The sequence below is a fragment of the Sphaerodactylus townsendi genome, linkage group LG17 (assembly GCF_021028975.2).
Source record: "Sphaerodactylus townsendi isolate TG3544 linkage group LG17, MPM_Stown_v2.3, whole genome shotgun sequence".
Taxonomy (NCBI): Eukaryota; Metazoa; Chordata; class Lepidosauria; order Squamata; family Sphaerodactylidae; genus Sphaerodactylus; species Sphaerodactylus townsendi.
This window is the reverse complement of record NC_059441.1, coordinates 6,747,207-6,812,499: the sequence shown is the minus strand read 5'-3', so window position 1 is coordinate 6,812,499 and position 65,293 is coordinate 6,747,207. Positions and strand designations below refer to the sequence as shown.

The 65,293-nt window shown below is 57.2% G+C and overlaps 6 protein-coding genes across 15 annotated transcripts in view; 5 read left to right on the top strand and 1 right to left on the bottom strand.

Moving 5' to 3' along the window:
• PRTG (protogenin) overlaps positions 1-15,734 on the top strand; it is a 31,661-nt gene extending 15,927 nt beyond the window's left edge. The window contains 9 exon segments of the mRNA XM_048481989.1: positions 4,489-4,584; positions 4,946-5,132; positions 5,605-5,732; positions 6,295-6,465; positions 8,161-8,349; positions 9,262-9,382; positions 9,742-9,907; positions 10,950-11,054; positions 12,059-15,734. Coding sequence (XP_048337946.1) covers positions 4,489-4,584; positions 4,946-5,132; positions 5,605-5,732; positions 6,295-6,465; positions 8,161-8,349; positions 9,262-9,382; positions 9,742-9,907; positions 10,950-11,054; positions 12,059-12,427 — 1,532 coding nt within the window. The 3' untranslated portion in view covers positions 12,428-15,734.
• A 10,100-nt stretch (positions 15,735-25,834) lies between these two features.
• Positions 25,835-31,046, top strand: PYGO1 (pygopus family PHD finger 1). The gene is made up of 3 exons (XM_048481872.1): positions 25,835-26,011; positions 28,208-28,293; positions 29,273-31,046. Exons 1-3 carry the CDS (start codon positions 25,960-25,962, stop codon positions 30,377-30,379), a joined length of 1,245 nt encoding a protein of 414 aa, XP_048337829.1. The 5' UTR covers positions 25,835-25,959; the 3' UTR covers positions 30,380-31,046.
• Positions 31,047-32,117: 1,071 nt separating this feature from the next.
• Positions 32,118-39,037, top strand: DNAAF4 (dynein axonemal assembly factor 4). Of its 2 annotated transcripts, XM_048481871.1 has the most exons (9): positions 32,118-32,261; positions 32,518-32,665; positions 33,257-33,390; positions 33,873-34,074; positions 34,946-35,091; positions 35,943-36,052; positions 36,270-36,423; positions 37,716-37,821; positions 38,630-39,037. In XM_048481871.1, exons 1-9 carry the CDS (start codon positions 32,127-32,129, stop codon positions 38,734-38,736), a joined length of 1,242 nt encoding a protein of 413 aa, XP_048337828.1. In that variant the 5' UTR covers positions 32,118-32,126; the 3' UTR covers positions 38,737-39,037. The 2 variants fall into 2 exon arrangements, with proteins under 2 accessions (XP_048337828.1, XP_048337827.1); XM_048481870.1 differs by lacking the exon at positions 32,118-32,261 and having other exon boundaries at positions 32,268-32,665.
• Positions 39,038-40,066: 1,029 nt separating this feature from the next.
• Positions 40,067-49,271, top strand: CCPG1 (cell cycle progression 1). 3 transcript variants are annotated; one of them, XM_048481866.1, is made up of 10 exons: positions 40,067-40,192; positions 40,846-40,923; positions 41,150-41,273; positions 42,925-43,010; positions 43,137-43,362; positions 44,224-44,478; positions 45,347-45,358; positions 46,236-46,351; positions 46,741-48,128; positions 48,562-49,271. In XM_048481866.1, exons 2-10 carry the CDS (start codon positions 40,861-40,863, stop codon positions 48,734-48,736), a joined length of 2,445 nt encoding a protein of 814 aa, XP_048337823.1. In that variant the 5' UTR covers positions 40,067-40,192; positions 40,846-40,860; the 3' UTR covers positions 48,737-49,271. The 3 variants fall into 3 exon arrangements, with proteins under 3 accessions (XP_048337823.1, XP_048337821.1, XP_048337822.1); XM_048481864.1 differs by having other exon boundaries at positions 40,092-40,202; positions 40,850-40,923; positions 42,919-43,010; XM_048481865.1 differs by lacking the exon at positions 40,067-40,192 and adding an exon at positions 40,432-40,554 and having other exon boundaries at positions 40,850-40,923; positions 42,919-43,010.
• Positions 49,260-55,476, bottom strand: PIGB (phosphatidylinositol glycan anchor biosynthesis class B). 2 transcript variants are annotated; one of them, XM_048481868.1, is made up of 12 exons: positions 55,163-55,476; positions 54,232-54,367; positions 53,870-53,983; positions 52,740-52,844; positions 52,460-52,590; positions 51,913-52,053; positions 51,733-51,784; positions 51,396-51,607; positions 50,842-50,906; positions 50,330-50,543; positions 49,874-50,054; positions 49,260-49,556 (listed from the first exon to the last, which is right to left on the bottom strand). In XM_048481868.1, the coding sequence occupies exons 1-12, from the start codon at positions 55,399-55,401 to the stop codon at positions 49,401-49,403; spliced, it is 1,746 nt and encodes a 581-aa protein (XP_048337825.1). In that variant the 5' UTR covers positions 55,402-55,476; the 3' UTR covers positions 49,260-49,400. The 2 variants fall into 2 exon arrangements, with proteins under 2 accessions (XP_048337825.1, XP_048337826.1); XM_048481869.1 differs by having other exon boundaries at positions 53,870-53,987; positions 55,163-55,419.
• A 210-nt stretch (positions 55,477-55,686) lies between these two features.
• Positions 55,687-64,735, top strand: RAB27A (RAB27A, member RAS oncogene family). Of its 6 annotated transcripts, XM_048481874.1 has the most exons (8): positions 55,687-55,823; positions 55,858-55,949; positions 59,755-59,926; positions 61,789-61,874; positions 63,076-63,179; positions 63,347-63,470; positions 63,961-64,053; positions 64,584-64,735. In XM_048481874.1, exons 1-8 carry the CDS (start codon positions 55,815-55,817, stop codon positions 64,612-64,614), a joined length of 711 nt encoding a protein of 236 aa, XP_048337831.1. In that variant the 5' UTR covers positions 55,687-55,814; the 3' UTR covers positions 64,615-64,735. The 6 variants fall into 6 exon arrangements, with proteins under 6 accessions (XP_048337831.1, XP_048337830.1, XP_048337834.1 ...); XM_048481873.1 differs by lacking the exon at positions 64,584-64,735 and having other exon boundaries at positions 55,691-55,823; positions 63,961-64,405; XM_048481879.1 differs by lacking the exon at positions 64,584-64,735 and adding an exon at positions 57,515-57,713 and having other exon boundaries at positions 55,808-55,949; positions 63,961-64,405.
• The last annotated feature ends 558 nt before the right edge of the window (positions 64,736-65,293 follow it).

Here is a 65,293-nt window from a genome sequence, read left to right as displayed (position 1 = left end):
AGCCTTTAAGCTGTGGGAGGTCTCTGAAGATCCCAGCGAGTCAAATGGAAGAGGGCTTTCTAAATGCCGCCATTAGCACATGAAAGGGACTTCAGAGCACAAGGAGCAGACTCACCTGTGAAAGCCCAAAGACTCCATCCCAGGGAGCGCAAAGTCCAGTGGGGCTGATTTAGAAGATGGGGCAGCTGCCCAGGGGCTGCTAGGCAGGCTGGCTTGAAGTCTCCGAGATCTCAGAGGCAGCCGTGCACAAGGGGCCCCATCCGCCGCATAGTTTTCCTGCACAAACTGCCTCGCAATGAACATGGGACATTTTTGTGGGAAATTGTCCTGGAGGATTGCGCTAGGTAAGGCCATGAGCAAGGCCATAATCTCCCCTCTGACGTGGAAGGAACATAAGAACATAAGAATAAGCCAGCTGGATCAGACCAGAGTCCATCTAGTCCAGCTCTCTGCTACTCGCAGTGGCCCACCAGGTGCCTTTGGGAACTCACGTGCAGGATGTGAAAGCAAGGGCCTTCTGCTGCTGCTGCTGCTCCCGAGCACCTGGAAGATGGTTGCTTGGTGGAAGGGAGTGACCTGGATGACTGAAATGGCTCACCTGTTTGAGCTGGAGGGGGGCAGGACTGGGGGTGCCGGAGCTACTCCGGACTGCGTGCTCCCTGCCGGAGCAGTTTACTCAGAGTAAAGGGAGGTGGCAAGAGAGAAGCCGGTGCCAGATGTTTGGGGTCACCTGAAGATTTCTGTGAACTAGTTTAAGGCCGGAGAGAAAGAGAAATGTCAGCTGGGAAATGTCTCTGTTGTTGGTCACTTTGGGTTGGCACAAAAGGATTCCCCACAGTGAGACAGGAAGTGGGGCAGTCACCTTTAAGCCTGTAAAGGTAACAAAGATGTAGGTAACGTCTAAATAAGCACTAACACATTAAACACGTCACCCACTAGGCAGCCAATTTAGGTTTGGTATTTCTTACATATATTAAGGGACAATGCTCATCACATACAATTGTAACCATATATCTATCTCATATCAACAGAATTTCATCATTCACTGTTGTAAAAGAGAATTATTTTTCTCTTTTTCTATTCAATAATCTAAATAAACAGTCCCTTCAAAGAACCTGGAATTTGAATGAATGTGGAAACACCTTTGAAGGGACTATGTTTAGATTATTGAATAGAAAAAGAGAAAAATAATTCATGTGATGATACAACAGTGAATGATGAAATTCTGTTGATATGAGATAGATATATGATTACAATTGTATGTGATGAGCATTGTCCCTTAATATATGTAAGAAATACCAAACCTAAATTGGCTGCCTAGTGGGGTGACGTGTTTAATGTGTTAGTGCTTTTAAGCCTGTACCAAATCTGTCTGGCACAGTGTGGGGCGGGGGGGGGGGGGGCTCCTTAGGAGGAATCCTGCAAAGAGAAGGGGAGGGGGCCACGGTCTGTGCTTCTTGGGCCCTGAGAGGCGCTGGTGTCCTTTGGAAAGTGCCTCCTCCAGCGCCTGCCTGCTTTCTCTGCTGGTCACTCCCCCTCCCCCACCCCCACCCCATGTCTCAGCTCTTTCAAACTGTCCCCTCCCAGCAGCAGCAGGGGCCAGCCTCGGAGTGGCCATTGGCTTCCTGGCCGGTGGGCTGCCTTAAGCCACAGATGTGTGATGCAGGGAAGTCTCCTCCTCCCCCCCCTCCCCACCCCCAGACGAGATGGGATCCTCCTCCTCCTCCTCCTCCTCCTCCTCCTCCTCCTCCTCCCCTCTGCGGAGGGAGACGTGATAGATGGTGTTTTCATTTTGCAGCACAAAAGGGTCAAAGTGCCAGCCGGGGCCCCTGACAGCCCCGCAGAGAAATGTTAGTTCGGAAGGGAAATTTATTTCATAGCTGGAGGGGAAGTTTGGGTGCCCTGAATGGATTCCCTCTGTCAGCATGTGAAAATGTATTATACGCCGAGCAGTGCTCTGTGTGTGTGTGTTTGTGTGTTGCGTGGTGGACACGAAGGCCTCGGTGCTGTGGCTGCTGCTTAAAGAGATGCAGAGCTGGGGGCGGGGGGGGGCTTTCCAGGGCAGCTCCTCCGACCTGAGGAGCCCGTGCCGGGCGCTCTTGGCTCCCCGGGGAAACTGGTGTGTCTCTGGCGTTCTGGTCTGTTTCCTGCTGATGCTGGGCGTGGGGGGGGGGGCACCCAGCTTGTGCCCCTCCAGGCCCAGTCTCCACAGCACCCAGAGCCCCTGTGCAGGGAAAGCTGCGTCTGCACATCGTCTGGGCTGGGGGTCAGCCCTCGCTGGGGCCTCTTCTTCCGGAGGAGGGGTGCTTGGCTCTGGCCTCTGGCTTCCCCGGGGCCGGTGGTGTCTCAGCTGGGGAGTGTGGGATGATGCCCTGGGGGGCCACGTGACCCTTCTCAGGAGGTGGGGGGGGTTTGACTCTTCCTAGAGGCCCTGGCATGGGAGGGAGGGAGGGGAGCCAGCCAGCTGCATCAAGCCTGCCCCCCCCCCCCACTATGGGCTGATGAGTTATAAGGGGGGAGAGCCCCTTGCTGGCTCTCTGGCCCAGTGGTGGCTTCCAGGATTTTCTTCTGCCCCGTGCAGAACAGCTTGGGGTGGGGGGAGTTCAGGGCAAAACAGGCTCTTGGGGTTGCTGCCCTCCCCTGCCTTCTTCCGGGGGGGGGGGGGGGCTAGATCGTGGCAATTAAAAACAAAGCAGAGCCTAAGACAGTATAAATGTCAACAGCAAACAACAGCAAACAATACCCCCGTCTGGCTCTAATACAGGATTAAAAACTCCATTTTAATCAAAATATTTAAAACATAGGTATCCTTAAACATGCGAACCGTACACGTGGCGGACAACAACTATGAGTCTAGAACACACACGCACACATATATGAGTCTCCCTTCTTGTGTCTATATATGTGTGTGTGTTTGTGTTCTAGACTTATAGTTGTTGTCCGCCACGTGTAGGGTTCGCATGTTTAAGGATACATACGGGCTAGATCGTGGCCACAGAAGTCCCCTGCGCCCAATCCAATTGATCGGTGTTTGTGCTGCTTCCAGATAACTGGGGAGGGGGCGCTCCCCCCTCTCGCTGGGTCAGCTTTGCCAAACCCCCCAGGGTAGCTGGCCCAGTGGAAGGAATGGGGGTTGCCCCGGCTGTGCCCCCTTTGCCGGCCGAGCAAGCGATGGCAGGGCGGGGATGCCCTTGGCTGGGCAGGGCAGGATGGCTCTGGTGGGGGGGGGGGCTTTGGGCACGCACTGAGGGGTGGGCGGCCTCTCTGGTGGGGGTCAGGCCACTCGGGACACGGGACAGCGCTGGCGAGGGGCTCGGGTTTCCCCTCCTCTGCAGCAGCGCTGTTCCCACCCTTCCCCCTCCTGTAGTTGGCCTCGTCCCAGAGCCCGGGTCAAAGGCCGTGACCCGCGGGTCGCACAGCCCCAGCACCGGCCCCTAGCAGGAGAAGGGATGGTCCAGGCTGGGGGCCGCCCGAGCAGCAGCAGCACCACCCCCCCCCCGCCCCCACTGCAGCCCAGCACACAAAGGGAACCCTGCCCGGGGCAGGGGGGGGCAGCATCCGCACTTCCCTTTGCAGCCGCTGGGCTGTCTTTGTGGTGCTGAGCCCAGCGCCCCCCTCCGGACAGCCCCTGGCCCACGACTGCCCCCCTCCCCCAGAGAGACTTGGTGGCTCTTTGCAAGAGGGTTAGGGTTCCCCCGATGATGCCCGCTGGGCTTAATCCGGCTTCCACCCCTCCAGGCCGCTGGGCGCTTTGGATCTGCAAGGGGCCCTTTGGTGCAGCTCAATTCCGGGGTGGGGGGTGGGCCAGGAGGCTCCACCAGGCATGTCGAGGACTGCTCTCTAGGGGGCAGGGGTAGCACCCGCAGCAGGAACCTGCAGTCACGCAGAAAGCTTCCCCTGTTGGACTCCTGCCTGCCCTGCTGCTGCTGTGAAAGCCCCTCCAGCCACCTGGTGGTGGGTTCTCTTCCCACTGCCTGCCCTCTTTTGGTCCTGGTCTTCTGGTCCTTTGGGGGCTGCGGCGTGGCCTTCAAGCATTCTCCTGTCTGCTGCGGGACCCCCGCCCCTGCCCCTGTCCTGCCCCTGTCCTGCTCCTCCTCTCCACTGAGTTTGGGGGCTGTGGGAGGGGAGGCCCATGGGGCAGAGAAGATCCCAGGAGGACCCTCTGCCAGCCCTCGAAAGTGGCCAGCCGGCAGCGCCAAAGCCCCACGGGCGAGGGGGAGTAGCGCCCCCTGGCGTCTCTGGGGGGGGGGCCTGCCAAGCGGTAGCTGGAGGGGGGAGGCCGGGCCCACTTTGCTTGCCCCTGTGAGTGGCCCCACGGAGGGTCCAAGAACCTAAGTGGGGAGGGAGGGCCTGTGCTCAATGGGCCGGGGCTGCACAAAGTGTGGTGCGTCTCTGCATGTGTTTCGGTGGAGGGAGACTCAGTCAGAGACTCAGTGAACCTCCTCCTCCATGGCCTGGTCAGTGAATTCTCCATTCTTGCCTCCCCAGATCCCCGAAGGAAGTACCACGTCCGGCTCCTGGCCTACAACAGCTTGGAGGAAGGCTACCAGGCAGATCAAACTGTCAGCACCCCGGGATGTGTCTGTAAGTGGCGGGGAGGGTCCGGGGGGAGGTCTCTTCTCCTTCTGGCTCCTGCCCCTGCCTCCAGTTGGCCCAGGAGTTGCTGCCACGGCCCTTTTTTCTCCAGGAGCTGCTTGGGATCCTTGCAGATCTCCTGGGGTGTCATCTCGGCAGAAAGAACGAAGGCCAAATGGGTGGCAGTCCTCTAGAGAGGCCCCCGGGGCCTGCGGGCAGCCTCTCCGTGCTGGAGTGCATTTGGGTTCTCCTTGCCGGAGTTCTGGTTCCCTTGAGCAGAGCTCTTCTCCCCCCCAGAAACAGCAGACGTGCGCTTGGCCTCCGGACCTCTTGGCAATTTCTAAGTATGGTGCCCTTCCTCTTTCCCCAGCTGTCCGGGACCGCCTGGTGCCTCCGCCGCCTCCCCCTCACCACCTCTACGCCAAAGCCAACACCTCGTCTGCCGTCTACCTGCACTGGGGGCGTCCGGCCTTCACCTCCGCACAGGACATCAACTACACTGTTCGTTGCAACCCAGTGGGGCTCCAGAACGCGTCTTTGGTCCTCTACCTTCAAACGTATGTACCCTGAGGCCTGAGCGAGCGTGGTGTAGTGGTTTAGAGCAGGTGCACTCTAATCTGGGGAACTGGGTACGATTCCCCGCTCTGCCACTTGAGCTGTGGAGGCTTATCTGGGGAACCAGATTAGCTTGTGCACACCAACACACATGCCAGCTGGGTGACCTTGGGCTAGTCACAGTGCAGCCGTTGCCTCTTTTAAGTGTCCCTTCCTGGATCTTCTCAGCGTTGGATGTGGGAGGCTGGGATCGTCCACAACCAGATAACCTCTGTGGTCTGAGAGGCTCTTCTGGCCACGTTTGTTTACGTGCAGCGGAAGCTTGTTTGGCACTCTTGGTCACGGGGCAGCATCTTTCCTGCCGGTGGCCAGAGGCAGCCCACGGAGATGCACACAGCTCTGGGCACAGGGCAAGAGGCACCTCTGGGCAGCTGGTGGGATCACAGCGCTGTTTTTGCATTTTTGTGCTCCTAGATCCGAGACTCACCTGCTGATTCAAGGGCTGGAGCCGAACACCAAGTATGAGTTTGCCGTTCGGCTGCACGTGGATCAGCTGTCGAGCCCATGGAGTCCTGTGCTGTACCACACGACGCTTCCGGAAGGTAAGGGCAGTTGGCGGGAGCGCTCGTGCCGTTGTGTCCTCCTGTGCACACCGGACGGTCAGCCGGTCAGGAAAGCAGGTAGCTGCAAAAGGCCTCTCGCCAAGTTAGCAGAATAGCGGAATCATCGAGATGCCCCCGGGACCCAGCGGGGACTCGGGAAACTTCATCATGAAAGAAATGCTTGAAGGGATATTCACTGGGCTTTGGTTTGACCTTAAAGACCAACAACGTTTATTCCAGTGGGAGCTTTTGAGTCAGAGTCCTTCAGGTGCAAAGGGAACTCAGAGTCCTTCAGGTGCAAAGGGAACTCAGAAGCAACTCTGAAGGAATTGGCAGCGGACCTGTGGGCTGTTTGCTGGGGGTCGGGGGCAAGCAACTTCCACTTCTCCTTGTGGCAAAGCCAAGGGAGGGGGGTCACGCCGACAGCCCAGGGATTCTGCAGGCCCCTTTTCTGTTTTCTGGAGGTGTGTAGAGAGAGGAGCCCATCCGTTTGGAGGGGGGGCAGTCCCTGGCTATGAGAGTGTTTTGGGGCCCAATAACCTTGTGTGGCTCCCCTCTACAGCACCCTCTGGCCCCCCACTGGGAGTGAAGGTGACGTTGATCGAGGAGGACACAGCGTTGGTGTCTTGGAAGCCGCCAGACGGGGAGAGGATGGTCGTCTCTCGCTACACCATCTTGTACGCCTCCCGGAAGGCCTGGATTGCTGGAGAGTGGCAGGTCTTGTACAGAGAAGGTAATCTTGGGTGGTCTGTGATGGCAAAGTGACATGGAAACCTCGTGGCACCTTTAGGACCAACCACGTTTGTTCCAGCAGAAGATTCTACACGTGCATATGAGGTGGAAACTTTCTACCAGCACTTACAGGCAAACTGCCACTGGGGAGAGAGGAGGAGGAGGAGGAGGAGGAGGCCTGTTGCTGTTGTTGATCTAGCTGGAGTGGACGTGGTTATTCTAAGGCAGTGATGGCGAACCTTTTTGAGGCCAAGTGCCCAAATTGCAACCCAAAACCCACTTATTTATCGCAAAGTGTCAACACGGCAATTTAACCTGAACACTGAGGTTTTAGTTTAGAAAAAACGTTTGGCTCCGAAGCGTACGTTACTTGGGAGTAAGCTTGTTGAAGCAACCATGCAACACTTTGAACACAGAGAGGGCTCTGAGTGCCACCTCTGGCACCCGTGCCATAGGTTCGCCACCACTGTTCTAAGGGGTATCTGGAAGAGGCTGTCTTTGGGGTGGGACCTCGGGAAGAGCTCTTCTGTGGAGTTCAGGTCCCATCTTTCCTGAGAGGCAGTGCGGGGCAGCGGTTGGGCTATCCAAGGATGCGATACTGGTGAAGATTTAGCTCAGCTACAAAGGCCGTGGATAAAGGTTTTAATCCTCTGCAAGAAAAATTGTAAATATATCCGATAGCTGAGAGAGAAAATTGCAAAGTGTTGTACCCTGTGCTGTGAAAACACATAAAGTATTATTCTTTGCCATCCAAGAGGCTGGGGAAAAAATTATAGTTGAAGGTAGAAAAAAAGGTCTGTAGCAAACAAAATCAAGTGTATATTTAGGACTGAAACACTCCCATATAGCTACGACTATCGGCATGTTTAGGCGGCCCCCCCATGCCCTGGCAGACCCAAGGAGAGGCTTGCTGGGAGCTGCATTTCTCACCCCTTAGAACATAAGAACAAGCCAGCTGGATCAGACCAAAGTCCATCTAGTCCAGCACTCTGCTACTCGCAGTGGCCCACCAGGTGCCTTTGGGAGCTCACAGGCAGGATGTGAGCTACTCGCAGGGGCCCACCAGGTGCCTTTGGAAGCTCACAAGCAATGGCCTTCTGTTGCTGCTGCTCCTGAGCACCTGGTCTGCTAAGGCATTTGCAACCTCAGATCAAAGAGGATCAAGATTGGTAGCCGTAAATCAACTTCTCCTCTATCAATCTGTCCAATCCCCTTTTAAAGCTATCCAGGTTAGTGGCCATCACCACCTCCTGTGGCAGCATATTCCAAACACCAATCACACGCTGTGTGAAGAAGTGTTTCCTTTTATTAGTCCTAATTCTTCCCCCTCCCAGCATTTTCAATGGATGCCCCCTGGTTCTAGTATTGTTCTGTCCTGGCCTGCTCCATGGGTTCTGAGCCCTGGGAACGGGGCGGGGGGGGGGGGGGGCCCTTTGGCTGCCACCGCCTCTGAGGATGGGTCCAGTTTTACGCTGGATGTTTTGAAGGAGGTCAGGGCTGCCTCTCTTATTTTGAATATATGACCCAGTTCCTCCAAACCACCTCCTCCCGGCCAGCAAGTCCATCAGGTGATGCCTCTGCACCGGCTGTGTCTGCCCTGGTCTGCTCTCTGGAGTGTGCTTTGGTCAGCTGAAGTGGGTGGGATGTGCCTGACCGGGCGGCCCCTGACTCTCTGGCCTGGGCGGCTTCCTTCCAGGTACCATGACGATGGCTTTGCTGGAGCATCTCCTGGCTGGAAACATCTACGTCATCCAGATAGCTGCCTCCAACGAAGTGGGCGAAGGGCCCTTCTCCAGTGCCGTCGAACTGGCTGTCTCGCCCAAGGAAGCATCCGAGTCCAATCAGAGACCCAAGCGGTTGGATTCTGCTGGTGCCCCTGAGACAGGTGTGTGTGTGTGGGGGGGGGGGGCTGCTGCTCTTGCTTGGGGGAGGGCGAGGCAGGGCTGCAGTATAGTCCTGAATAGAACCCATTTGAGAGGTGGAGGTCCAACTCTGCCAATGAGGAGCGCCGCTGCACACGGTGGTGCTCCTAAAGAGATATTTCCTGTCTCGGATTCACATTTGTGCTCCCTTCAGACATGGTTTTCCCGCTGTGCTTAAGGGTCAAACCCCGTGATGGGATTCAAAATTTTTTGAATCCCATCAAAATTTTTAGTAACAGGTTCCCATGGTGGTGGGATTCAAACTGTGGCGTAGCGCCAATGGGGCTGGGCGGGGCACGACGGGGGCGTGGGCGGGCATTCCAGGGCGGGGCATTCCTGGGCGGGGCTGTGGCAAGAATGCAGCTCCTGCGCCGGTCCTTGGGCGGGAAACGAATCCACGCAGGCGCAGGCTGCCACACACGCCGGTGCACCTCCTGCTAGACTGCTTCCAGTTCTGCGCGCTACTGCTGAGAGGAGGGGTGTAACTAAGGCAAAAACCACGTGGCAAAATCACCCATTAGTCACCCCCTCTCGGCACACACAAACAATTAGTAATCTACTCTTGGGAACCTGTGAGAACCGGCTGGATCCCACCTCTGGTCAAGCCCCTTGAATTGCCGTGCCAACAGAGGTTCCCACCTGGGCAGGTAGAAGGGGTTGGCCTGTTGCTCTTGCCGTCCCCCAGTGGGAGGTGCCTACCTGGGCAGGGGTGGAGGGTCTGGCCAGTTCCTTTGGAGGTCCAATGAAAGGGCACACGGAGGCCTTTGAGCTACCTGGTGGGCCTCTGCTCTGCCAGCCAAGTGGGACTGGGGTTGCACCGTGGTTTGGGGGAGCGCCAGCTGTTCTGCTGACTGGCCGCTCTTCCCCCCCTGCAGCCTCCTCCGGCTACTATCCCCTGGACCAGAAGTCCATGACCGGCATCATCGCTGGCGTCTGCATCGCTCTCACCTGCATCTTGCTCTGCGTCCTCATCCTCATCTATCGCAGCAAAGCCAGGTGAGCCGCAGAGGGGCGGGGGCTTCAGGACCCTCCGGCTGAACCATTTGGACTGCTTCGGGGCGGGCGGGTAGGGGGAATGGAGGCTCCCCTGAGTGTGGGTGCGAATGAGAGGAGAGAGAAACCACCCCGGCCTCTCTGGGCGGTCGGCACCAGCAGTTCCGGTTGTCTTTTAGAGGAACGTGGAGGAACGTTCTGGCCAGCGCCCGGTTCCACGGCGTGCATGCCCACAGACGCAGCTGCAGGTTCCCCTTTGGCGTGTCTCCTGGTCTCTGCACCCCCCGGGTGGGTCGGGAAGTCCAGCCACACACGTGGAGGGCCCTGAATGTTCACCCAGCCTGCTCCTTCGTGTCCTGCAGGAAGACGTCTGCTCCCAAAAGCCTGCCCCAGGGCTCCGACCCACTCTCTCGCAGCAGCCTCTCTTCGGGAGGAGCCGGCGAGGGGGCCAAGAGCGCGGAGGGCATTGCGGAGAACGAGGAAGCGCTGCTGCCAATGATGGAGGGGAGCAACTTCCTGGATGCCAAGGTGCGCCCCCCCCCTTCCCCTCGCTGCTTGGAAGCCGCCTGGCTTTGCTGGGGGTCTCCTCGCTAGCCTCCCCCACCCCACTTGTGCTGCTCCAGCCCCCTTAACCCGGGTCCAGCTGGTGACACAGAGGGGGCGGCCGTCCAGGCCTGTGGCTCAGGGTCCGTTAAGGCAGGAGGCCGCCTCGCCTGTCTCAGTCATTCTGTGCTGAGCCGCCACTTTCCCACTGAACGTCTCTTTCGGTCTGCTCAAATCTGATGTGTTTCCGACGCGGAAAGTAAATCCGCGGAGGGGAAGGTGAGCAAACAGTGCCGTTGTGACCATCACCAGTTCCTGCTTCCCAGCAGATGGGTCTGTGTGCTGGTCTTAGCTCCACGTGATGACCTTCACCTTTTCTTTGGGCTGAAAATCAGCCCTGCTTGGGAATTGGTCGCAGAGAAGCTCATCCTGAGGTCTGCCAGGTCCCACGGCAGGGAGCCCCCCCGCCCGTGGGGTCCCCTCCCCCAGCCACTGGACAGGGAGATCTTCCTTGGCCACCACGACTGAGGGAATTTGTCTTATCCCCTTTACAGCCACTCCATCTTGTGTCAGGGAGTTCCATAAATCAGTTTTGTGATGGTGTGAAGAAATATGTCGCTTGATTCGTTTCCTGCATTATACAAGAGCGAGGAAAACTTTACTCCCTCCCCTTTGTATACCACACACACACACAGAGAGAGTTTTAGACCCCTGTGACCCATTCGCCTCTTCCTTGGCCATCTTCTGCAACTCTTTAGCCTCTCTAGCCTTTCCTCGCCTCAGGACGGCGTCCCAAACCCTCGGTGGTTTTGGGTGTCGTTAGCGGCGTCCTTCTCGGCACAGCCATGTCCTTTTTGAGGTGCATGATGGAGCAACGTGCTTCCCTCTGCCTTTGACACCCATCCCAAGGCAGCTGCTAGGCTTCCTGGGGTGCCCGGGTGCCCACGGCTAGGAACAGGGCGCTGGGGTGGGTGGCCCCGGGCCGTTCTTGGAACGAAGCCAGACGCCTCCTCCCCCTCTCTGCCAGGGCGGAACCGACCTGATCATCAACAGCTACGGCCCCATCACGAAGGCCAACTCCAAAAGGAAATGGGTGTTCTTCCAGGACTTGAAGAAGGGGCAGCTGGGAGAGGTAATCTGCCAGGAAAGTTGGAGGAGGGGGGACTGCAGGGGTCCGGGGCGGGGCCACGGATCCAAGGGGCGGTGCTTTAGAGGACGTTTTCTGGCCCATGGGGGAGAGGGAAGGTCAGTGGCCACCCCACTGCCCTCCCCTCCCCTCCCCCGCCCTTCCCACACTTTGCATGTGAAACTGGGCCAATATACAAGCAACAATTGTGTGCAACGTAATATAATGAAAACCAAGAAACGCGTCACACGCCTAGACGGAGGTTGCACTTAACCAATATAATATGTAATATATGATTTCTTTTCAACAAATTTTAGTATAACAATTCATAAAGTATGAATATATAACATTCAAAAATAAGAAGACCATATCCATGGTTCAGCCAACTAAGAAATAGGTCCTATTTGCACCCGGTAATTATATTTTAAAAATATTTCCATGTAGACACCAAAGTTCATTGTCATGAGGAAGACATCAACGAAAACGCTTTGAAATGCGCGAGGCATTTGGAGAGACTCATTGTGATTGATTCTATAAGTCGTTATCAACGTGGATGTAATCTATGAATTGGACAATGAACTTTGGTGAAAATATAATTACCGGGTGCAAATAGGACCTATTTCTTAGTTGGCTGAACCATGGATATGGTCTTCTTATTATTCATACTTTATGAATTGTTATACTAAAATTTGTTGAAAAGAAATCATATATTACATATTATATTGGGTAAGTGCAACCTCCGTCTAAGTGTGTGACGCGTTTCTTGGTTTTCATGTGAAACTGGGCCAGCCTCTGGTGGGAATGGGCCCCTGTGAGTGGGGGGCTGGGGGGCTGCTGCTGGTGGCGGCTCAGAGGGCAGCCCGAGGTCCTGACGTGGCTCAAGGCTGTTTGGCGTCCTGGCCGGCCAGAAGGGCAGCTCCCCGTCCAGGGCTTGGCTGGGGGGAGGGGGCCACTCTCACGCGCCTGCAGAGTATCACCTGGGACGGTTCTCTCCTCTCTCTGCTCCCCAGCCCCAGAGGCAGCGCGACAAAGCAACGTGCCTGTATCAGGCAGACACCGCCGTCCTCTTCGCCGAGGGTCAGCCTTGTGGACCTGCAGGACAACAGCCGAGCCACCAGGTGGCCTACGACGTGGTGGTGGCTGACACGGAGCACTCGGCCAACAGTGAAGGGAGCCACGACACGGGCGACTCTGGGAGGTTCTCCCACGAGTCCAGCGAAGAGTTGGCCCTCCCCATTGACGCCGGGGCGTCCTCGGCCCCCTCCGCTCCTTGGGAAGGCCCCGCCGTGCCCGGGCAGCCCGTCCTGCGTGCCTCCAAAGAGCCTCCTGACCAAAGAGCCCCCTCCCCACTCCGGCTCCCTCCGCCAGGGCAGAACTGAGTTGCTGGCCAGACCCCCGGGGCAGAAGGGGCTGTTCAAGGACAATGGACAGGGAGCCCCCCCTCCACTTTCTGTGGGGCCGCCCCCACTCTGTCCCTGGCGTGTGGGGCCTTTTTGGTAACGTGTTAAACTCACTTGCTTTGAATGTTTGTTGCTCAACAATGTGAAAGGGGAGGGAGAAGGAGAAGAAGGGTTTATATATATCTATAGCTCTATATATGTATCACTGGAGCAAAGGGAAGCCCCCTTTGCTGACTATCTACCTCAGTTTGCCAGGCGGTGAACTCTGAAGACCGGCTCCGCTACCTCACCTGCGCGTTGAGGGTTGGTCTCGGCTACGGAACTGACCGTGCTTCCTCGTAGCCACCCCCTGTCTGTCCCCCCCCCCATTTATATGTGTAGCGTGTGAATGTGTGAGTGTGTGCGTGTGTGTGTGCGTGCTCAAAGGAGTCGTATAGGTCAGTGTGCAGAGCTGTCTGGCTGGAGCTCTGGTTCCAGGAACGAAACGGTGCAGCCGCCTGCCTCTGCAGCAAGAAGAGCGCTGCCCAGGTTGTCTGTCCGATGGCAGAATCCAGCATCCAGAGTCCCTCTGCAAAGGGACATGAGGTGGGGGCATGAGGGCTGCCCAGCTGGGGGGGGGGTGCTGAGGCTGTAGCCCTAAAATGCCCCCAGAGGAGAGTCTGCCCGCTGCTGAGCCCCCCGGGGATCCCCCCCCCCCCCCGCCAGTTCCTCTCCAGGACGATCGAGCTGCCTTTTTGAACCACGTCTCCCCATCTGCCTCAGAGAGTAGTGCCTTCTCCTTGTGGTCCTCTGTGTCGTGGCAGATCGGCGGGGGGCCCCAGCGCTCGTTTCTGTCCTCCGGCCACGCTCCACTTCAAGCATTCCCTGCCATTTCCTAGCAACGGTGCCTTCCGTGTTGTCCTCCGAAACCACAGGTTCGCCTTGTGCCTTCTTTCATGTTCATGCAGTTGCTTTGAAGTACGGAAAGATGCCTTAAGTGCTCTCGGTGGGCTTGCCCCTCTCGCCTCCGGGGCTGCTGCTGCTGCTGCTGTCACCCCCTTTCGGGCTGGCTCTCCACCCAGGTAGCGCCCCAAGCTCTGGAGAAGCTGCCCAGGAAGGGAGAAGGCAGAGGTTGAGCTGAACAGACCTGGAACCCCGTGCGACTCCCCCTCCCCCTCCCCTTCGATACTACCTCCTTGGAAACTGATTCCAGTATTGTTGTTGTTTTCCTGTACTCAGGGCGCAGTTGGTGTCTTTTAAGCTGCCTCGCAGCAATGCGGGCAAACTGACAGGGTATCGTGTGTGGTTTGTTTTTGAGTCGGAGGTCCAGAGTGTGAGCCCATCCCCCAAAGCCAAGCCGTGCAGACTGACCTCCCCTGGTCCGAGTTCGGTGTCTCTCCCAGGCGGGCGAAGAACCTGTCCTGAGGTGACTCCCCCCCCCCCCCCTGCACCCAGGCAAGGGTCTCCTTGTGCTGGAGGAAGAGGCCGGAGCTGGTCAGCCTCTCTGTATCTGTTTGGCTTCGAGGGATTGGTTGAGCTCTCCTCCAGATGTTTCGCCTGAGTGGGTGCGTGCGTGCGTGCGTGTGGGTGGGTGTCTCCTAGTGCAGTTCATCTTCCACTGTTGTCTTGATACGAAAGGCTTTAAAGAGATGATAACCTTGTACCAAAGAATTTTCTGTAGGAAAAAAAGCTGCATATTTTCCAAAAAAACACACGATTGCTCTAGTTGAAGAAAAAAAAAATAGAGGTTTAAATCCATTTTATTGCCTGTGTAGCTACTAACCAGAAGCAGAAGGGAACCGAACCGTCGGCCTTCTCTGGGTCATAGAAATGGGTTGACTAGATATAGCTATTCCAGTTTTAACTACCTTATTGTTAAAAGAACTCTTTTTTAAAAAAAAAAGAAAAAGAAAGTTGAAATAACTGCTCCAAAGATTTCCAAGTGTAATTATGTTTTCCTTTTCTTCGGCAATTAGCCCTTTTGACAGTCCAGTATTAGAATATTTTTGAATGGGTTTTTTTTTTGTATCTACTTGCTGAAGAAAAAGAAACTTTTCTCACCAAAGATTTATTTTTTTGGTCTCATTGGGTGAAATCGTTGCGCCTACGGCTGAAGTTCGACAAGAGTCTATCTTGGCTGTGTCGCACGGAGCTTCCCGATTGGCCTCGTCTCTCTCAAATGCGCAAAGAGCTGATATGTCCGGGTAACCGTTTCCTTCTCCAAAGATTTGTCTGCTTTCGAGTGCTGACCCTTTAGATGCTGTCGGGGCACCAGTGGACTGTACTGCTATGGGCTGTCGTGCCAAAGACTGCGAGGGCGCCAAGCCCAGAGGGAGGGGAGTCCCAGCCCCCAACCCCCCCCCCACTCCCTGGGCTAGCTTGGGCTGCTGGAGGACCACAGAGCCTGCCAGGTTTCCCAAGGCACCAAGTTCTGTGAAATTTGCCTTCTTTGGCTAAGCTGATGGCGTCTCCTCTGTTGCCCACTCAGAGTTGGCTGGGGTGCCCCAGAGACCCACAACATCCTCACCTCCGATGCTAACCAGAGAAATTGTTTTCTTCAAGTACTTTGCAGCAGCACATGGAGACAACCAAAGATATTTAAGGTTACCTTAGCATAGAGGCGTGTGTTAGTTAGGTCTCTCTGCTTTGCTTTTCTTGTTTGTGTTAGCATTAGGTTATGACGAGTCCCTCCAGACCCCCGGCCCGCATCAAACACGCATTAGGACTCTGGCCCGTGCCTCGTCTGCCTGGCTCAGCGCACGAAGGCAGCCAAGGGGGCTTCCGCCTCTGCTAAGCCCAGGGCCCGGCTGTCGGGACAGCGGCTTGGGTTTGCTCAGGCATCAAAGATGTCCAGACTGGCCAAGCAAATCGGGTCACATCAATCCTTTCCTTCCTAGCCAAGGGAGCAGAACTTCCTTCGACTCCAGTGGCATCGGGCTACTCACCAAAGTTATTCTCAGCAAAGCACATACTCCGGAATAGTCCCATTGATGTCAGTGGGATACCAAAGATATAACTCTGGAGTAAGTGGTGTGTTGAGACATTCTGTCCTTATCCTGTGGTGCCCGTGGCAATGACGCCAACAGACAAACATCTCCTTCGTACAGGTGGCACAAAAATGCACAGGCCAAACAGCCCAGAGGCGGCTGAACGTGATTGTGCCTCTGTCCAGAGCATCTGGAAGTGGGAAGGTTTCCTCTCTTGCATGACTTAAATGCTGCTAGACCAGATGATAGATTAACGCAAAAGCTAGAGCCAATGTGAGCAGGCATGCTCGCATTCAGGAGCCAGATGTGGTTTGGAGATGCACCAAACCAGGGGTGGCCAACCTATGGCACTCCAGATGTTCACGGACAACAATTCCTATCAGGCCTTGCTGGCAGGGGCTGATGGGAATTGTAGCCCATGGACATCTGGGGTGCCATAGGTTGGCCACCCCTGCCCCAAACCGTTGGTAGACCTCTGGGCATCCTTTATGCTCCTGGGCTGCAACGGCCCTTCCTAGCATTTCGACCCTCCAGTTTTAAATACTTTTCTTAATGATGAAGGCAGGATATAAGTAAAGTAAATGAACTTCCCACCCCTTGAGGTCCTGCTGTGAACTCTTTGTCCCTAGATGGGATCCATTGAGCTCAGCTGCATTCTCTAGATGGGGTTCAGTTTGCATCCTGGCCCTGCCCACTTTCCCTGGGGAGCGGCCAACCTGGGGCACACACCCCCCCCCCCTTACATCAGTTTGGTGCTTTTGGGAAATGGGCTTTTATTTCAAAAGTTGTCTCTCCACCCCCACAATTCCGTTGTATTCTGAAGATGTGAATGAATTGCAGGCGTGGGGGGCGTGGGGTATTTCTCGGGCGGTGGGTGTTCTGGGCCCCGTCACTCCCTTCTGCTACTTCTTGTAAGCGCAGCCGCAGCAGCTGCCTGGTGAACGGAAGACGCGGCTGAATTATATTAATTTTATATTTGACTCAGGGGATCAGACCTGTGGATTCCGTCACACGAGGGCAGCTGCTGTTTGCTGTGACCATGAATGTACTTTTTAAATGTCTTTTTAATGTTTTAATGTGGGTTTTTTAAAAAACTGTTTTTTTAAAGAATAGCGTTTGTAGAGAATGTTAACCTGGTGTGTTTCTCTGCCTCTCACGGGCTTGTTCTTTATACAAGCACAAACGTCATGCCAAAAATTAGATGTTTCAATGCCAAAATGTTTATGAGACTGCTGTCTAAATACTGATGGATTGCACAGTTTGAATAAAAGTTTCCTTTAGTAAACTGTAGCTTTCTTTTTCTTCTTCTTCCAGAAGTGATTTCCTTTTCAGCTTCTACTAGTGAAGCTAGTAGTGCTGGATGAGTGAATATTATTAGAAGATAGCGGAACTAGTAGATCTTCAGGTGGGGGGGAGCTAGTGTGCATATAACACTGAGTGGAGGTTCCAGGGATAAACTGGAGCGAATTTCTTTGGCCGTGCAGGTTCGAGGGTAGAGTTGTTGAGGATGGAGAAATAGTTCCCAAATTGGCTGTCACTGGCAAATTATCAGAAGCAACATTCGAGGGGGATTTAACCAGATGTTGGGATCCAGCAGTTTTTTCTATGGCAAGTTCCGAGTTCTTCCACTCATCAATAAAGTTCTGGATTCTCACTGGTGTGGCAGTATGTTGGGTGTCTAACACTGAGGGACCCTTAGGAGAGGCGTGCCTCGTGGGAGCAGGCTCACCAACCCTCGTGTTTTGGCAAGCTGGGGCCACTAGATTGGGAGACTTTATATTCTTAAAGACTTGCGTGAATATGAGATCACAACGATTGGCAAAGTACTCTTTCCAGTTGAGCAGCTGGTTTGGGGAGGAAGGTGCTGCAAAGCTCAGGATCATCCTGTGATGACTGTTGTAATACGGTAGGTGTTCAAACGATCTGATTTGAACCTTCCTCGGCGCTCTCGCTCTCGCTCTCTCTCGCTCTCTCAGTTCCTACTGGAAAAAAGACAGTTCTGGGTGGAGAGTTATAAATCCCCCCCCTCTCCAAATGGCACCCAGATCCCGAGGCTGCTTTCTAAGTATAAGCTACGTGGGTCTGCAGCATCGCGTTGCAGACAGTCTGAGTAGAGGGGGGAAAGGGTGTGTGTCTCCGTGTGCAGCCACCATCACACCAAGACCAACGACACAACCCTGCGTGGTCAGATGACTTCTAGGAGCAGGTGCCTCTCTCCTGGCTCCTGCACAGGTGTGTTTGGGGGGGAATATGTCCCAGGTCAAGGTATGATCAGAGGAAGGGGGCTTCTTCAGGTGGTCCTGCAGGGCTCAGTGGCCGGATCTTTGCTTGCCCTGCAGAAGGTCCCAGGGTCCATCCACAACATCGTCGCGCCAAAGGATCCGGCATCAGCGATGTCCAGGATGGCTCTGTGTCTGGAGCAGCAGTGAGCCTTCCTCCTCCTCCTCCTCCTGCGGAATGAGCCAAGGGGTGGACAAGATCAGCCCCACGCCTGCCTCCCTTTCCCAGGACGAGAACTGCCCCCCCTCACCCAGCAGCTGCCCCCTCCTCCCGCCCCCCAGCAAGCGACAGACCCACAGCCCCCCAATAGACCTCCACTGCCAGCCCCTCCCACCCCCGCCCACCAGGGCCAGCCAGGGGGGGAGGGCGGAGGGAGGGCGGCCAGAGTCCCCCCAGCGCCGCCAACGAACCTGCAGCAGCAGCAGCAGTCCCTGTCGAAGGGCCCCTCCTCCTCCCCCCCTGCTGGCCAATCAAGCTAGAGGAGGAGGAGGAGGAAGGGCGACTGCCCAATCGGCGCGCTCTGTCGGGCAAAAGGCGCGGCCATTGGCCAGGGGGCGGCGGGGAGGGGCTTCTGTCTTGTCAATGAAATAGATCACATACTCAAATGACTCCCAGGCAAGTATGCAGGAACGCAGGGGCGTAATGCCCACTGGGCAAGGTGGGCAGCTGCCCAGGGCACCACCTTGGGGAGGGGCATCAAAATGCAGGGTTCATTTTTGGGTATTTTTAGTGGTTTTCCATTTTTGGCCTGCACTGGGTGCAGTTTTTAGGCTAGCGGCACCAACGTTTCAGCGTATCATCAGGAGACTGTCCTCATGCTACCCCCCCAAGTTTGGTGAGATTTGGTTCAGGGAGTCCAAAGTTATGGACTCCCAAAAAGGGTGCCCCATCCCCCATTGTTTCCAATGGGAGCTAATAGGAGATGCGGACTACAGCTTTGAGTGTCCATAACTTTGGCCCCCCTGAACCAAACTGCACCAAACCTGAAACAGGGGCAGTCTCTTGATGAGACTTCGAAAGTTTGGAGACCGTGCCTTCAGGGAATGTGCTCCTCTCTCAGTTCTCCGCAACCCCCATTGATTAATACCGCAGAAAACTCAATCAAAACAAAGATTCTTGGGCAAATTTCTGGGATGTTCCTGCAGGAGTGCATTTTTGGACGTATCAGCACCAAAATTTCAGGATATCATCTGGAGACTGTCCTGATGGGACCCCCCAAGTTTCGTGCAGTTTGGTTCAGGGGGTCCAAAGTTATGGACCCTCAAAAGGGTAGCCCCATCTCCTTAGCAAAGAATGTGGGACGGGGCACCTCTTTGAGGGTCCATAACTTTGGACCCCCTAAACCAAACTGCACCAAACATGGAGGGTCCCATCATGAAAGTCTCCAGATGATACCTTGAAATTTTGGTGCCAATACATCCAAAAATGCACATCCCAGAAATTTGCCCAAAAATCTTTGTTCTGCATTGAGTTTTCTGTATTGCTTTCACTGGGGCTTGCAGGCTTGGGGGGGGGGGGCACATTTCTGAAGGCACAGTCTCAAAACTTTCAGGGTCTTATCAGGAGACTGCCCTAATGATACCCCCCAGGTTTGGTGCAGTTTGGTTCAGGGGGGCCAAAGTTATGGACCCTTAAAACTGTAGCCCCCATCTCCTATTAGTTCCCATTGGAAACAATGGGGGATGGGGGTACCCCCTTCGGGAGGTCATAACTTTGGACTCCTTGAACCAAACCTCACCAAACCGGGGGGGTTTCAAATGCCCCCCCCCCCACGCCCAACTTGGCTTGGCTTCCCCTGGACCCCCCCCCCCGTCATGATCGGTGCCGCAGCTGAGCAGAATCTGCCCCACAGTGCTCGGGAGAGCCCCCCCTCCCCTCCCCTGGACCACTCCACGCTGACGGCCCCCTTCGCACAAGACCGCACGTGGAGGTTATGGGGGGATTCCGCTATCTTCCCAGGCCTCTTTGAGCTCGGCAGCCCGTAGAGCAACGTAGCCGAGAGCCCCTAGGGCGCCGCCTTCGCACGAGGCCCCACGTCGAGGTTGTGGCGTGTCCGAGCCTCTTTGGGCAGGGGAGCCGCTGGGGACGCTGCTGCTGCTGCCCTCCGGTGGCCAAAGGTGTGAATTACAAGCGCAACCCCCGCCACCGACCACGGGGCATTTCTCAGGTTATAGCAGCTATAATTTTACTATTCCACACAGGTTATAGTTGCTATAATGTGGAGTGTCGGGGCCCCTGCGGGCAGGGGAGCCGCTGCGGAGGGCTATCCGAGAGCGTGCTAACACTTCCCGAGAGCGTGCTAACAGTTTCTGAGAGCGTTGCAACGATCTCCGAGACCACGCTAACGCCGTCCGAGAGCGCTGTAACGATCTCCGAGACCGGTCTAATGTTTTCTGAGAGCATTGTAACGATCTCCGAAACCATGCTGACGCTGTCGGATAGCCCTCCGCAGGGGCCCCGACACACCACATTATAGCACATTATAGCGGAATGTTTGGACTGTTATGTTATTGATGTTAAATTTCGGATGGAACTGCAGAACGGGGGTGGGGGTGGGGGGGTGGGAGGGGACGACTTTGTGTCGCGCTGCCGGTCTTCGGTTGGGGCAGTTCGCAGCACGGAGCAGGGGTGGGGGGGGGAAGACTACAAAACGGGGGCGGAGATTCAGGGGGACACTTCCGGCTCATACAGTCTGGGGACCTGATTCGCTTTGACGCTCCCAAGCAGGGCGAGGCAATGCTGCCACCTAGCGGCCAAATCGATGACGTTCCATTGAGGCGAGCCCGAGGGCGGAAGCGCAGCCGCCCCTATAGAGACTTATACTGCCTACATGTGCTGAGAAGCACACACGTGTGAGGTTACAGAGTTACCTGACTCTTTGTTGCGGGTTTTCCGGGCTGTGAAGACCCACAACACCCAGTTGAATCCGGCCAAGTGATGTTGGAATCCATCCCCAAACAGCATCATTTTCAATGTTGTTTAAACTAGGGAGCCCAGATTCTCCTTTTAAATCCACCTTAAAGGAAGAATGTGGGGTCCCCAGTTTAAACAACATTGAAAGTGATGCTATTTTGAGGTGGATTCTCCCCCACCCTGAAACAGCATCCCTTTCAATGTTAAAACTGGGGACCTCAGATTCTCCCTTTAAATCCATGCCGAAGGGGGTGGATTTAACAACAACAACAACCTTTATTAGGCATTGAGAGAATAAAAGAAAAAAGAAAACAAGCATTGGCAGGAAGGGAGTGGATTTAAAAAAGAGAATCTGGGGAAATTTAGGGGGTGCCTGCTGTCAGGGGTGCAATTGTTAAGATAGAAGCACCAAAATTTCAGAGTATCTTCGTGAGACCCTACTGATGATACCACCCAGGTTTGGTGAAGTTTGGTTCAGGGGGTCCAAAGTTATGGACCCTCAAAGGTGTAGCCACCATCTCCTATTAGCTCCCATTGGAAACAATGGGGGATGGGGGCACTTCCTTTGGGAGTCCATAACTTTGGACTCCCTAAACCAAACCTCACCAAACACAGGTCATATCATCAGGAGAGTCTCCGAAAAAATCTCTGACATTTTGGTGCTGCTAGCTTAAAATCTGCGGCCCCTGCAGGCCAAAAACGGAAATAACACTGAAAATACAAAATTCCCCACAAACGAACCTGCAATTTTTTCGCCCACCACAAGGTGACGCCCTGGGCAGCTGCCCACTTTACCCAATGGGAGGAACGCCTCTGATGGCAGAGCGGGGAATCAAACCTGGTTCGCTAGAGTGCACCTGCTCTCAACCACTACACCACTGCTGAAGTCAATCCAATTCGCATATTAAAAGTTAGCACAAGAGAATCTGCGCATTTTTAGTGCCACAATCAGTTTTGTGCACAGCCAGTTATCTTTAAAAGCAAACGATAGGGCAGTCTCATCTTATTGCGGGACAAGACTGGCATTAGGTCTGATCCCGCGAGGTGGTTCCTGTGTTCGAAAGCTCGCTTCCGTCCAGTGTGGAGTGTGTTCCTTTGGATGTCTGAGGCTCAAGCATAAATTTGCAGGCTGAACTAATGGTCCTCCCAGTCTGTAACCTGCAAATGCTGCCAGCCGCAAGACCCAACAGGAATGTTTGCACCATGGCACAGAAATCGCCAGAAACGGCTTTGAGACTCCCACCGTGCCTTCTTGTTCCTTCTCTGGAAAGCAAACGCGATGTCCTGCCGTTGTTCGTTGCTGCGGCTTGCCAAGATGTTGACGATGGTTGGCTCGTCCACGGCTGCAACAAGGAAAAGGGTTCCGTGGATCTTTCACCCCAACGCCCGGTGCATTCAGAGCGTCAAGGCTGCAAACGCCAGAAAGACGAGCCAATGTTTTTTTATCTTTAAAAAAAGGCACTTTAAGCCTCAAAGGTTAGAGTAAGGAAGCAATTCTAACAACAAACATAAGCCATAGTCTAAGTACTTCTATAACAGTGGTTCTCAACCTGGGGGTCGGGACCCCTTTGGGGGTCGAACAACCCTTTCACAGGGGTCGCCTAAGACTCTCTGCATCAGTGTTCTCCATCTGTAAAATGATAAATGTTAGGGTTGGGGGCAGGGGCATAATGCCCATTGGGCAAGGTGGGCAGCTGCCCAGGGCACCACGTTGTGGGGGGCATCAAAATGCAGGGTTCGTTTTTGGGTATTTTTAGTGGTTTTCCATTTTTGGCCTGCAGGGGGTGCAGCTTTTAGGCTAGCTGCACCATAATTTCAGCGTATCATCAGGATACTGTCCTTATGCTACCCGCCAGGTTTGGTGAGGTTTGGTTCAGGGAGTCCAAAGTTATGGACTCCCAAAAGGGGTGCCCCATTGTTTCCAATAGGAACTAATAGGAGATGGGGGCTACAGTTTTAAGGGTCCATAACTTTGGCCCCCCTGAACCAAACTGCACCAAACCTGGGGGGTATCATTAGGGCAGTCTCCTGATGAGACCTTGAAAGTTTTGAGACTGTGCCTTCAGAAATGTGCCCCCCCCCAGCCTGCAACCCCCATTGACAGCAATACAGAAAACTCAATGCAGAACAAAGATTTTTGGGCAAATTTCTGGGATGTTCCTGCAGGGGGTGCATTTTTGGACGTATCAGCACCAAAATTTCAGGATATCATCTGGAGACTGTCCTTATGGGACCCCCCCCCCCCCGCCCCAAGTTTGGTGCAGTTTGGTTCAGAGGGTCCAAAGTTATGGACACTCAAAAGGGTAGCCCCCATCTCCTTAGCAAAGTTATGGACCCTTTGAGGGTCCATAACTTTGGACTCCCTAAAAAAAACAGCACCAAACTTGGGGATTCCCATCAGGACAGTTACCAAATGATACCCTGACATTTTGGTGCCAATACATCAAAAAAATGTATGGTAGGAACACTTTCCCTCTAGATGGCTCTTTATCCTTGTTCATGTGGCTTGTTCTTGGTCTTGCAGCTCTTCTGATGTCTGTAGTAGAGTAACCATTAGCCTGTAGAGTCCAGTTTAGGTGATTCAATTCATCTTGAAGGAGGTGGGGTTCACAGATTCTGTTTGCGCGATCTACTAAAGTTACTCTACTACAGACATCAGAAGAGCTGCAAGACCAAAAACAAAGAGCCAACTAGAGCAGTGATGGTGAACCTTTTCGAGACCGAGTGCCCAAATTGCAACCCAAAACCCACCTATTTATCGCAAAGTGCCAACATGGCAATTTAACCTGAATACTGAGATTTTAGTTTAGAAAAAACGGTTGGCTCCGAGGCGCACATTACTTGGGAGTAAGCTTGGTGAAGCAACCGTGCAATGCTTCGAATGGGTGAATCACAACCCTAGGAGGGTTTACTCAGAAGCAAGCCCCATTGCCAGCAACCAAGCTTACTCCCAGGTAAAGAATCGTGCCCAGGCTAGCTTAGATGTGTGTGTGTGCGTGTGGGTGATTTTCCGCCCTCCCCCACATGATGAACTCTGTGCACATGTGCCCACAGAAAGGGCTCTGAGTGCCACCTCTGGCACCTGTGCCATAGGTTCGCCACCACTGATCTAGAGGGAAAGTGTTCTTACCATACATCAAGGGAACCATTGACTGTATAGGAAAACTGATGAAGAAACATAACCTACAAACAATCTACAGACCCACGAAGAAAATTCAACAAATGCTACATTCAGCAAAGGATAAGAGGGGTCCTCTAGCTACTGCAGGAGTCTACCACATACCATGTAGCTGTGGACAAGTCTACATAGTAACCACCAAACGCAACGCTCAGACACGAATTAAAGAACACAAAAGGCACTGCAGACTATTTCAGCCAGAAAAATCAGCAATAGCAGAACACTTGATAAACCAACCTGGACACAGAATATTATTTGAGAACACAGAAATTCTGGACCACTCTGACAACCACTACGTCAGACTACACAGAAAAGCCATTGAAATTCACAAGCACATGGACAACTTCAACAGGAAGGAAGAAACCATGAAAATGAACAGAATTTGGCTGCCAGTGTTGAAAAACTCTAGAAAAGACAGTGACTAATCAGCTCCACACAAACACAGGACAACTATAGACAATATCAATCAAAGGAAACAAAGACCAGGATACTTCTATTCAAATGCATTCACCTATTGACCTTGCTATCTTCATTGTTACTCCCAGGCTTCAGACTTCTTTGTGACTCACATACCAGGCTACTCTATTCAGAGGGCCTCACCTTTTGACCTCACAGTATATATACTCCACTTGCTTTCCATTCCTACTACCAGATCCTCTGAAGACGCCAGCCACAGATGCAGGCGAAACATCAGGAGAGAATGCTGCTAGAACACGGCCACACAGCCTGGAAACCACCCAGCACCCCAGTGATTCCGGCCGTGAAAGCCTTCGACAATACAGAGAATCAGGTTTGTTTCTCCAGTCCTACAAACTCCTGACCCTGGGCCAGTCACAGCTCTTCAGAATTCTCTTTAGCCTCACCTACCTGACAAGGTGTGTGTTGTGGAGAGGGCGAGGGAGAGGAGTTGGGGGGAGGAGGAGGAGGAGGAGTTTGGATTTATATCCCTCCTTTCTCTCCTGCAGGAGACTCAAAGGGGCTGACAATCTCCTTGCCCTTCCCCCCTCACAACAAACACCCTGTGAGGTGGGTGGGGCTGAGAGAGCTCCGAGAAGCTGTGACTAGCCCAAGGTCACCCAGCTGGCGTGTGTGGGAGTGCACAGGCTAATCCGAATTCCCCAGAGAAGCCTCCACAGCTCAGGCGGCAGAGCGGGGAATCAAACCCGGTTCCTCCAGATTAGATACACGAGCTCTTAACCTCCTACGCCACTGAAGCTCCGAAGGAAGGACCCTGAAGGATACCTGTGGAGGAAACGGGGCTGGGGCAGGCAGCCCAGCTGGCCAGTGGTAGGTTTGAAGCAGGGCTTGGGGTGGGGGGGGAGAGAGGATGGCCCCTTTTAAAGCAGCCAAAGGGCTTGGGGGGGGGGCTCTCTGAGGATGGCAGTGCTGCCTAGTGGTGGCCCCTTGTGGGCACTGTGTACCAGCCGAAGGGCTGGCGCCTGGAGCAGGGCGGTGGAGCTCCTGACGGACACGCCCGCCGTCCTGCCTGGGCCAGAAGGGCCTCCTGCAGCCGCTGTCCTCGTTGGCCTGGAGCTGTTGGCCGGAAGGGGAGCCGCCGCTGCAAAGCAAGCCTTGCTGGACAAGCATGAAGCCAAAGCCTCGGATAGAAGCAATCCGAGGGGCGGGGGGTGGGCCCGGGGCGGGGGCGGGGGCGGGGGGGGGCTGCATTGCCAGGGGTGACTCTTCTCTGCAGGTATGTGCCCCCCCCCCCGAGCACATCTGCCTGTCCGAGTGTGTGTCTGTTGCTTCCAGACCCTGCAAGCAGCGCCCGCATGTCCGTCTTTCCACGCTGGCTCCCCCTCTGTCGAAACAGACCGGGACCCGACCCAGAGGGGCAACGCAGCCAAGGCCGCCTCCCGTAGCCGGAGAGGGAAGGGCGGGGGGGGGGGCTGTTGTTTTTTTAACCCCCAGCCGTTCATTGGCGGGCGGGGCGGGCTGGTCAGCTCCAGTAGCCCCTCTGGCTGCGGCTGGAGGAAGGGCGGCGCGCGTGCAGAGACTCGCCCTGAGAGGCGGCGGCGGCCCTCCGGCAGTCTCTCCTCGGGCGCCTCCCCGCAGGCGGGCTCTCCCCCCCCCCCCCACGCTCAGCCGCCCGGCTCCGCCCCGCCCCGGAGCGGCCGATCGAGGCGGCGCTGGGCGGCCGGGCGGGCGGGCGGAGGAGCGATGGTGGGCCGGCGATGTCCGCGGAACACGAGAAGGACCCCGCCGCGGCCCTCAAGAGACCCCGAGGTAGGCGCCCCCCCCGCCCGCCCCCCTGGGCAGCAGCCCCCGAGGAGGAGGAGGAGGAGGAGGGGGGGGGCGGCTCTCCGGGCCATCACGCGCAAGGCCGCTCTGTCCGGGGGAGGCCCGCGGGCCAGCTGGGGGAGGGGCTTTGGCCGCCCTGCGAGGGTTCGCCCCCACCCCTCCGAGCAGAGGGTCCTTCGGGAGGGGGGCTAGGCCTGGCTCCCCTGCCCAGCTTTGTGCAAGGGGGCGCCTCGGAGGGGAGCGGATTGTCCCCCCCCCCCGCAGATCCCTTCTTCACACGCCCCCCCCCCCCGGATTGGGCTGCACCGGATGGCCTCCTCCTCCTCCTCCTCTTTGCAGGTTGGAAGTCTTTTGCGAATTTAGCTGCTGGGATTACTTTTCCTAAGGGGGAGGGGGCGGCAAGAACACTTTTCTGGCTAGAAAAGAGCCCCCCCCCCCGCGCCCCTTTGGAGACAGCCTGACCGGGTCGCAGAAGGCCCAGGTTCGAAACCCGCCTCTGCCCTGGCGGGTGGCCCAGCGCCGCCATCATCCCCTCCCGCAGAGGGTGGGGGGGTCGTGCGGGCAAGACGGCGGAGGGGCGGCCCTTTCGGGTGCTGACTGCAGGGGAGAAGAGCGGGGATATCACTGTTCCCCCTCTCCCCCCCCCCGGCTGGAATTGCAAAAGGGGGGTGTCCTTTGGGGGCGGGTTGCTGCCCCTCTGGATTTCAGATTCCCTCAGGCCGCTACAGTCTTTATCTAGGAGCTAAGCTGCATGTTGCATATTTGTTGCAACACATTTACTGCATGTTGCATGTCTGTATCTCTTGAAATGAAGTATTGCCGACAGCATCTCACTTTCCCTTCAAAGGCCTGGGTTTCTACCAAAGGGCACACACAGATGCACAATCTGGGAATGACCCTCCAAACTCCCGTGGCTGAGCATAGATGCCCAGCCTCCCTCATAAGAACATAAGAACTAGCCTGCTGGATCAGACCAGAGTCCATCTAGTCCAGGGGTAGGGAACCTGTGGCTCTCCAGATGTTCAGGAACTACAATTCCCATCAGCCCCTGCCAGCATGGCCAATTGGCCATGCTGACAGAGGCTGATGGGAATTGTAGTTCCTGAACATCTGGAGAGCCACAGGTTCCCTACCCCTCTAGTCCAGCTCTCTGCTACTGGCAGTGGCCCACCAGGTGCCTTTGGGAGCTCAGATGCAGGAGGTGAAAGCAATGGCCTTCTGCTGCTGTTGCTCCCGAACACCTGATCTGCTAAGGCATTTGCAATCTGAGATCAAGGAGGATCAAGATTGGTAGCCACAGATTGACTTCTCCTCCATCAATCTGTCCAAGCCCTTTTCAAAGCTATCCAGGTTAGTGGCCATCACCACCTCCTGTGGCAGCATATTCCAAACACCAATCACACGTTGCGTGAAGAAGTGTTTCCTTTGATTAGTCCTAATTCTTCCCCCCCAGCATTTTCAATGAATGCCCCCTGGTTCTAGCATTGTGAGAAAGAGGGAAAAATTTCTCTCTGTCAACATTTTCTACCCCATGCATAATTTTATAGACTTCTATCCCCCCTCAGACGTCTCCTCTCCAAACTAAAGAGTCCCAAATGCTGCAGCCTCTCCTCATAAAGAAGATGCTCCAGTCTCTCAATCATCCTTGTTGCCCTTCTCTGCACTTTTTCTATCTCTTCGATATCCTTTTTGAGATGTGGCGACCAGAACTGAACACAGGACTCCCAAGTGCGGTCGCACCACTGCTTTGTATAAGTGTTAGGCCCTCCCTCCCTCTCTCACACACACACTCTGTCACTCATTCATTTGTTGCATTTTTACCCCACCAAATCCCCTGGAGGACTCAGGGTGGGCGGCTGGGGGTCACCCCTCCACATGGGGCCGTGTTCCTTTCCAGCCAGCCAGCCCAACAGTAGGGCAGGATTGGGAAGAAACGTGGCTGCATCAAACCCACCCAGGTGAGAACCCAGAACCCTTGTCGGAGGCTGAACTTGGGTCCCCTAAACTGTGTGCCTTAGGCCTGTTGCGAGGGATCTTGGGAGACACTCTGTGTTTGGGAGGAACGTGTGTGCGTAGGCAAAGAGAGATCCACACACATGCGCAGGTGTGTCCGGACACCACCTGCAGGGTCAGGGGCCGTGTGGAGATAAATGCAGCGCTCTGTGACTTACCATCTTGTAGGTGGCGAAGGTGGACTGGATGGGTTAGGAGGCTCTGCAGTGCAACTTGGAAGCCCGGACAAGAAGAAACGCAAGGCTGTGGCTCAGGTAAGCAGCTTCACGGTTGTTTGTGCCCCCCCCCCCCCCGGGCATAAAATGCAACTAGGGATGGATGTGGAGGAAAACGTGAGACTGCCCCTCGCGTCTGTTTGGCCGCCCCGCTTACCTTGCATGTGCCGTGAAGTCTCGACAAAGTTGTGCTGACTCCAGCAAGGGAGACGCAGAGGAGAGTGTGGATGAAGACGTAAAATCCACAGTAGGCAGTGAGGCCGCAGTAAGGCCAAAAGAGAGAGAGAGAGAAATGTGTGGATTATTTAATTTACGCCCTCCTTCTTTCCCCCACGGGGAGCAATGTGGTGAACGATACTGTCCTTTCCTCCTCTGTCGTATCCTTACAACAGTCCCCCTGTGAGGTAGGTCAGGCTGAAGCTGGTCCAAAGTCACCCAGTTGGCTTCTGTGGCAAAGTGGGGATTTGAACCGGGGTCTCCCGGAACGTAGCCTGATGCTTCAGCCTCTGCAGCAGGCTAGTCCTGAGGGTGAGCGGCCCAACCCCGGTTCTGTTTGCTCGGCCACCTTTCTCCGCTCCTGCCACAGGGGCTCCACGTGGAACTGAGGCTCCTCCTGCAGACTTGGTGCCACGGCCACTGGGGTGGGTCTTCTTGTGAGCGTGGACTGTGGCTTCCGCAGGGAATCTGGACCGCCTGCGGGGGAGGGGGGGGGCTTCTGTGCAGAACCGAGAGGCCTTTGCCCTTGAAAGCCACAGCAGGTGCACAAAGGGTTGGTGAGGCTGCCAATCTCCCCTTGTGCAAGCCCCGCCCCCACAGTAGCCAGTTTCCTGCAGCTGCCCCAATGCCTCATGGGAGGCCCAGCCACCCCAGCTTTGGGCACGTCACAAGCCGTCCATCCTTCCTTCCCTCCCTTTGCAGAGCCGCTGGCCTTTGCAGACGAGGCCGAGCTGAACTTCCCAAGCCGACCGTGTCGAGCTGAGTTGAAAGTAACACTAACTTGAGCTGTGTGGCTTTCCAGGGCTCCTGCTTCCCTCCACCCTCCGAATATGCTCCGCCGCCGAATCCCAGCTCCGACCACCTGGTAGCAGCCAACCCCTTTGACGATAACTACAACACGGTTTGCTACAAACCGCTGCCGCCGGCGGGAAACCCTTATTTCGCAAGCCCCGGTTACCCAGGCTTTGGGGGCTACAATTCCTTCAGGATGGCCCCGCACCTGCTTCCCAGGATGGCCTCGCAGTACGGCGCCTCCTACCCGCTCCGGAGCCAGCCCCACCCGTTTCCGCAGAGTCCGGTGGGGATGGTCTTCAGCCGGCCTCAGGCGATGAATTTCGGGCCCCACGAAAACGTGGGCTTTGGGAACCAGCCGCCCTTCAACACCAGCGTCAATCAAAACCTCCCCATGCCCGGTCAGCACTTCAGACCGAACCCCGGGGAAAACTTTGGCCACATGCCCTCCCAGACCATGACCCAGATGCCGCACCATGAGATGCCGCTGCCTTTTGGGCCCGGAAGTAACCCCAGTTTTAACAGCTCCCAGGTGGAGCCGAACCCTCCCTACGGCCCGCCGCCACACAACTACGGCACCAACAAACCTCTGCAGAGGCCTGTTGCAAACAAGCACGGCCCTACTCCCCCCCAGCACCCCCCGGAGGAGCCAGGGAGTGCAGGGAATGCGGACCTGAAGCCCGTCGCCCGGCACGCGCCCGCGGAGCCAGACGGCCTCCCTCCCAAGCCCCCTGACGCCCTGAACAGCAGCCAGGCCAACGGCACCCAGAACAAGCCCCTCCTGCCCCGCAGTGCGACCGAAGGGGGCAGCCCGGAGAAGGCCGGCCAGCTCCCTCTCCACTCCGGCCAGCACGGCCACCCGTCCTCCGACCCAGTCTACCCCTGCGGGATTTGCACACACGAGGTGAACGACGACCAGGATGCCATCTTGTGCGAGGCCTCGTGTCAGAAGTGGTTCCACCGGATCTGCACGGGCATGACGGAGTCGGCGTACGGCTTGCTCACGGCCGAAGCCTCCGCCGTCTGGGGCTGCGACACGTGCATGGCTGACAAGGACGTGCAGCTGATGCGCACCAGAGAGACGGGGGGGCCGCCTGTCCCGAGCGCTGAGGTGTGACGGCCGGATGTCCAGAGTGAGAGAAGGCATCCTTGGTGGGAGAGCGGTTGTTTGCCGACTCCCCTCCTGGTGGAGGGCGGCTGCTGTTGCTTTCTGGGCCCTGTTCTTTTCTTTTCCTACCTGTGTTTTCATCAGAAGAACTTCAAGGTAGTCAGTCCTTCAGGTGCCGCAGGACTCCTGTTTGTGCTCTTGCTTTTGAAGTGCTTGCTCTAAGATTACGACCGGGTGTTCATTGCCACACCCTACTTTTGTGCACACAGGCCGTGTTGCCAGAGGGGGTCTGCAAGCCCCCCCCCCCCGCCCCGGCTTCAGTGGAGCCCAAGGGGAGACTGTAGCTACTTTGGAGCAGAACCAGCAGCGAGTGTCTTCTTGGCATCAGTTGTGTCTTCTGTTGCGAAAGGTCCTTTTCGAAAAAACAAAAATGTTTCAGAGGATCTGAGACCACAAGAAAAAATCAAGCAATATTTATTTTAAAAAGATGACCAGGAATGTCCAGTGACTTGTGTGTCCTTGCTGAAACTGTCAACTGTCAAGTGATATTCACCATGAGTCGTGGTAGGGCTAGTCCAGAACTTGGGTATGTCTCCAGTGTCTGTTTCAGAACATCATATGAGTGGGCTATGAGGGACCCTCCAAATAAACGTGTCCGTTTTTAGTAAATCCTGAACCCTGTGCACTAGCGCTTTGTAGGGAGGGTTTTAGCTGCTCGTTCCCAGATAGAAACCCCAGAGCCCTAAAGTATTTTTCTTCTCCCCCCACCCCCCTCGATCCCAGAGGTTGCGTTTCCCCGATTTCCCTCCTTATGCCTTGCCTGTCCCCTGGGCCAGTCTTCTTCAGAGTCACTGGAAGGAAGCAGCCCCCAAAGTCTGGCCTTACTGGCCGAAGGTTTCAGATGGATCTGAGAGAGTTGCCCACTGACCGTGGCCTCCTTTCACACGCTGCTTGGAAATATACTAATTTGGAGGTCAGTTTCCTGCCGATCCAGGGCCCACGGGCAGATTTGGCCTGGGTTCTCTCTCTCCCCCCCCTTTCTCCTGGCTTTCATGCATTTAGCCCTTCAAGCCCCCCCCCCCCCCCCCCCCGGCAGAGCTTGGCATGGTCCCCTGTGGCCGGTGGTCTCCTCCACTTGGGCATCTCCCTCAGCTCTGCTTCTGGATCTGAGCAAGAGAGGAAGAAGAAGGTGTGTGTGTGTGGGGGGGGGCTGGGGGGGGGCTTCTAGAAGTCTGGAAATGTGGTCCTTGCAGGCGTTTAAAGACAACGGCAGGCAGAGGCTGGCCCTGGGGGCGGGGGAGGGCCGGGGGCGGGCCGGGGGCGGCCGTGTGGCCAGAGGGGAGCCCCACGTCGCCCCCCTCCTCCCCCTCCTCCTGGGGTCGTCTCTGGGGGATCCCACGGGGAGGACCTGGCCTGACTCTCCAATTCTTTAAAACAATCTCCTTGCCCCCCCTTGACGACGTGCCTGGAGCGGGGCCCGCTTGCCGGGAGGGAGGGAGGGAGGGAGGGGGGCGCCCTGTGCCCGAGGAGGGGGCCTGCCCCGGGGGTGGGGGGTGGGGGGGGCGTCCTGTCCCGCCTTGGGGGCGGGGGGGCCCCCACCCCCCCCCCCCCGGGGGGGGGGGGGAGGGGATTCGCTCCGCAGCGGGAGAGAGGGAGGGAGGGAGGCGGAGAGCGGACTACAACTCCCGGCATGCCTCGCTGCGGGCGGGCGCGGCTGGCCGGAAGCGACGGCGGCGTCGCTTAGCGACGGGGCGCCATGCCGGTGTGGCTGCGCGACTTCAGCTGGCGGCAGACGGCCTCGCGGGTGTTCCTGGCCGTGCCCGCGGAGGGCGAGCGGCGGCGCCTCCTCCCCGGCCGCCCGGACGTCTTCTGCGCCGAGCGCTACCTGAAGGTGGGGGCCGGGGGCGGGAGGGGCGTGCTGGCAGGGGCTGATGGGAATTGTAGTCCACGGACCTCCGCAGGGCCGCAGGGTGTGCCGTGGAGGCGCCCTCCGAAGCGGTCGGGCTGTGTGTGTGTTTGTCCGGGGGGGGGGAGGGTCCAGCCATGATTCCGGGAGAACTCCCGCCCCCAGCGGGAGGGAGGCTGGCAGCCCTCTCTGGCCCGCCGCTTCCGCTGCCCGGCACTGGGATCCCTCCTCTGGCTGCCAGGTGAGCGCGCCGCCCTTCCTCTTCGAGGCCTTCCTCTGGGCCCCCATCGACGAGGCTCGCAGCAGCGCCCGCCTGCAGGATGGCTCCGTGCTCTTCACCCTGCAGAAGAGAGAAGCGGCCGCCTGGGAGGCCCTCCTGGCCGAAGGGGGTGAGTAGCCCTGGGGGCGGGCGGGGGGCGGCAGCAGCACCCTTCCTCCTAAGGCCTGGGTGGGGGGGCAGGCCTTTCCTGGCCAATATCCCCCCGGGCTGAGTGGCACCTCAGTCAGCCTTGGGTTGAACTGTTGGGGTGCCAACCCTACAACAGAGCCCCGTGCCGAGCTGCCAGGTGTGCTATTGAGATTTGCCACATAGCCCCTCGGAGGCTTGAGTGCAGGTGGGGGGATGTCAGTCTCAGGCTCATTCCGCACATGCACTTTCCAACTGCTTTCACTGCTCTTTGAAGCTGTGCGGAATGGCAAAATCCACTTGCAAACAGTTGTGAAAGTGGTTTGAAAACGCATTATTTTGCGTGTGCGGAAGGGGCCTCTGTTGGCACGGCCCGTGTTTTATGTGGGATCATGTGGCAATGTGGCGTTTTGGTGTATCTCTGAAAGCTGGTGAAGAGCTGCCCCTCCAGACACGTGGCTGTACACAGCCTATGAGGTGAGCACTGCTATTGTCCTGTTGCTCTCCATGGTCGGACTGTGGCTGCTCCGTCACTGCCCAGATGCTAGACTGAGGGTGACATGGTTTTCTTAAGTTGACAAGGAAGAGATGCAGCGAATTCGAGAGGAGGCGGTGCGCAAAGCCCACGAGAAGGCAAAAGAAGAAACGGAGGCCAAAGCTGTTCGGAAGCGGGAACGTTCCAAGTGCGCTCTGGAGGCCACGATGAAGGTAAATCAAGAGCCAGCTGGCTTATTATTTGGAACAGAAATGAGCAGCGGCTCGTAAACAGCACAGCAGTTGGCACCGTGGGCTCAAGCTGGCTGATGCCATTTGGGCCTGGCTGTGGCTGCCCGTAGAAACGCCCCTGGCCGTTCGAGTCAGGAGGAGAGGAAAGGATGAAGAGCTACGAGGGCTGCACAGTGGACAGCGAAAGGGAGGCAAACAAGCTGGGCTGAGTTTGTGTCTAGAAGCCAAGAGCCCAGTTTATGAGGCTCTGCCCAGCAGCTGGCATGTGCCTGCACCTTTTGGCACTCTCAGGCATGCGCCACCCAGTCCAGGCTGGAAGACCTCAGTCAGGGCAAGGCTGCTTTGCCGGAGTCTCTGGCCTCCAGTGGGCTCAGAAGGACTGTAAGAGATGGAAGTCAGAGATGGCTTGCCAGGGACTTCGGTCATCTTGGAGCAGGCTTTGATGTGTCTGGAATTTAAAACAGCTAGAAGAAGAGGAAAGGAAACGAGTAGAACTGCTGAAAGAAGCCGAGCGGAACAGAGCCACGGAAGACATTGAGAAGTGGAAGAAGCAAAATCAGCTGCCAGGAAGGGACACCTTGCTTCCCGCTGAGAAAAAGCAAGAGAGAAGTGAGACCAGGCCTTTGAGCGGAGGAACAGCCAAGACGCCCAGCAGACTCAGGACAGGTGATGTGAGAGAATGTTCTCTGGGGACCAAAAGCAAACTCTTGGGTATGCTGGGGGTGGGGTGGGATTTCCAGGCTCGCTCTTGCCATTCTCCAGCCACTACTTTTATTATTTCATTCTGGTTCTAGCTGTTCTTTTTGCACCGTGATTTGCTTCCCTGCTGTGTCCCCTCCTGAGATATCTGGTGGGGAGTATGTGTGTTTGCGTGGGGGGCACCTGGGCTGTGCCTGCCCACCTTCACTGAGCTCAGATTTTGGTCCTAGCTCAGGTCCGATCCTCGTCAGAAGGCAGAAAACAAATCCACACGGGATCCTTTTTCACATAAATACCAGTATTGAGCAAACTGAACTTTGTTCTTGGCCGTGCAGGCAAGATCCACGTGGTGAATGTTTATGTGTTTATTTTTTAAAGAGAACCAAACCTTGAGTGGTTTGCCTCCTTCATGGAATTTTATGTGTGCTCATAACTAAAGGTGCTAAGAGAACAAGAGATAACATTCCCTGTGTAATATTTTGACAAACCTCTTTGGTTGCATGGCTGGCATGCTTTGGAGACTGTATTCCTTCAGTTGGATGTATTCCTTCATGCTGGATGCAGCAGTACTACTGAATCCCAGATGATTATCCCTAAAACAGCATAATCTTAGAAGTTTACTTAGCAGTAAATAAACTACTTCTAAATAAAGCTACAGGAGTGTCTGCTGTTGTCTGTAACCTGTTTCCTTATTTCTGTATGTACTTCCAAAGAGATACCCATGAAGAAGGCAGTATTTTTGCCTCTGTGCTGAGAGTCTTCTTTTCTTCCTCCTGAAGGGATCCTTCTGCTGTGCATGAAAAACAAAGTGTTTTATGTGTGTTGTTAATTGTTGCAGCTGGAAGTTCTGGAAATATGTTTGATGAGAAGGTAAAGGAGAAATCCATTCCTGCTCCCCGGTGCTCTGGCAACATACAACTCCATTTCACGCCTCGTGTCTTCCCCACGGCTCTCAGAGAATCCAGAGTTGAAGAAGAGGAGGAGGTACAGAAAAATGACCACTTTGCTTTAAATTAATGTCTTGTGAAATGCAAAGGGATTTGTATTGTCTTGTTGGTATTTGCTGCCATTTCTCCTTGAAAGTCCGGATACGCACCCTTGCATGGGAATGATACAGCTGAGGAGTGTTCAGTGTCCACTGAAAGAAACAAACTAGCTCTTGTATTATTGAAGGCTTTCACGGCTGGAATCACTAGGGTGTTGTGGGTTTTCTGGGTTGTATGGCCAGATTCCAGTAGCATTTTCTCCTGACGTTTCGCCTGCATCCGTGGCTGGCATCTCCAGAGGATCTAGCTCTTTTAAAAAGGACACGAAACCGTGTGGCTGTGGAGTTGTGATGTTGGGCATGCAGGACAACATAGGAACTGGGCAGTAGGAGCCAGTTAACACTTCTTCAACTGCCTTCTGCTTGATACTGACAACAGTAACAGGCATTCCAGGTAGAGAGAAATTACATTTTCCTGGCACAGTGAATGTTGGGAACATGGAATCATGCAGATTCTGTCTGGCGGGAAGATGTCAGCCAATGTGAGACAGCTGTAGGCTGATTGTTTGCATGCTATGCTTCACTCCCCCCCCCCTTTTTTTTGGAAGCGTGTGATCTGCGCAGAGAAGAGGTTTCTGCCCTCCACGACTATGGTGTCTGGTCACAGATCAGAGCAATTGTAAAGCGTGTGCCAGGAACCTGCTGCTTCGTCCAAGATCCTGATTATTTATTGCAACATTGAGACACGAACAAGCCCTAACTGCTGTTCTTGGCATGCCTGCTCAATCTGAATGAGGTCCCCGTTGGAAGGCCTGACAGAACGGCCCCCTCTCTCTTTGCCCCCTCCCAGTGGCTGCAGAAGCAAGCGGAGGCACGCAGGGCAATCAACGCAGACCTTGCTGAGCTGGAGGATTTCTCGGAAGAGGAGAAGAATCCAGACTGGCTGAAGGAAAAGGGCAAGTGAGTCTTTGAGGAAAGAGGCAGGAAATCTTTCACCCACAGAAAAAGGCCTTGCTTGGACGTGGGCCCCATTCTGGGGGCAGGATGTTCATCCATCTGCTCCCAGGCAGCCATGTATGCCTCTTCTGAGGCATGTCATCCAAATGAATCGTCAGCTGTGGCCTTGGGTTACTCAGTAACACAACTATCCTGTGTAATTGCGTTTTTATGTTTTTAGTAAAATGTTTGCAACAGGCAATTACCTTGCTGCTGTGAATGCCTATAATCTGGCGATTCGTATCAACAATCAGATTCCAGCCCTGTATTTGAATCGGGCCGCGTGCCACTTGAGGCTGAGAAATCTGCACAAGGCCATTGAAGATTCCTCCAAGGTATGCCTCAGCAGTGTTTGGGTTTGCAGCTGACTTGTCCATTGTTTTCCTTTGCCACACAGATGGCTGCACAAACATTACGTCACAGAAGACAATGTGATTTCTGATTAACACTAATGATTGTTTTCTCAAACTAAGGGGTGTGCCCCCCATTTTTTGAGCATTCAGCATCTCCCAGATCCACCAAAGCCCACTCAAATCTATATTTTGGAAAGCTCTGTTGAAAAATGACAGTCAAGTGCAGGGGTAGGGAACCTTTAACACTCAAAGAGCCATTTGGACCCGTTTTCCACGGAAAAGAAAACACTTGGAGCCGCAAATAATTTTTGACATTTAAAATAAAGATAACCCTGTATATATTGGGGTTTTTTTACCTTTTACTCCACTCATTCTGAGAAGCGCATGGATGTGCCCGCCCTGCTGCCTGCAGGGCGGGCAAGGATGGGGCCAGTGGCTTGGCCTTGCCGGCCGCCGGGAAAGCGCCCGCCCCGCTCGAACGGGGTGGGCGAGAGGGGAAGCCCACAGCACTGCCCTGCCAGCCATGGGCAATTGGTACACCCACCCTGCTGCCTGCAGGGCGGGCAAGGATGAAGCCGGCAGCTCGGCTCGTGGAGCCGCAGTGCAAGGGCAGAAGAGCCGCATGCGGCTCTCGAGCCGCAGGTTCCCTACCCCTGGTCAAGTGCCATGTTCTGTCTTCTAGTTTGCCTGGAACCGTATCCTTAGGCTGTGGACACATCATCATGCACGCTGTTAACATATTTAGGGACAACGTTTGCATTGGGATCACAAGCACAGGGCCCCACCTCCCACCCAACCCATCGAGCAGGTGTAGGCGGGACAAACTGCCAACTGTGATTTTGCCCCTTTAAGCAAAATCTTTCTGTGTCCTGCTTCATTTTTCTGCCCACCTCAGAATTCTTGTTTTTGTTTTGAAACGTGGCAATGCATTTCTGGGAGGGCAGAGGCTGTTGCTGGAATTGAGTGAATATTTGCAAGCAGAAAATGAATGCAGCTTCTCCCAGCTGCTGCATCTGGTGGTGTGAGAGGGGGCCATTTGTGGGGTCTGTGTGGAAGGAGCTGCGCAGCTGGGGAAAACATTCCTGGTGGAGAGGAAAAAAGGGAAACCGATGGGTGGGTGGGCGGGAGATCCCCCCCCCCCCCCCCCCGGCCTTCCCTCTTTCCTTGAGCGTTTGACACACTGGAAGTCCAAGTGGTCCGTGCCCTCTGTGAAGGGGAAGGTGGACGTGCAGCAGAATGCTGCCTGCAGCATCTTGTATATTTCCTTCTTCAAGGCCCTGGATTTATTGACTCCGCCTGTTCAAGACAATGCTAATGCCAGAGTGAAAGCTCACCTCAGGCGAGGGACAGCGTTCTGTGAGCTTGAATTGTACACTGAAGGTAAGGAGAAAAGATACTGGAAAGGCTCATTGGTTCCCTGTGGTGTTTGGAGATGTGAGGTTTCGCTAGCCGATACTTGTCCCTTGGTTTGTTCTGGTATTTTTTCAAGTATTTTCCCCCAAAGGGAGATTCTCTCCTCAGCAGCAACATGGCCGAGGGACTAATATGTACTCTTCTTTTCACCATTGGCTATTTTGCCTATATGTTTGTGATATGTCCTCCTGGAGACACACTACCCAGTGCAGATTTCTTTCCTTTCTGATGTATGACAGGTGGAGTAATTCCAGATGGAGGTGATTTTATTTTGTCTTTTAAAAGCTTCTGGCAGTGGGAGGGTGGACGGTGTATTCACCGTGTGTGTGTGTGTGTGTGAGAGAGAGGGGGGGGTTCATCTCATTGCATCTAGGAAAGAGACTCAACTGTCACTGCTGTTTGCATATCATCATTTTTAACCCTCGCAATTTTGCAAACTGCTAGTTTGAGGAGCTGCTTTTGTTTCAGCCTGAAGAGCAACAAGCTTGTCTTGTGTTCTGTGGAGAGTCTGTGCCTGTAAACACTGTCCTTCACAGTAGGTAGAACTTGTGTGTCTGCCTTTGAGGAGTTATTGGTGTGGATGGGGTGAGAAAGATACAGACAGAGCAGGAGAGCTCTGAGAACGTTGCTTCTGGACTGCTTTGCTCGTTTGCCCACTACTGAGAAGAGAGCAAGTCTGTATTGGGAAGAGAGTTGGTTTATTGTTGCTTTTTGCATTTCAAACAAGTTGTTCCTGCCACGCAGGCTTAAAATCTCCATGCTGGATTAATAATAGGCCTGCAAGATTACGTTGCTGCGCTCAAGATTGAGCCAACCGACAAAAGTATCGCAGAGGATGCTGAGAAGATTCGACGCATAATCCAAGAAACAGAAGGAGTCTGACAGAACCCCCTGGTTTTGGGGAGTAGTTGTCAGCGGGAGGCTTTGTGAGGTAGCCCGGATGCTGTCAACGGAGAGAAATCTCCCCTTCTTCTCGGAGAATATCTTGGTAGAGCACTACTGGGATAAAAGGTCAGGTTTTCTCCTCTCCTCCGTTTGAGTAGTAAGTGCAAGTTACAACGTTTGAGGTTCCTATTTTGTAAAAGTGTTTCTCTGTAAGAAATGTTTCTTTAAATAACATTGAAAAGTATTTTTTTTTCTAATTTAATATCTTGCTCAATAAACAAAGCAAAAAGAAACCTAACTGTTTTAAGGCTGTGTTTGTTTAAAAACCGCCCCTGCTATTGATAACCTATTGTGTTGCTGTGACATCAGAATTCCTGGGGTGCTGAAGTTACCAGGAGCCGACATGCTTTTGAACATAGGGGATAGCATTTAAATACAGTGCAAGTGTTGCTCATTTCTGAGAATCGGGTTCTGGGTTTTGAGCGATGAGGCCCTCGTAGCCCGGTTCTCGGTGGACCCTGTTGGATGGAAGGCCTCCTCGTGGTCGCCCTCGGGCAGATCCTGGAGTCCGCCTCACTCAGAGGGGGGCGTGGGGGTGCGCGTGGGCGCAGCGCCCCCCCTTCCGAGCCTGACCCCCGTGCCGCCGCCGCCGCCGGTGAGGCTGGGGATGTCGGCGTGGTCGCAGACGCGGCTCTTGTCCAGGCCGGTGTTGATGCCGTGGCTGTGCTGGTTCTTGCCGCAGGCGAAGAGGAGGTCGGTGAGGGCGTTGTCGCGGGGGAAGTAGCGGCAGGGGGCCATGTGCGCGGTGGGGGCCAGGGCCCCGTAGTCGCCGGAGGTGGTCTTGTGCAGCAGCCGGCGGGGCTCCGGGAGGCCGGTGCGGGCGCGGAGGAGGGCCGCCTCCAGCATGCACGAGAAGACCGGGTTGCCCGGGCTGGCGCACGGCGGGGACCGCCAGTGATGATGATGCTGCTGCTGCTGCTGCTGCTGGGGCGAGGCCGCCGCTGGCTCCTGGGCGCCGCCGGACCGGGCCGCCTCCTCCTCCTGCTGCTGCTGCTGCTCGGGGACCATGACGGGCGCCGCCGCTTCTGGCCGGGAGGAGGCGAGCGAGAGGTGGGCGGATGCTGCGCGCCTCCCTCCGCAGGCCGGTTGCCAGGGCGACCGCCTCAGCACCGCCTGCGGCCACGCCCCCTCCACCTCCCCCGCGCGGGCCCGCCCCTTCCTGCCCGCGGCCTCCTGGGGCTGGTAGTGGGCCGGGCCATCGCCCTGCCGCGGCGCCGGCGGAGGCGCACTACGCTTCCCAGGGTGCACCGGGAGGGCCGGGGGACGCGCAGGCGCTCTGCCGCGGAGCTGTTTGTGGTTTCTGCGGAGGACGGACGGAAGGAAGGAAAACAGGGGCGCCAGCGGGCAGCAGCGGCCCCTCCGCCCGGCCAGACCCTGACGCCGCCGCCGCCGCCGCCGCGCAGGTGGGGGGGGGCGAAGGGGGCGGGGCTCCGGGCGGCCTCCTGCGGGTGGGAGGGAGGCGCCGCCGCCGCCGCCGCCGCCTGTGCACGGGGCCTGCGTCACGGGGGCATCACAGAGGACGGCGAGGGAGGGGGGGAGGGGGGGAGGGAGGGGGCCTGGCTCTGCCGGGCCGGCGCCGCTCCTTCCCCGGCGAACGACGCGCGCCCGGCCCGGTGCTGCCCCCCCCCCCCATTCCTCCCTCTGGCCGCCGCCGCGCGTGGGGTGGGACTCGCGCCGGGCCTCCCTCCCTCCCTCCCTCGGCCTTCGTGCCCGGCCGGTCAATGAGGCGCAGCGACTTTGCGGAGAGCCCGTGAGGTAGATCGCGCCGCCGCCGCCGCCGCCGCCCGGCCTTCTCCCGTGGGGGGTGGGCGTGGGGTGGGGTGTCCCCGTGGGCAGGATCCCGCCAGGCCTCCCCTTGGCTGCCCGGGGGCGCCTCTTGCAGAGGTCGCACTGCCTGCCTCGGCACCGCCCGGGGAACACCTCCCCCCCCCCCTCCGCTTCGGCCCCGGCGGCAGCTGGGCAGGCGCGAGACCCGGGCGGGCAGGGGGCGTCCTGCTCCGGGGGGCCAAACGGCGCTGACGGTCCCTGCTGTGGCTGGCTTTGCTTGCAGCTTCTGGCACCATGTCGGAGAACTCCAGCGACAGCGACTCCTCCTCCTGCGGCTGGACAGTCATCCACCACGAGGTAGGCAGGCCTTCATTCCCTCGGCTGCTGTGGCGACTTCCTGAAAGGGACAGCAGCGGAGCAGGGACACACGCAGAGGTGCCACAGGCAACCTCCCTCTGCAGGGGGCACTGTGACCTTTCAGCAGGGGTTATTAGTTGCCAGGCTCTTTGCTGGGCACAAGCTGGAGTAACTGGGCTGGAGGCCCCTCTGGCTTCAATGCAGTGCCGCCCCCTTCCCCCCCCAGGGCTCTGATGTGGAGGGTCTGGCTTCTGAAAACGAAGGGCCGAGCGGTCCCACGGAGCCGGGCTCAGAAGAACCTGTGACTCTCCTGCCGGAAGAGCAGCAAGGGGAGCCGGCGGCCGTTCAAGGTAAGATCTGGTGCTGCACCCCACGTGGGGCCCTCAGAGGGCTTTGAGGGGGAGCTGTTTCCGAACCTGACAGGGGCAGAGGGAAACCCTGTTGCAGACCCTGAGCCTGCTGCTTGGTGCAGAGCAGGTGGGTCAGCTGATAGGAGCTGCTGGACACTGGTGCCGTCTGCGACCTTTGAACTCTGTGTGGTATAAAACTCTGGAAAAGCTCTCTGGTGCCAGTTTGGAAGCCAGATAACTTGACGGGGCTCAGGACTAGGATTAGAAGATTTCATTCTGCGTAGCTGTTGCTCGTGAGTTCATCACCCCAGAAGCCGTCTCAACAGAAAGCAGAAGGAGGCTGTTGTCCAGGCAGTGATGAGTGAAGAAATCTAGTCCGCAGCCTTTCAGAGCATCTCTCACGAGAGCCTGCGGTTCTTGTACACTGACCATTTGGCAAAGGAGCATTTTGGATTTTAACGTCCTCTGTGATTTTACAAAATATTAGTTACATAATGGCAGGGCCAGAACATTCAGAAGGGAGCCGTGTTTTTCCTGCATTCCAGTCCTCTAGCGTCTTGGGGACCCGAAGGATTTGGGGTGAAAGGTTTTGAACGTTGAACCTCCCTTCTCTCAAAAGCTTGTGCCCGAACCTTGTGGGTCTCTTAATGTGGGCCTCTTGTGGGTCTCTGAACGTGCTACTGGACTGGAATCTAGCTGGATCACAGAGCGAGACTCACTTTGAGATGTTGTGAATGAAAGGGAAGCTGCTAGCTGTGAAACTGGCCGTCTGCTGCTGGGTGGGGAGAATGTCTCCAGGTGCAACTGGAAGCTTTTGAAGTCCCAAGAGCCGTCGTGGCAGGGGCCGTCTCCCCAGAGTCACCTGGGTCAGTTTTTGTGACGTTGCAAAGACAATGGAAATACTGTCTCCGTTCCTCTGCCATAGGTGAGTGTGGGCAGGCTGGTCAATTGTTTGGTTAAATATTGTGGCATAATTGGTCTGCAGATGCCCTCGGTCAGAGATGATGACATCCGGTTGTCTGCAGCTGCAACAATGAGTGGCCGTGACCTTGTGGCCTCCCTTGGGCAGGAGGAGGAAAGTCATTTGCTTGGCAGCAGAGCCTGCTCCTCCTGGCTCCCGGCCAGAATCTGCAGCCTCTAGAAGCGCCTTTCATTCTGTCAGAACAGCTGTGTGTGTGTGCGGAGGTCGGGGGCGGGTCTGTTGTAACTTGGTTTTTAAACATTTTAAGTCTGTAGGCTGTCCCTGGTTTCTTCAAGATAAATGCCAAAGAGAACCAGTTCAGTGAACTGGTCACACCTAATGGGACATTAATTAACTTTGCTAAAACTTCCAACTGTTGCATTTTTCAATTTGAGCTGTTCTTTCACCATCATGTTTCACTATTTGGTTTTCATACTTGGCGTAAATCTCAAGTCTGGTGCTGACTGAAGTACAGTTCTTTTGTTCGTTTGTGCTTTAAAAGTATTTGACATTCCGGGGCAGATCAGTTGACTTAGTCAGACAGCCCCAGCCCCGTTGGTCTCTTTGTTTTTTTATTGCTGAATAATGTTAGAAAATGTGCCCTTGTTTGTACAGTTGATATGTGGGTCTCTGGGTGTCTCCCACGCAGGTTTTTTTTACTGTGCCTGTATTCAATTTTTGTCTTTGTAGCTGAATTTGGCCAAAATAATAATGCCTCATCAGCAGTAGATCCAAGTGGCTCCTCCTCCTTGGAGATTCCTCCGCCCGCTGCAGGGGTGAGTCATGTCAATGCTCAGAACCCCCCAAGACCCTCTTTACTGACATTTTCATCGAAAGATGAAAGTGAGATGTTTCTTTTTGCCCTTTCTGTATCATAGCAGTCCTTTTTCTTTGCTGGCTAGGGTGAGAGAGAGAAGTTGCCGGAGGAAGGCTCTTGTATGGGGGCGGTTAGTGATGATTCTGATATTGTCACCCTCGAGACGCCTAAGATTGAAGAAATCGGAAGCCCGGGAGACGTCTCCCTTGGAGAGGAGGAAGAGGAGGAGGAGGAGGAGATCCCCATCTCAGGAGATTTCCACATGGGCTGTTCTTCTAGCAGCCAGTACACGTTTTGCCAGCCAGAAGCAGGTGAGGGCAGACCTTGTGCGTCTCTGCAGATCTGGATTGGTCGGCTGAGAAGCAGCGCTTCGTGCTCTGCAGGGACCCGGGGCAGCGGCTTTGCGGCAGGGCCTCTGTGGCCTCCCTCCCTGGAGGGAAAGGGGCCAGGAGTGTCAGGGCAGCCTCAGCTTTGCTCAGGGTCCTGGGCACAGCGTGGGGGGAAGCTCTGCCTTAAGTGGGGTAGTGGCTGGCAGACAGATGGATGGATGGATGGATGTAAGAAGGGATTCTTGTGCCAAAGGAAATGGCAGCCAGAGAGGGAGAGCGCAGGGCCCCTGTGGGGAAAGCCACAGTGGCCGTGAAAGAGAAAAGGGGCTCTGGTTGAGCTCAATGGGCCTTCCCTCCTTGTGGAAAGGACTCCCAGCCACTGGAGCGAATCCCTGTCACTGTGGGCCACGCTCTGGTCATGCACTGGTCAGGAACAGGGAATATGTCCTGCTCAGCCTGGGCCAGACCCCTCCCCGGCTTTGCTTTTCAGTCTGTGGACTCAGCCGTCGTCCACTGCAGAGTGGCTGTGAGGAGTCTGGCCCTGTAGGGCTTCTGCAGGCCCCTCCCAGGCCTGGGCCTTTGCTCCACCGGTCTCTCCAAAGGCAGAAGAGCTGCTCTGGGAGCTCAGCGAAGTCTTTCCTGGCTGGGACCTCCTCTTCTGGCAGCCTGGCCTCCAAGATGGTCAGAGGCTCCGCTGGCGTCGCTCGCCTGCACCTGTGCGTTCCCCTCCTTGGCAGGGCTTTGTGGACAGGAAAGGGGGGCAGGCAGGCAGGCAGTTGGCCCCTTGCCCCCGGTGCCCTTTCCTGCCCCTGCTCACGGCCGGGGTCTGTGCTTTCTTTCCAGCCTTCCCTCCTCACCCGAGTGGCGAAGAGTCCAGCAGCGATGAAACGAGCAACGGCTCCGGCCCCACCCTGAGACGCCGGCGGGCAAAGAAAAGGCCGGCCTCCGGTTCCGAGTCGGAAGACGCGCCGCCTCTCGAGCAGGACACTGAGCTGGCGCAAGAGCAGCCGCGCAAGCAGCCGTTCGGCCGTGGCCTGAATCAGTGTGTGATCCTTGCTTTGGTCATTGCGGTCAGCATGGGCTTTGGCCATTTTTATGGTGAGTCCTGCAGGGCCTTTGGAAAGACACCGGGACCAGGCTTCTCTAGGCGGCAGGGCCCCTTGGGCACAGCCTGTGCTCAGCGGGTAAGTGCTGCCGCAGAAGCCTGGCTCCTGTGTCCCGGGGAAGCACCAGAGGTGGGCGGGGTGCTAGTCCCGAAGGCCAGGCCAGGCCAGGCCAGTCTGCTCCTGCCTCCTGGGCTGGTGGATCTGGGCTCTGAGCCAAAATGGAAGAGCAAGATCTGGATGGCTGCCAAGGGCCCCCTTCGGCCCGTCTGTGGACCTGAGACTGGAAAGATCCAGGCTCAAACCCACTTAGCTTTGGAGTCCCCATTTTTCTACCTTGCCGGCTGCACTCCTGCAAAAGAAAAGAAGCGGGTAGTTGGTGGGGCCGGCTTTAAAGAAACGTGGCTCTTACAGCTATGCCAGTAATTGAGTCCTTTCACTCGCATCACTTCTCATCCTGGCTAAAGAGCTCTCTGGAGCGACGGGCTGGGTTTGGTGGTCTGCCCCCCCTCCCTCCCTCCCTCTCTCCCCTGATGATGATCACAGTTGTGGTTTGTGTGACACTGGGGCTCCCAATCCCCCTGTTCAGCTGCCTGGCAGATTCCAGGGCAATTCTCCTGCCCCCCACAGTCCACTGAGGGGGGCAGCTCTTTTGGCCTGGCCTACCTGGGCTCCCAGGTGAGATACGTGGTGGGGGTGGGGCAGTGCCTAGCCCCTTTCGTCCACACATCTGACGCGCCACCTTGCCTGCCTCTGCCACGCTGTCCGTGCCTCACCAGCGGCCTCCAGGCTCTCTCTCCCTGGCAGCTGCAGCAGGGCGTCTTGTGTCAGGAACTGACCTGTGTCCCTTGTTCTGTTTTCAGGGCTTCTGGATGGTAAGAGGGCCCGTGTGGCAGTGCAGGCGAGTGTGGCTGTGCCGTGCGGTCTTGGCTGTTGACACGCATCCCCCCCCCCCCCCGGCCTGCCTCCTGGGTGTGGATGAAAGAGTGAAGCAGCAGGGTGGGGGCTGGTGCCAAGCAGCTGGGGGAAGAGCCTCCTGGGTGCTCAGGAACCGCATGGCAGTGCTGGGACTGGCTGCTCTGCATTCCCCCTGCGGCCCTTCCGGCCTGGTGCTGCTGACAGAGACTGCCTGGCAGGGCCCTTCGGTGGCTGGGGAGCCCAGGATGGGCGGGGGCTCCTGAGGCAGCCTGTTTCCCATGCCTTCTTCGGCAAGCCTGGCGGGGCTCCTCCGCAGCGGCTTTGAGCTTGGCAGGGTGGATTTTGTCTCGCTGGTGTCAGGACGCATGAGTGCCAGGAGATCACGCTGTGCACACAACTTCTAGTGAAGCTTTTACTAATCACGCTGGTTCGATGGACACCACTAAAAGACGGTGTGTGTGTGGAAGTTCCCCCAAGAGGCGCCTTGCCTGTGACTGCCACAGGGAGTGGTGGCGGCTCTGAGTTTGCCGTCTTCCATAGAGCATGTTTCACCTCTGTGTGTGTTTGTGAGAGTGAACTGTGTGCAGGCTGGGGTTTGCCCTTCTCTTTTCTCACCCGGTGGCGTGTTCAGAAGCCGAATCATGGCCTTGGCTGGGGTCAGCAGGAAACCCCTTGCTCTGTCGTGGTTGTCCAGGACCAGACCTGGCAGTGGCAGCTGCAAGCCGTCCGGGGTGGAGGCTGCCCCCTGGGAAACAGACCGGCCCGCCTTGCTGATGGGGCTGCCCTCTTTCCCACTCTTCTGATCAGATAAAAGAGAGGATTTCCTCTTTCCAGGTACAATTCAGATCCAGAAGCGCCAACTGATGGTTGAGAAAACGCACGAAGATGAGCTGAATGACGTGAAAGGCCACCTCCTTCAGTGCCAGCAGGGGCTGGGAGGCGAGTGCCAGGTGAGGGCCGCCTTCGCCTTGTTCTGGGGGAGATGCTTTGGGGGCCTCCCCACCATCCTTGGTGCTTGAAGCACAGGAGTTCACGGCTAGGCAGGTCCTCCTCGGGGCCTTGACTTGGGCCCCAGTGTGGCAGGGCAGCTGAATCTGGAGGTGAGCTGGCTTGAAGGAGAAGGTGCCTTGGGAGGTGGGACAGTCAGCTGAGGTGCAAGAGAGGGTCACCCCTTTGGCCTTTATTTTTCCCCCCACACCAAGGAGTCGGAGGCGGCACCCCCCCCTCACAGGCCTTGGGGGCAGCCTCTCAGCCATTGCTCTTCTTCCTCTGTGGGCTGAATGATCCTCTGTTGTGTTTGTTTCTCTCCTAAATCCCCGCTTGCTTCCTTTTTGATCAGTCGCTGAAGGAAGGCCTGGCCACATGCTTGCTTTCCACGGAGAAGGAGAAGGAATCCTTTGAGTCCCAGACGTGGAGCCTTGCTTCTGAAAACCAGCACCTGCGAGCATCTCTGGAGAGGGAGGAAGAGGCCTTGGCTGTGCTGCAAGAGGAGCTGAGGAAGCTGAGGGAACAAATAAGGCGTCTGGAGAACCTGAGAGGTGCCGGCCCCGATGACCCCGTGGCGATGGAGAACCAGAAACTGAAGGCCCACCTCCAAGAGGAGACGCACCGGCGACAGAGCTTCGTGCAGCAGAAGAAGGCCTTGTTCACTGAGGCGCAGATGCTGCGGCGAGAGCTGGACAAGGAGCGCCAGCTGACGGAAGCGCTCCGGGAGGAGCTGGAAAAGCTCAGCTCCCAGCAGGCGTCCCCTGCAGCAGCGGCAGCGGCAGGGCCTCGTGGGGGCCCGCACCGAGAGAGCGAAGACATCGATGCTCTGCGGGGGCGGCTGGAGGAGCTGGAGAAGAAGCTGAGCTTTGAGCAGCAGCGCTCCGACCTCTGGGAAAAGCTGTACGTGGAGGTCAAGGACGACGCGGAGAAACGAGAGCAAGCGGAAAAGCCCGTCAAGACGGACGGGAAAGGAGCCGCCGCCGGCAAAGGCAGGAAGAAGGCCAAAGCGGGCTTCTTTGGGTCGGTGAAGGAGACTTTTGATGCCATGAAGAATTCGACCAAGGAATTTGTAAGGCACCATAAGGAAAAAATCAAGCAGGCCAAAGAAGCGGTCAAGGAGAACTTGAGGAAATTCTCTGATTCGGTCAAGTCCACCTTCAGACACTTCAAGGACTCCACAAAGAATGTGTTTGAGGAGAGGGACAAGAGGAGGCACGAGGGCCAACGGTCCAAGGCCGGCAAGAAAGGGAAAGCGGATCCCCACCAGCCCTACAGGGCTCCCGGCAGCCAGAGAGAGTCCCAAGAGGGGAGGGGGGCCAGGGAGAGCCGAGGCCCCCGAGAGGCCGCCTTCTCCGCCCACAGCCAGAAGCCCCGCCCCATCCTCAAGGGCTGCTCGGGCATTTTTGATTGTGCTCATCAGGAGTTTGCGGGCCTCTTCAACCGAGTTCTGGACCCAATCCGCGCGGATGAATTTAATCAGTTAATGCACAAGTATTTGCAGCAAGAAGTAGAGAACTTCCATCACTGGAGAGAACTGGACGGCTTCCTCAGCCAGTTTTTCCACAACGGGGTCTTCATCCATGACCAGATGCTGTTCACGGATTTTATCAGTGACATCAAGGATTACCTGGAAGACATGGAGGAGTACCAGCGGGGCAGGGAGGGGGTGTTTGAGGATGTGGACACTTTCATCTACGCCTACTACTTCAGGCAGGATCACCCCCCTCAGCAGGGACCCAGGTGAGTATTACAGCTCGGCCACGGCACTGTAACAGTTGGGCGTGGAGGCATCCTCTCTTGGAACGAGGGCCCACTTAGTCAAGCAGGCGGGCTCCCCACAAGCCCTTGAGGGCAGATGGTTGTGGCTTTCCTTTGGCTGCCACTCTTTGGGACGATGTTCTCAAATGTGGGTGTGGGAGGCTAGAGGCCAGGAGATGTACCTTGGCTCTGTTCTCAACTAGGACTAAGGGCAGCCATGTTGTTGAAGGTTTCCCTCTTAAGGGCTACACAAGAACGGTCCAGTAGTATTTGTTTCTGGGACTTGGGCACTGGCCACACTTCACTGTACACGGAGGGAATAGAAGAGCACACGGGGGCCGGCTTGACGGGGCAGCGTGGGTGGTGAGTCCGTCCCATGAGCAGTCCTAACTTTGCTGCTGTTCTTTCCTTCCAGTCAGCCTTGGAAACGGGCTCCTTTCACCCAGCAGGAAAGACCCTCCCCAAAGCACCCGCAGCGCCACAGAAGAGAAAGAGAAGGCAAATGGCACAGACAGGGGCGCACGAACGGCAGGCACGTGGCCAACGTAGAGATCGAGTGGGGCCAGCTGCCCTTGGATCCCAAATACTGACCCTGCGGCCAAATGCGAACGTGGACAGGCACCTGTCTGGAGGGAGGGCTAGCCTCCTCAGTTCTTCCCAGTTTGGCCTCCCCATGACTTTCTCCTCACCAAGGACCAGCCGGGCTTCTCGATCCCTCGCGCTCTCTCTCTGCCTGGTCTTCCTGCCCCTTGGGAAATCCTAATTTGGCTGCATTTCTACAATTGCAATAAATCTGGGTACGCAGTAGTTCGTGTGTGGGGTTGTGTGGAAAACAAGCTTACTTGTGGATGCTAGAATGCAACCTTGATTCAGGCCTGATGCCCAAGTCATTGGGTGGTGTGTGACGTTCATCTCATTATGTTCAGAATCAGCTCGGTCTCGTAATTGTGTCTTTGTTCTTGTGTTGCCGGGGCGGGGGGGTGGGGGAGGGAGGGGGCCAATCTTGACTTGAGGCGTGTGTTCTGGTGCACTTTCTGATCAACCTCCTGACTTGCATTTGAAATTTCCTGCACATTTGCAAACTCTAGAAGGAAAATAAAATAAAAAATGTGGTTGGCGAAGAAACAGTGGGTTTTTTATTTAAAAAAATAATGTTCCCAAACGCTCCGATCCTGCACGGCCCTGCCACCTGCTTGGAACCGCCCTGCAGATCAGGCAAAAGGTCTTGGTCTTTCCTGCTCTCTCAAGCAGGGCTCAGGACGCACCAGCTGGCCACAGGGGCTCTCCAGAGATGCTTCTGGGCCTTTTGTAGACAAAAACAGAGCTTCCGGTCCGGCCTTGAGGGAAGTGGGTGTGGAAGAACGTGGCAGCTTTGGTGTAGCCGTTTACAGCCAGGAAGGAGGAAATGTCCTGGGAGAGGAGACAGAGGGGCACAGAGTCAGCGTGCATCCGGGTGCCAGAGAGGGCAGGGAGCTGGTCGATGCCCGTAGGGGAGAGCATCGCAGCCCTCGGCCAAGTGGCTCAGGGCAGGGGCCTGTGTCCTTGACCACCCTGCTTCGGACAGAGGAAGAGGGGGCTTGTGGGTGTTGGCTCCACCTGCCCAGTCACCTTTCCTGCTTTAGGCCTGTGCACTTCACTGACTGGCTGCTACTGCTGCAAAGCAGCTGCCTGTGCCTGAGACCTTCGGCCATTGGGGGTGGGGGGGCAGGTCTTTTGCAGTTTCTTACCTGTTCCAGTACATTGAAGAAGATCACATGGGTGGGCAGCAGGGAAGTATTGGAGAACTCCCTCGTGAGCCACTTCGGTGGGTCCACGTAAAACAGATCTGCTTCATCCAGGTAATCCGCCTTCCCTGTCAAATCTGGCGGACACTCCAGAAACCTCAGTGGGAGCGGGCAGTGCAGGTGGCTGCGGGAGCAGAGGACTGTCTCTTTCATGTCTCCCTTGAAAGGCAGCGCAGCTCTGCCCCACAGAGGGAGAGGAAAGACAGAGCCCCCTCCCCCCAGTGCTTGGGCTTCATTACAAATGGGGCCTGCAGCTCAGTCGAAGGATCTGTAGAGGCCCTTCTTGTTTTTCCTGCATCTCTGTCCCACGTATCCCATGATCCTCATCTCCACAGATGCCCCCTCCTCCCTAGGTCACCCCTCCGGTTGTCGCTTGGATTGAAGCCCCAGGACGCCTACCTGTAGTGAGGTGTGGAATGGCAGGGCATCAGCACCAAGATGGAGGCTGGGGCAGGGCTGGGGGCCGTATGGCACAGCCCCCGCAGGTAGCCCATGACGTCCAGGGTGCCACGCTGATGCACCAGCCCAGTGTAGAGCGCAGGCAGTAGGTTGGCAAGGACCAGGAAGGCACACGCCGCCCGCCTCCACCTTCCCAGCTGCTGCAGAGAATATCCTGCACGGAGAGGCAGCCAGTCAGGGCCGCAGGTACGGTCTGCCCTTCGACCCCCTCCCTGCCAAGATGCCTCTTGGGAGCATCCTGCCTTTCTTGGAAGGAGCAGCTCAGAGGACTCCACCCTTCTCCTTCACCTGGAACCACTGTGGGTGCCGGGGGGTGAGGGGGTGGGCGGGCTTGAATATGGAGCAGACAGTGGCCCAGGGCCCATTTGAGCCTTCAGCTGGTTCTTTGCCTGTTTGACCCCCTTCACCAAACGCACAGATGCCGGCGGGAGAGTCACGCCCCAGGTCCTTACCGCAAAACACCATGCAGAATGGCAGCACAGGATAGATAAACCGGAATTCTTTGTGGCTCAGTGTGCTGGAACAAGAGAGGAAACCGGGTGCTGGGAGAAGAGCGGGGAGCCTCACACAATGCAACCAGTTGGCAACACCAGAGCCATTCCCCCCCTTTCTGCCGCTGACAAGGGCTGCCACGCCTTCTCCGTGCCCTGGGAATCCTGCAGGGGCTTAAGGGAGCTGTGCTGCTGGCAGAGGCCACTCAAGGGATCCTGAGGGACCAGCAGGCAAAGAGAGGGCCCTGTGCTTTTTCTAACGATTTGGAACCAACTCCACTTTTGTACCTTTTCTGCTACCGCTTTTGGATCCTGAACAGCTGGGAGGGGGGGGGGGGGCAGGGGTTGCCCTCCCAGCCTACCTGGAAGTAGGCTGAGCCCTTCGGGGGAGGGCGGTCTATAAACCTAATAAATAAATAAATAAATAAAATAAAGAATGCCCATTACCTGGCATTGCTGGGGTGTGCTAAAGTCTAAAAAGCAACAAGCTGCAGGGCAAAGCAGGAAGCATGTACCTGTAAATGGCCACTGTCCACAGGATCACCGCCAGGAAGATGCGATGCTTTGGTGGGGCTCGGAGGCAGCCGTGGATGAAGAAGGGCAGGTGGGGGCCCAGGACGACGGGCAAGCCCTGGGACAGGTACCAGTGCCACGGGTGGGAGCCATAGAAAGCGGCCAGGTTGTGCAGGACGTTCAGCTTCAGGAAATTCAGCTGCACCAGAACCCACTGCAAGGGGGGGGGGGGGACGCCCATCAGGCTAGGCAGCAGGCTGTCAAGGCAGACGGTGACACCCCAGTGGGAACCCCCTGCAAAAGATGGGGTTTCGTTCCTCCGCCCCAAGTGGCACTCACCTGGCCGAAGAACAACCGGTCCATTGTGAGAGACATCCCTAAAGTGATCAGCCTGGGAAGAGAGAATAGCAGCCCGTGGCTCCCGGTTGCCCTACTCCGCGGACAGACTCTTGGCGCTGCTCCCATTCGTCCCCCACGCAGCCCAGGCCACCCCTCCATGGCTACCGAGGGCTCTCTTACCCCACGGGGAGGTAGGTGCCCAGGAGCAGCTGCTGCTTCCGGGGCTCTCTCCAGAACTGATAGAGCAGCAACGGAGTCCAGGGGATGAGAGCAGTTGGGCGGACGAGGCAGGCCAGAGCGACCAGCGCCAGGCACTTCGTCCTGGGAGGAGGAAAGGGGATGAGGACGTTTCCTTGGAAGCAAGGCTGGCTGCAGCCAGACACCAGGGCACACAGCACACGACTCCAAGCTTCACAGGCTGCTAAGCAAGCATTTGAAAGAAACAGCCCTTCTACAGAAGCATGCGTGGGCGGGCGGGCAGTCAGGGGTTAGCAGTGGCCTCGCCCTCTGTGTGCCACCTCCCCCTTCCTGGGCTGGATTCTGGCCTCAAGCTGGCAAACGTGGCCAAAGCGCCTCCTCCCATCCACACCCACACTTGAGAGGCTCAGGGAAGCCGCTATCCCCCGCGGTCGGGAAGAAGGATGGGCATTTTGGTACCCAGGCAGCCGGGCTGTGAGGAAAACGCAGGACGCAGGCAAGTGCCGTTCCTCAGACTCCCACTTCTCACCTGCTCCCCAGCTCCGTTCCTTCCACCAGGTAGTAGGAGAGGGCACAGGTGCTGAGAACACTTTCCATGGTGTTGGTAAGCGTCCTGGTACAGCAGAACCACGTGAACCAAGAGCACAGCTGGCAGAAGGCCTGCAAACCAGAGCAGCTATGGGAGGGGACAACACGGGTCCAGCGGGGCCTGTGGCCAGGAGGGCTGCCCCCTCCTCACCCCCTCCCTTCCTGTGGCAGAAGAAGGCGCAGCCTGCAGAGGGCCAAAAGGCCATCTGGCCGCCACTCACCACCCACTTGGCTGCTTCGCCGTTATCCAGGCGTTTCACGAAGGAGTACAGCCTCACATCTGCCAGAGCGGACAGAAGAGCCTGGGAGATCCTCGGGAGCCAGATCTGCATGCAAAGGGGACACACACACCATGCAGCCCGGTCACACCTGCTCTTCCACCCCACATTTCCTGTTCCTGCCCAAGTCCTTCTGGCCACATTCCTAAGGGAATGAATAAGACGGCTGTTTACAAAGGGGGCCGTTGGGAAACCCAGCAGGAGCTCTTCCATGGAAGCAGTTGGTGGCGGTGGCTGTGAGGGGGCAGGCGCAGGGTCAGGAGGAAGTAGGTCTGCCTGGCCCAAGTGACCCTCGCCCCAGGCCCCCCCCCCCATAAGAGCTCTCACAGGCTCAAGTCCCATGATCTCCAGGTCCTCCTGAATGCAGGGCCTTCTCTGCAAGCACCGCTGAGGACAGAAATCCAGCACAGCCACACCCCAAACGCCTGGCGTAGGAGGTTAAGAGCTCGTGTATCTAATCTGGAGGAACCGGGTTTGATTCCCAGCTCTGCCGCCTGAGCTGTGGAGGCTTATCTGGGGAATTCAGATTAGCCTGTGCACTCCCACACACGCCAGCTGGGTGACCTTGGGCTAGTCACAGCTTCTTGGAGCTCTCTCAGCCCCACCTACCTCACAGGGTGTTTGTTGTGAGGGGGGAAGGGCAAGGAGATTGTAAGCCCCTTTGAGTCTTCTGCAGGAGAGACAGGGGGGATATAAATCCAAACTCTTCTCTTCTTCTTCTTCCTTGACCCAAGAAGCTGTGTGAGAAGAGCGGCCACTTGGCCCTGGCCAGAGCTGCCATCCGTATCTGACAGGCAGCGACGAATCTGCAGCCACCGGCCTCTCCCAGGACAATGCAGGTTGTCCCAGTCGGGGGCTTGTCCAAGGGAAGTCAAGTGGAGGCTGCAGACCCAAGACTGCCACAGTCAGGCTGGGAAAGAGAAGCACAGGCCTTCGTGCGGGGGCCACCGGGGAAGCCCCACAGCCCACTGGCGGCTTGAAGGGCAAGTGGCAAGTTTGGTCAGCCGGGTCCTTTGGCCGTAGCCAGAAAACACGCTGAACGGCAGCACCGAGCTGGAAGCGTCTGGACTCACCAGCCATTGAACGTTATCCTGGGACAAAAGATGCAGCACTTTGTAAATGCTGGCAAAGAAGAGCGGGAAGAGCGAACCCCGCAGGCCTTCCGTCCACTCCCAGGTCAAATAGCCATAACTGGCACCATTAAGGAGGTTGTACAGCACAGAAGCATCTCCTGACGCTGCCCTGACTTCCATTCACACAATACTTCGCACCCACCACGCTCCGGGAAGCCAGGCCCCATCGCCCCTCTTCTGGGAGAGGCCCCGACTGTGCGCTGAGCTCTCCAGGGTCAGGCCCCTGTGCCGAGCTCTGCCTGGGAAGAAGGAACGCCCCGCAACCCCTCCGTCTCATCCTCTGACCAACACGGAAAGGATATTTGAAGACCAGGCGATGGGCGACCTCGAGCGCCTGCCAGTACTCGTCCGGGACGAAGCTGGTCTGCACCAAAAGGCAGTTGAGCAGCCTCAGGGCGACGGCGCAGGAGCCCAGGCGGAACGTCTCCCCCTGCAGGGCTGCAAGAAGGCCAAAGAGCTCAGCCTCACCCCTGCGCCCAGTCGCTGCTTCTGGCGTCTGCCCCGCATCACTGCCAGGCCAGGCGGCCGACAGCGAACCCTCGGCAGCACAGAACTCTCACCTGAAGGGCGCCAAGGGGGGCAGCAGCTGCAGGACCTGCCAAACCCACAGCAGAGGAGGGGGGCTTCTGCGGCTCCTCTGCAAGCCGGACTGTGGATGGGGGGGGGTGTCCTTTGTCCCCTCCTCCACTAATCCCGGGAGGAAGGGAAGGGCAGCAACTGAGGCCAGGCAGCCAGAGCCTTCAAGGGCTGGCCCACCCAGGGCACGTCGCGGTAGTCCAGCGTGGGCAGTCTCTCCCCACTGCCCCCATCCCTCGCTCAAGGAAGGGGAACAGCCTGGGCAGAAGGCCAGCGGGCGACACGCTGCAGCTGCAGAACGGGGGCTCCATATGGCTGCGGGACTCCCTCCACGGCAGCAGCCCCCTCCTGCAACAGACTCTGCAACCCTGCGAGGTAGGCCATTATTCTGTATCCCTCACTGTATGTGCGTGCGTGTGTATGAAGGGGGAGGGAAGTCAGGGAGGGCGGCCGGCCTTGGGCTCTCCTGCAGCTGCGTTACTGGAGACGGGCATCGGGGCATCTGCCACCGGGCAGGCAGAGGTAGAGTGCCACTGCATAGGGAGGCTTCCTTCCTGCCTCCCGGTTTGAGACTCGCGACCCATTCAGGACGCCGGGGCAGGCAGACCGCTCCACCGGTTCCCCCCAGTTGCCTTCCGCCACCCGACAGCCACCCACCCGAGCCAAGCCCCGCGGCCACAACGGGGGCGGGCCTGTAGAGCTCCGACTTCCGCTTCCGCAGGCGCACGGGGGGCCCCGAGTCGCCCTCGTCGCCGCTCGGCCCGGTCTCCATGGCAACGCCTGTCGCTGTCCTTCGGGGTCTCTCCGCTTCGCGCGCCTCCCGCTTCCGGGAAAGGCGGGGCGCACGGGCCCCTTCCGGTTAAGGGAGGGCCAAAATCGTCCGGGGGCTCTCCCATGCGCGGGGGCGCGCCCAGGCCCGAAACGCGTTTTGACTCCACCGGGGACCCGTCGACCGTAGTACCAGGAAGTCCCACCCCTCGCTTTCGAAAGGGGCGGGTCTCCCAGCCGCGCGACGCATGCGCAGTGACTGACCGGGCACGCAGGTGGCGTTCCCACCGGTGCGGCCGCCGCCTGCGGGAGATGCTGCGGGGCGCGAACCTGGCGCAGGCGCTGTTGGCGGCGGCCGTGGGGGTGGGCAGCGGCCTCTACATCTACAAGCCCCTCCTGGAGCCCCCCGCGAAGCCGTGCCCGGAGGCGGCCCAGCAGCCCCCCCCCGGGGCCCCCGACGGACAGGCCCAGCCCCCCGCCAAGGTCTAGGCGGCGGCGGCGGCGGAGCCTGTCGCGCTGCACCTGCTGGACTCCTGCCTGCATGTCTCGGCCGCCTGGCGGTGGGGCTGCCCGCCTGCAGCGGAGCGGGGCTGGCCGTCCTCTTCCCAGGCGCTCAACGGGAATGGGGTCTCCCGGCCCTCGCCTGCCGTCCGGGGTCGCACCGCCTCTGCCGCAGGTACGCCGCCCGCTGCACCCCCGGCCCGGGCCCCCAAGGCTTCCGCCGCAAAACGGAGGGGCTGCGCGCGGCAGGCTGCCTGGTTCTCCCGGGGGGGCGGCGACGGGGCAGGGCAGTCAGTGCGGCGCCCCTCCTTCCTGGGGACCCGACCTCACAGCAGCCCTCCTGCGGAGAGCGGGGGGGGGGTCTTCACGTTCCCCAGGTGGGCACCTGTTAGGGGCGGCAGCAGCAGCAGCAGGAGGCGGCTCCCCCGAGGGCTCCTCCGCGGGCACAAGGCACGTGCTTCCCTTGCAAGGCGCTGCAAAGTAAGGCAGACACAGCCCCCCCCCCCTTTCCAAGCCTGGCCCGGAACTTGGGGGCTCCCCTGAGCAGGACCGCGACGCCCCCCCTCCCTCACGGGCTGGCAGGAAGCAGCGCCGCCCCGGAGCCCCCTCTCCCCCCCCCCCGCCGCCGCGGTCACTTGAGCGGCCCCATGACGAGCAGCTGAGGGCGCTGGGCCGGGCGGGCGGGCGGGGAGCCTCGTGGGCCGCCTCCTCCCTCCGCCCGCCGGGTGCCAGGAGAGCCGCGCCGCGCCGCGCCCTCTCCCGACCCCCACCCCCGCCAGGTAGGCCAGGCTCGCCGGAGGGGGGGGGAGGGGGCGGCACCCTGAACCTCCCGCTTTCGCCTCGCTGCCCCGCCAAACAGGACCCGCCCCCACAGGGATGGGGGCGCGGGACGGACGGGGGGGCGCCTGCAATTGAACACACACGCCCCCCCTCCGTCTCGCAGAAGCACCCCGAACCAGCACCTTTCAGGAGGTGGCCGCTGCGGCGGAAGGGTGGGCGACCTGGCCACATCCCCCACCCGCCCAGGTGGCTGCCCACCCGCCTCAACCAGGGCTCAGCCAGGAGGAGGGCTGCTGGGCTGCCCCCCCCCCCCCGCTCCCTCCAGGAGAGGGTTGTGCCACAGTTGGCTGCAGAAGAGGACCCAGCCCCGTGCCCAGGAGAGTGGCAGGAGCGCCCAGGCGCCTGAGAGTCAGGGGAGGGAACGCCCAGTGCCCCCCCACTCCTCCCCCAGAGCAAGTGCTGCGGGCGACCAGTCTTCCTGGCATGACCTGCCTCCCCCCCTTCCTTTGCAGCTGGAGTAGCAGCCGCTTGGGGGTCCCTGCTGAGGATATGGGGCGGGAGAGAGAGTGGTCCACTTCCCCTGGAAGGGTCTTCTCTCTTGCTCCAAAGGACTCAGGTGGAAGCCAAGGGGGGTCCTCCTGGCCCCTCCCTGAGACTCTCATGCTTTGACCAGCAGATGAACAAGTGGGGGGGGGGAGCCTAGTCTGCCCTTCCCCTGTCAGCTCTAGGAGGGGCAAAGCCCACCTATGCTGCCACAGTTCAGCTGGGTGCCAGTGCTGGCTGTTCTCTCCCCCCCATATGCCCTAGAGGGGCCGGGCAAGAGATGTGGCTCCGGCCAGGAGACCCCCAGTGGGCTGCTGCTGCCGCCGCCACTCCCTGCAGACACCCAGAGGCGCGCCTCTCCTGGGCAAACAGTGGCTGCCGGTGGCCACGTAAGCCTCCTCCCTCCCTCCCTCCCAGCTGTGTGCGAAGCAGGTGGGGCTCCTGCAGGGGCTGCTCTGGCTGGCGGGGGAGACGGCGCCTCTCCCAGAGGAGCCCGGAGGCGACAGGACGAGAGACGACGGGCCACGGTTGAGGGCTCGCGGGGCTGCAGCGGAGGAGTGCCGCGTGGCAGGCGCAGGTGTGTCGAAGAGGCTTCCCCATCTGGCGGACTTAGAAGGTGGGGGCAAGAAGAGGGGGGAGGAGGAGGCGGAGCCAAGCCGGCTCCTGGGATCCGGCCTCACTTGTTACACCAGCGGCTTGGAGGATCTGCTCGCTCCCTCCCAGTCCTGGGCATGAGAATCTCCACAGTGGATGCTGAAGTTTAAAGAGTACCTTAGAGAGCGCATCCAAAATCCGCCTGCTTTGCTCCTGGGACCAGCCAGCCTGTGCTTCAAACTGGCAGGCGGCCCAGCCTAGCCATGAAACCCTGGACCCCAGCATGGGCTGAGGCAGCCCCTCACCCACGGGAAACTGGGTGGTGTGAGGAGGAGGAGGAGATTCCTGGGCCAGCCAAGCGCGTGAAGGGCCAGAGGCTGCGTCTCCTGGGGCTGGAGAGGAGGCTACAGGGGGTGGAAGATGCGCTGGGCAAGGCCACGGACCACTCTCAGGGGCTGGGTGTGTGCCACTCACTGCCCCGGGACTTGATCAGTGGGAGTGCCACGGCACCCACGGCTGGGTGGGCTGGGAAGGAGGAGGGAGTGAAAGAGGGAGGAGCAAGTGCTGGTTACCAGAGCTACACGATGATGAGCCCAGTGTGGCGTGAGAGGCTTCCATGGTACCTGTTGTGCTGCTGGAGGCAGGACGGTGGGGGTGGGGTGGGGTGATAAGGCTGCCGCCCTGGCAGAAGAGGCCTGGAGCCCGTAGCACACCCTGAGCCCTTTTATTGGGTGCCTGTCGGTGGTTGCTGGAAGGCGACTTGAAGCCCTTGCGCACATTGGCTGCGCCATGTGCCGGCCTGGGCTTTACTCATCAGTTGGTTCACGTTCATGAACGTTATAGGCCCCAGCATCCCGAAAGGTCGATAGCGGCTCACAAGTATGGCTGTTCTCCAGGACAGCCAATCAAAACAACATAAAACTTAACCCATTAAAACTTGAGCAGCAGTTCCTCAGCAAATATAGATTAAAACAACAGAAGTTGATTAACAAAAGTTGTTTAAAACAGGCGCCCGGTCGAAAGGCCCAAAAGAAAGGGAGGGAGGGAGTAGGAAGGGCCCGTGATGGAATCGGGGAATCAGGCCCAACCAAGAGGACAAAAGATGGAGAACAGGCAGCCTCAGTTTCAGTTTTGATGCCCCACTACGAGCCACTGGCCACTGCAGGGGAGCTAATGTGCCCTGCGGTGAGCTGCCGTTGCCCACGGGGAGTGGGCCTGCCTGGCTGCCACTGTGAGGATGCCCCCTTGCCAGTCTTTGCAGCCACTCTTTTGGAGGCCCTTGCTGGGGGGCATGGCTGAGTGACAGAGCAAGCAAAGGGTCCCAGGAGGTGGGTGGTGGGTGGGAAGGACTCTTCTCTGCTCTCCTCTGGCAGGCCGGGCAGGAGAGGGGCGGGGCTTCTGTGGCCAGCTACGTACCTCTGCCTGCTTCTACCCAAGTGCCTGGGTTGGGCTTCTTTTTGACAGATACCCAGAGAGCCGCAGTAGGCAGTGCTGTGCCTAAGAGCCCTGTGGAGTTTCTGCCTGGGCTTTCACGGAAAGGCCGCAAGGCGTTTTGACTGGGGCCTCACGAGCCAAAGGGTGGAGAGGCCTGCTTCAATATTTGTCCAGGGAGGAGGTGGACCGGAGCTCAGGCACGGCCGGCAGTCTCGCCAGCCCTGGTTGGGGTGCTGGGCAAGGCCTTCGACCCAAGCCTCCGCCACCTGCAGATAAGCCCCGGTTGGTTTGCCCTCACGGCACAGGGTCCAGCAAGCCTTTCTTGCTCGTGCGCCTCACCCACACAGCCTGATGCCCTCTCTCACATGCACGGTTGCACGAGTGAGGGTCAGGGAAGGATCACAACATTGTTGCAGCTCCACAGCCAAGTCTGCCACTGCAGCGAAAGGAGCCCGTGGGTGACCTTCCTGGGTGGGTCTTCAACCGCTCTGCGTGGGGGGAGTGCTGTGTGACTGGAGGCAGGCCAGATGCCGTGGGCCACAGTTGGCTCACAGCCGAGCGAAGCACGTGGGGGGAGCTGTGCCCCCCAGCGATGGCCATTCCCTCTTTCTCTCGCCTCCCACCTGCAGGGCTGCCCACACTCTCACGATGTCTGATGGGGACTATGACTACCTGATCAAGTTCTTAGCCCTGGGAGATTCCGGGGTGGGGAAGACCAGCATCCTCTACCAATACACCGACGGCAAATTCAACTCTAAGTTCATAACGACGGTGGGGATTGACTTCCGAGAAAAGAGGGTGGTAAGTCCAAGCCCCTTTCTGCGGCACGGAGCACGGTTGCTTCAGAGCACTGAGATGGCCAGAAACCCTTGCCAGCCCCCCAGGCCTCCTCTGCGTCTCTGTACTCTTGCTTGCATCCTTCTCTGGAGCTGCTTCCTCTCCCACACCCAGGCTGCAGCCTTGCCTGCCGTTCTTCCCAAGGAAGTCCCAGTGATGGAGGGGGCGGGCGGCAAAAGGAGTGATGATGATGAAACCTTTAATGGCATATATATAAATTGTACAATAGAAATTGGCTGGTAAAAAAGTTTTAAAAACAAGCATAATGAGAGCTGGAATATTAGGCCACTGAATTGGGATTGAGTCTATTAAGCATTTGGGAACATTCAGTGATGACAACACACAAGAATCTAGCATCCAACAGCAATGGAAACCACCGCCTGCAGTTCTCCCCAAATGACAGGTCATCCCCAGCCTACTGTGACTGGTTCCCTTGGAAAGAAAAGAGCCCCCGAGCCCCCCTACCCCTTTCCAAAACGTGACCCTCCCACGCAGCGGCTGAGGCAGCAGTGCCAGGAGAGGGCATCTTAAGCAGAAGAGCTGGACGTGGCAGATAAAAACAGGTGTGCCTGCACTTCGGCCGCAGCTCAATAGAAGCCCCCCTCCCGCCAAAGCCCCCCAAACACCCTCTGAAGGCACAGAGCCCGGGCTCTTCTGCAGCCTGTCTGGGAAATTCTGCTGGGCTTCTCAACCAATGGGCTCCTCCGCCCCCCCCTCCTTCACAACATCATAAGAAAGAGCCAGCTGGATCAGACCAGAGTCCATCTAGTCCAGCTCTCTGCTACTCGCAGGGGCCCACCAGGTGCCTTTGGGAGCTCACAGGCAGGAGGTGAAAGCAAGGGCCTTAAGAACATAAGAAGGAGCCTGCTGGATCAGACCAGAGTCCATCTAGTCCAGCTCTCTGCTACTCGCAGGGGCCCACCAGGTGCCTTTGGGAGCTCACAGGCAGGTGGTGAAAGCAATGGCCTTAAGAACATAAGAAGGAGCCTGCTAGATCAGACCAGAGTCCATCTAGTCCAGCTCTCTGCTACTCGCAGTGGCCCACCAGGTGCCTTTGGGAGCTCACAGGCAGGAGGTGAAAGCAAGGGCCTTAAGAACATAAGAAGGAGCCTGCTAGATCAGACCAGAGTCCATCTAGTCCAGCTCTCTGCTACTCGCAGGGGCCCACCAGGTGCCTTTGGGAGCTCACAGGCAGGTGTGTTGCCTGTCTTAAGAACATAAGAAGCGAGCCTGATCAGACCAGAGTCCATCTAGGGGTCCAGCTCTCTTGCTACTGCAGTGGCCTACCAGGTGCCTTTGGGAGCTCACAGGGTGGTGAGCAATGGCCTTAAGAACATAAGAAGGGAGCCTCAAGCGATCAGACCTAGAGTCCACCTAGTCCCAGCCTCGCCACTGCAGAGGGGGCCCACTGTGTGCCTCTTTGGAGCTCACAGGCAGGAGGTGAACGCAATGGCCTTCTGTGGCTGTTGCCTCCCGAGCACCTGGACTGTTAAGGCATTTGCAATCTGAGATCAAGGAGGATCAAGATTGGGAGCCAGGATCTACTTCTCCTCCATCAATCTGTCCAAGCCCTTTTTAAAGCTATCCAGGTGAGTGGCCATCACCACCTCCTGTGGCAGCATATTCCAAACACCAATCACACGTTGCGTGAAGAAGTGTTTCCTTTTATTAGTCCTAATTCTTCCCCCCAGCATTTTCAATGGATGTCCCCTGGTTCTAGTATTGTGAGAAAGAGAGAAGAATGTCTCTCTGTCAACATTTTCTACCCCGTGCATAATTTTATAGACTTCAATCAATTTTATAGACTTCAGTCTTTTTCACGCTAGATGTACCGACCCAACGGGCCAGACGGCCTCAGCAGCAGAGGACAGAGGATTCATCTCCAGCTGTGGGACACCGCAGGGCAAGAAAGGTAGGGGGCGTTGCTTGAACATCTGGCCAGAGCCCAGCGTGGGGGGCTGGGAGGCAGAGATGGATTTTGAAGGGACTTCTCCCGCACTGGCATGGAACGGGCTCCCTCCGTCAGCATTCCTGCCTGCAAGGCTTGCAGGAGAGCCCTTCTGCAGGAGAATGGCTGCCGTGTGGCTCCACTCTGCCTCTGGAAACGAGCAGGTGGCGCCTGACTCTGACCAGCCATGCAGGGTGTTGTGTGCCGTCCTGGCCTCCACATGCTCAGTACGCGTCTGGTCAGTGTCCATCCTGAGTGGACTCTGCTTCAAAGGGGACGTGCTGTGCCCCTCTGGGGGCAAGGGAAGGGGGCCATGTGCCAGCAAAGGAAACGAGGCGAGCAGGGTGCCAGGTGACACCTTTGTTGTCATGTGCAGCCCCTCCATGTTTCATTTCAGTAGCTTCATCAGGGGGAATCGGGAGATCTTTGATGTATCTGATCCCCCTGATGAGGCTTCTACAGCACAACACAGAAGGTGACATTGAAGGCTGTCCCCAGAGATCAGCCCCACCCCCACCCCCCCAGCACTTGCGAGGGCCAAGGGGAGGGATTCTTTACCTTCCGTAGCTGCTCCTTCTGATTGCTTTGGACTTGACAGGAAATAGCACGCTGATTGTGATGAAAGATACTTTACTCTCAAAACCTAGAAATCCTGGTGGTCTTTAAGGTGTTACGCTCAGATCTAGCAGTTCCGCAGCAGAGCAGCACAGTTGCCCCCGAAAGACGGATTCTGGCTCTTGTAGCGAAGGAGCTGGACAGATTATCCTCCTGTGTTGTGGCTGAGAGCCATGGTGCCCATGGGGGACTCTGGGCTGTCTTTCCAGACTGAGAAAGAAGAAGAGTTTGGATTTATATCCCCCCTTTCTCTCCTGCAGGAGACTCAAAGGGACTGACAATCTCCTTGCCATTCCCCACCTCACAACCCTGTGAGGTGGGTGGGGCTGAGAGAGCTCCAAAGAACTGTGACTAGCCCAAGGTCACCCACTGGTGTGTGTGGGAGTGCACAGGCTAATCTGAATTCCCCAGACAAGCCTCCACAGCTCAGGCGGCAGAGCGGGGAATCAAACCCGGTTCCTCCAGATTAGATACACGAGCTCTTAACCTCCTGCGCCACTGCTGCTCCTGCTGGGTGCTGCTAACGCCACTGGCGCTTGTCCCTTGGCAGGTATCGGAGTTTGACGACGGCCTTCTTCCGGGATGCGATGGGGTTCCTCCTCCTGTTTGACCTGACCAACGAGCAGAGCTTTCTGAATGTCCGGAACTGGATGAGTAGGTCGCTTTCTCTCCCACTGCTGGGGGGCAGGCCAGGAGCCCTTTGCTGCCTATAGCAAAGAAGAGTGGGTGCAGGAACATGGAGGCAGACAAACCCCTTCCCCCCACACACTCTTTGAGGGTCTGCCGGCCTGACCTTGGCTCTTCTCTTTGTGCCCCGCCAGGCCAGCTGCAGATGCACGCCTACTGTGACAACCCAGACGTGGTCCTGTGTGGGAATAAAAACGACCTGGAAGAGCAGAGGGCGGTTCAAGAGGAGGACGCGAAGGAGCTGGCGGAGAAATATGGGCAAGTATCCGCTCCTGCCCTGGGCGCACAGTGGAGGATCTGGGCAGGACAAGGGGTGCCCTGTGCCCTTCAGAGTTCAGCAGGCAGGACCCAGCGACTCACCTTCTGCCGCTCAGCCTCCCTTCAGTTGCTCTGCCGTGCCTGCGGGGAGGAAACCCTCCCAAGACAAAAGAAAAATGCCCTCCCCCCATGAGCTGGAATACACCGTGCGTGTGTGTGTCCCCGTGTGTGTGGGGCGGGGTGCTGGGACTGGCAGCAGCCTCCCCCCTTCTGTGAGCTGCAAGCTGACCATGAGCCGGCTGGCCGGGCATAAGCAGGGGCCTTCGAGATCCCCGAGATGTGCTTGGGCATGAAACAGGGGCTGGACAGGGAAGCCGCTGGTCCCACATCTGTGCTGGGACCTTCCCAAGGGGCAAGGAGGGGTGAGCGCTGTGCCCCACCCGCCTCCTCTCTGTTCCTGCCGCCATCTGACTCACTTTGTCCTTTGCAGGATACCGTACTTTGAAACGAGCGCAGCCAACGGGGCCAACGTGAGCAAGGCCATCGAGACGCTGCTGGACCTCATCATGAAGCGCATGGAACGGTGTGTGGACAAATCCTGGATCCCGGAAGGGGTGGTGCAGTCCAATGGCCACAGCTCAACAGAGCGGCTCGCTGAGGAGGGGGAGAAAAGCAAATGCAGCTGCTGAGGCCCTAGGCAGAACGCAGCCGTTAAATATGCTCTCAGGGGTGACGTTTCAGGGGATCTGTTTCGGGCCCCTCCTGCCTTGCATAAGCGTAGAAACGTCGGGAGGTTCCTTTCTCCGGAGCCCACCTGGTGCTTTGCAAATGAGCTGGGGACTGATTTGAGTTCTGGGCTCTCCTGCCTTGAGTTCTTTGCTCCATAATGGAATTCAGATTCTCTCGCGACAGCAATAAAACTAATTCTTAGAAAATGTGTGAATCACTTACTCTTAATTGCTAGACAGAGTCTGTTCAGGGACCCCGAGGGCACATTTCAGCGGGCTGCTAGCAGCCGCCCATGTTGGACACCACACCCGAATGAAGACGGGCAGCGTGCAGGCTGGGAGGAGTGCAGAGGGGTCATGCACGGTCTCGCTTGTGTTTTGACAGGAACCTCGGGCCAGTTCGTGCTTTGCGCTAAGAGTCTTTGTCCCAAGCACACACTGGTCCGGAGAATCTCCGTCACAACGGGACCGAAACTGTTAGCACGGGCTTTGGTGAGGTCTTGCTTTATTTCAATGAACCCTTCTCAGTTTACACTTCTGGATGTTGTCCATGTGTCGTTTGTTCCCAGACAAACAAAGAGGTATTTGTGACGATGGGGCAGAACATTTGCTTGAGTGTTGTCAGCAGCCCAGAGCTCTTTCCTGAGTCTCCGCTGCAAAGCCGTGCGGGGCCTGTCCTTCCCAAGGGGGATCCCCTGCGTGGGCAGTCCAGGGCCACCCCCTCCACCCCCCTCCCTTTCAGCAGCAGGCAGGCGAGTCTTCACGCAGAAACGTTTTCCACACTGCCCAATGCTCTTGGGGTGGCCACCCTTCTCCCCCCCCCCCCTTAGCACACACCCACACTGTGGCACCTTTGACTGGCCTCACATTGTGCCACTGACCGCCAGAGCCAGCAGCCTTCTGGGCAGGGAGGTCCAGCAGCCTGGCCAGCCAGCCAGCCAGCCCCACTGCACCCCCCCGGACACACTGCTCCGTGCAGCCCCTGAACCGCCAGCGGAGGAGTGGGGCCCCGAATGTTGCCTGGTGGGAGGCAAAGTCTGGAGAAGCAAATCCAATTCTGCCGGCAGGGGAAAGGGGCGACCCAACTGCTGTAGG

Excerpts from the sequence above, each read along its gene's own strand:
- PYGO1 (XM_048481872.1), top strand. The coding sequence starts at position 25,960 with ATGTCCGCGGAACACGAGAAGGACCCCGCCGCGGCCCTCAAGAGACCC. Across the intron at positions 26,012-28,207 it reads GGCCCTCAAGAGACCCCGAG|GTGGCGAAGGTGGACTGGAT; the intron begins GTAGGCGCCCCC and ends ACCATCTTGTAG. Across the intron at positions 28,294-29,272 it reads AACGCAAGGCTGTGGCTCAG|GGCTCCTGCTTCCCTCCACC; the intron begins GTAAGCAGCTTC and ends GTGGCTTTCCAG.
- DNAAF4 (XM_048481870.1), top strand. The coding sequence starts at position 32,302 with ATGGGAATTGTAGTCCACGGACCTCCGCAGGGCCGCAGGGTGTGCCGT. Across the intron at positions 34,075-34,945 it reads GCCCAGCAGACTCAGGACAG|CTGGAAGTTCTGGAAATATG; the intron begins GTGATGTGAGAG and ends TAATTGTTGCAG. Across the intron at positions 35,092-35,942 it reads GAGTTGAAGAAGAGGAGGAG|TGGCTGCAGAAGCAAGCGGA; the intron begins GTACAGAAAAAT and ends GCCCCCTCCCAG.
- CCPG1 (XM_048481864.1), top strand. The coding sequence starts at position 40,861 with ATGTCGGAGAACTCCAGCGACAGCGACTCCTCCTCCTGCGGCTGGACA. Across the intron at positions 43,011-43,136 it reads TTCCTCCGCCCGCTGCAGGG|GGTGAGAGAGAGAAGTTGCC; the intron begins GTGAGTCATGTC and ends TTTGCTGGCTAG. Across the intron at positions 48,129-48,561 it reads CCCCCTCAGCAGGGACCCAG|TCAGCCTTGGAAACGGGCTC; the intron begins GTGAGTATTACA and ends CTTTCCTTCCAG.
- PIGB (XM_048481868.1), bottom strand. The coding sequence starts at position 55,401 with ATGGGAGAGCCCCCGGACGATTTTGGCCCTCCCTTAACCGGAAGGGGC. Across the intron at positions 53,984-54,231 it reads GCCCATCGCCTGGTCTTCAA|GGCTATTTGACCTGGGAGTG; the intron begins ATATCCTTTCCG and ends GGTGCCAGTTAT. Across the intron at positions 49,557-49,873 it reads TCTTCAATGTACTGGAACAG|GACATTTCCTCCTTCCTGGC; the intron begins GTAAGAAACTGC and ends CTCCTCTCCCAG.
- RAB27A (XM_048481873.1), top strand. Across the intron at positions 61,875-63,075 it reads GACACCGCAGGGCAAGAAAG|GTATCGGAGTTTGACGACGG; the intron begins GTAGGGGGCGTT and ends GTCCCTTGGCAG. Across the intron at positions 63,471-63,960 it reads GAGCTGGCGGAGAAATATGG|GATACCGTACTTTGAAACGA; the intron begins GCAAGTATCCGC and ends TGTCCTTTGCAG.